At 36.2% G+C, this 72,089-nt stretch overlaps 5 protein-coding genes and 1 long non-coding RNA gene across 11 annotated transcripts in view; 2 read left to right on the top strand and 4 right to left on the bottom strand.

Moving 5' to 3' along the window:
- Window positions 1–16,544, bottom strand: part of syt7b (synaptotagmin VIIb) — a 134,031-nt gene extending 117,487 nt beyond the window's left edge. For all 4 annotated transcript variants that reach the window (XR_014201715.1, XM_082154505.1, XM_082154506.1 and 1 more), the window contains exon 1: window positions 16,208–16,544. Coding sequence is in view for 3 of the 4 variants with exons in the window: in XM_082154505.1 (XP_082010631.1) it covers window positions 16,208–16,241 (34 nt within the window). In the remaining variant the exon portion in view is untranslated. The remainder of the gene's footprint in view (window positions 1–16,207) is intronic.
- A 15,744-nt stretch (window positions 16,545–32,288) lies between these two features.
- slc25a22b (solute carrier family 25 member 22b) lies at window positions 32,289–46,671 on the bottom strand. Its single transcript, XM_082154933.1, has 12 exons — window positions 46,605–46,671; window positions 46,219–46,319; window positions 41,818–42,087; window positions 41,144–41,269; window positions 40,996–41,051; window positions 40,770–40,860; window positions 39,512–39,569; window positions 37,842–37,902; window positions 36,927–37,083; window positions 36,666–36,820; window positions 33,740–33,815; window positions 32,289–33,642 (listed from the first exon to the last, which is right to left on the bottom strand). The coding sequence occupies exons 3-12, from the start codon at window positions 41,835–41,837 to the stop codon at window positions 33,489–33,491; spliced, it is 954 nt and encodes a 317-aa protein (XP_082011059.1). The 5' UTR covers window positions 41,838–42,087; window positions 46,219–46,319; window positions 46,605–46,671; the 3' UTR covers window positions 32,289–33,488.
- A 2,178-nt stretch (window positions 46,672–48,849) lies between these two features.
- rplp2b (ribosomal protein, large P2 b) lies at window positions 48,850–52,151 on the top strand. The gene is made up of 5 exons (XM_082155213.1): window positions 48,850–48,954; window positions 49,534–49,657; window positions 49,770–49,818; window positions 51,512–51,607; window positions 52,034–52,151. Exons 2-5 carry the CDS (start codon window positions 49,535–49,537, stop codon window positions 52,108–52,110), a joined length of 345 nt encoding a protein of 114 aa, XP_082011339.1. The 5' UTR covers window positions 48,850–48,954; window position 49,534; the 3' UTR covers window positions 52,111–52,151.
- A 3,442-nt stretch (window positions 52,152–55,593) lies between these two features.
- Window positions 55,594–57,732, top strand: LOC309493040. 3 transcript variants are annotated; one of them, XR_014203779.1, is made up of 5 exons: window positions 55,594–55,798; window positions 55,904–55,976; window positions 56,286–56,342; window positions 56,818–56,890; window positions 56,969–57,732. It is a non-coding gene; the product is annotated as an uncharacterized lncRNA (long non-coding RNA). The 3 variants fall into 3 exon arrangements; XR_014203778.1 differs by lacking the exon at window positions 55,904–55,976; XR_014203780.1 differs by having other exon boundaries at window positions 55,904–56,342.
- A 3,212-nt stretch (window positions 57,733–60,944) lies between these two features.
- On the bottom strand, window positions 60,945–65,287 carry saa (serum amyloid A). The gene is made up of 4 exons (XM_082155201.1): window positions 65,150–65,287; window positions 64,915–65,010; window positions 64,671–64,809; window positions 60,945–61,329 (listed from the first exon to the last, which is right to left on the bottom strand). Exons 2-4 carry the CDS (start codon window positions 65,000–65,002, stop codon window positions 61,191–61,193), a joined length of 366 nt encoding a protein of 121 aa, XP_082011327.1. The 5' UTR covers window positions 65,003–65,010; window positions 65,150–65,287; the 3' UTR covers window positions 60,945–61,190.
- Window positions 65,288–68,775: 3,488 nt separating this feature from the next.
- Window positions 68,776–72,089, bottom strand: part of fth1a (ferritin, heavy polypeptide 1a) — a 4,178-nt gene continuing 864 nt past the window's right edge. The window contains exons 2-5 of the mRNA XM_082155187.1: window positions 71,201–71,306; window positions 70,866–71,012; window positions 69,297–69,422; window positions 68,776–69,208 (exon numbers count right to left, since the gene is read on the bottom strand). Of these exons, the coding sequence (XP_082011313.1) occupies window positions 69,050–69,208; window positions 69,297–69,422; window positions 70,866–71,012; window positions 71,201–71,302 (534 nt within the window). The 5' untranslated portion in view covers window positions 71,303–71,306 and the 3' untranslated portion in view covers window positions 68,776–69,049. The remainder of the gene's footprint in view (window positions 69,209–69,296; window positions 69,423–70,865; window positions 71,013–71,200; window positions 71,307–72,089) is intronic.

The raw sequence follows: 72,089 nt of genomic DNA, 5'->3' as shown, positions 1-72,089 counted from the left end.
TTTGCAAAACTCTAAACAGTTCTCTACATGCCACACTCATATACTGATGACCTACACCCAATGATCATGTGTGAAAACACTTATACATAAATTGATCACATAGAAATCAAAACTCAGTTTTGAGAAAGACATTTTTACCCCTTTAAATTTCTGTTTAGTGTAAATATACATGCATGTGTATATATATATATATATATATATATATATATATATATATATATAAAAAAAAATTATTATTATTATTTTTATTATTATTATTATTATTATGTACATACAAGCTACAATATAGATTGTTTCACAGCAGCTTCACAATAGTAACAAATTCAAAATCGCCTAAGAGGCTGCTTGGCCAACTAGCCAATAGTGTCAATATTCAGCTCAAGTCACTTCAGTGTTGATTCAGTTCAGTTCAATAACTGTGACATTCATCAGTTGTGCATACATACTGTATATACAGTGTGTTCATGCACGTGTGACACTCCTGTACATTCCACTGCACACTGAACAAGCAAAAGTCACAACATTTTTCACATCCGTGTAGTTTGGTGTGCATGTGGCTAATCATTTTATGTTTATGTGTGAGTTACTATGCAAAAACACAATTTTTGGAAGAGTTAAAATAGTTTTGAATGATGTATTTGCTTTTGCAAGAGATGTCTGATGTTTTGAATGTTGTGTGCGTGTTTTGTGGTTTTGAGTTTCAAGAAATTAAACCATAGTTTCAGAAATTGTGTGCAAGCAATTTGAAAAAACTGTAATATGCTGCTTTCCTCATGCATGGGGACAAAAAAAAAAAAGTCCCCACAGCATAAGGAATACTGAACCACACACACAGAGAGTTTGATTATACAATTAGTTATTATGATAACTAATTCTAAAATCATAAAAATGAACAATTGCTCAGTGATGTTACCTGACTTCATTACTGCCTGAATTTGTGTGTGTGTGTGTGTATGTGTGTGTGTGTGAGAGTGTGTGTTTGTGAGAGAGAGAGTGTGTGTGTGTGTGTGTGTGTGTGTGTGTGTGTGTGTGTGTGTGTGTGTGTGTGTGTGTGTGTGTGTGTGTGTGTGTGTGTGTGTGTGTGTGTGTGTGTGTGTGTGTGTGAGAGAGTGTGTGCGGTCCAGCTAAACCCCTATGTTATCGAGACAAAAAATTACATTAATGACATTATAAATCAAGCTAAATGATGTTTTATTGAAAATGTAAAAGAACAGAGTTTTCTGTGAGGGTTGTGTTTAGGGGTAAGGTTAGTTAGGGGATAGAACATACCGTTTGTACAGTATAAAAATCTTTATGTCTATGTGCGCGTGTGTGTATGTGTGTGTGTGTGGACAAGCATTCGTGTCTTGTACTTTCACAGTCTGTGTTTCGTATACCTTGCCAGTCTGTCTGAGAATAGATGTGTCTCACCATCTGTTCCTTGACAAGGGTGAGTGTGTGTGCATCTGTCTTTCAGTATATATGTGTGTGTGAGTTGATCAGCGCTCCGGTCCACTGTACCAGCTTGTCATAGGAGCGGGTGACATAACCAAAATATCATGGTATGAATACAATAGCCTGACAAAGACATATATATTAAAATAGTTTTTTTTTCTTCTGGAAATTCAACGAAATTGTTTAAATGTATTCATAACCACGTGGAAATACTTTTTTCGGGATAATCCAGCAGAATTAACATTTTGTTCAAAAGATTGGGGTCTGTTTTTTTTTAGGTTTTTTTTTAAGGAAATTCATATTTTTTTTCAGCAACGATACATTAAAGTGATCAAAAGTGACAGTAAAGACTTACATTTTAACAAAATACTATCATCTCTTTCAAATGCTGTTCTTTTGAACTTTCTGCTCCTTTAAGAATCCTGAATAAAATCACGGTTTCCATAAAACATTATGCAGCACAACTGTTTTCAACATTGATCATAATACGATGTTTCTTAAGCAGCAAATCAGCTCATTAGAATGACAACTAATGGTGTTATAAATGTAAGACCTTTTGCTTTATTTTAAATGAGTATGTTTTGTTAAATGAGTGTGTTTTGATATGCTCCTTGTGTCAAGACCATGTGTCACTTACTGCTATCTGTGTGAAATGAACAAAGTGCCCATAATTGCAAGCCACCCAAACTGTGCTACTGACCTCTACTCGGACACTTTCTTCTTTTCTCTCTTGCTCTCACTCCTCCTGCCTGGTTTTCAGATAAGCGTTCGCTTGACCGGGTTAATTTTCATTCAAAGGATTTACACATACTTTGAAGCCCATAGCTTGGAATCCTCACAGACCTTACCAACATCCGAATGGATTACGTTTAAAGGAATCATTTCCCCAAAAATGAAATTTCTGTCTTCATTTAATCCAGAAAAATTGTCCAGATTAGCCAAATCTTATTCACTAGGTAAACTGCTCTTCTTTTCTATTTATCAAAGAATCCTGAAAAAAAAGAAATATTTCTTCAGCAGCCAATCAGCATATTAGAATGATTTCTGAAGGATCATGTGACACTGAAGACTATGCTGAAAAAAACAGCTTTGCATCACAGAAATAAATTACATTTTTAATGATGTGATAACAGTAAATTGTAATAATATTTCAGTTTTTACTGTATTTTTGATTAAATATATATATGCAGCCTTGGTAAGCATAACAGACTTCTTTCAAAAAACATTAAAAAAAAATCTTACACACCCCAAACTTTTCAACAGTAGAGTATGAGACACAAGAGAACCAATAATACTTAAGAGTGTAAGAGCTTTGATGGCTAAGGGAGAGCACAAGATTTTCATTCAGTTCCTTACAAAAAGAGAACTTGAAACATATGGCACATACGGAAAAAGAGTATGCAAAAAGAGCAGCAAAGGAAAGTCAGTAATATGAGTTTTGAACAACAAAATTTGAATTGTTTTGCACGAATAATTCCTTTAAAGTCCCCCTGTGATGTATTTCCAAGTGAAACGGAAAATTGAACAGTGGGCAGCATTTTATTTTAGCACACCTCCTCTCCATCCCTCGCTCATAGCAGTATGACGGTTGGAGAGGAGTGTTTATGGATATTCTACCCAAGCCGTCAAACTGACGTCATCAGAGAAGGAACGCCATTCCAGAGCGGAAGCAAATTTTCAGATTTTGATTAAAGATTACCACGACAAACAAAGTTTTTTCTGTGTAATAACTTGCATGGATTAATTGTTCACCACAAGACTAGTAATGTGCGCTAAAAAAGTAAATAGAGTCAATTTTGATTCCGTGAGTCGTGACGACTTTAAAAGTGATGTGCATAATGTTAAAATACTTTCTTAAAATTAGTAAACCATTTGTAGGTTGATTCCCCTGAAAAGTATAAACACCGTGATCTAAACATTGCATCCCAACCAGAATTGCACAGCAACACTGGCTCAGCCAATGGCAATGGTTTGTCAGATCAATGAGGAATGAGGGGGTTGTGTTGATTCTGTCATTCTGACAGATGTTCATTCATTCTTGAATTTCATCAAATATTTCCTGCGTTACTGATATGACAAATGACCTCAAAAACAGACAGATATAACAGTATGCAGAATTATGACACTGAATTCACTGGGTGACAGTACATCCTTATTTCTCTCCAAAACAAATGCTTGATTCATCCACAAATTCAGTGGTTCTTCCTCTCTCACATGGTGCCTCCAAACACCATCAATCCCCTTTTTCAGAGTCCCACTTGCTCTATTTCCTTCGTTCCCTCCAAAATTCTTTCTCTCTTGACATGAAGACAAAACGCCACTCATATGGCTTGAAGCTTTGAAGAATAATTTGCTCTTTTCCAATTCCATTCATCACTATTTTTGTTTTTCTTCAATATCCCCGTCTGATATCTCCTTTTTTTTTTACCTCGTTTCAGCCTTCATGGTTTCCAAAGACTGCAGCATTCGACTAGTATTAATCAGTCTTCTCAAGATTTAGCAATTATAAGGCAGATATTGCAATAGCAAAAATGGTATTAGAGCTGTTTGATTAATTTCTGTGAATGAATTAATTCAGAAACTCTGATTCAATGATTCATTTATGTCACCTCTCAAACATGTTGACAGTTCAAGTCTCAGTGTGGCATTTTTCATTTATATATTCATTTATATCGTCAAAGCAAATACAATAGTCAACATTTGAAGTAGATCAAAAAAGTTGGTTTTTGTTCAAAATTCATGTATAACTTTGATGAAAGGTTTTGATCCACTTCAAATGTTGACTACTGTATATACATTTAAGATCCATTAAGACTAATTAATAATGACATTTGCCAATATATCAATTTGTACAAATCCTTAAAATTATTAATCAAAACTTGGGCACATAACTCATCCAGCACCGTTTCTCCTATGGAAATTAACATGTAAAATCAACTTGTGAAAAATAAAACATAAAATCCTGTGCAACCACCCAGAACACCCTTGTGACCACAAACAAACACCCCTCACATTTGCTTCAGGATACGACCTTGCTCCTGTCCACCAATATGAATATTCTCATGTCTCCTTTTCCGTAATGCCTTTCTGTATACTATCATTATACATCCATGCTTTCTCTGATATAGTGATGGTGATCTTTATTTTCACCATAAATAAACTTAATAGACAAAAGGAAGGTGACAGACGTGCTTGCTTAGAAGATAAAGAGCTCAACAAAGCGGAGGGAAACTGGGCTGTGCCAAGTCTGCCGACGTACGGAAACACATCCCAGACTCTCAGTGTGACTGAACTGATCTAGAGACGGTTATGTAATAGGACACACACACACACACACACACACACACACAGATGTACGCACTCAGCCTGAGATCTCTCTCTTTCTCATTCTCTTCATCCTTGGATCCAGAGGCCCAGCTCTTGGATAATGAATGAGAGGAATGTAGTGAACTGCATTTGACCGCTGTGTCCTTCAGAGAACATCATATTAAATGGATTTGTATGGGAAGGAGGTAACCAATGTCAAAGTTTATGCTAAAAATGTTTATGCCCTGAAAAGGTCCATTCACCAAAAAAATAACTGGACAGGAATCAGACTTTCCTTCTTTGTTTCCAATTCTGATTACACTTTTTGGATTTTAAGGAAGCAACTATACACAATTCCAGGAATTTCCAAACTGAATTTTGTCAGCCAAACCTCTTTATTTACTTTAAGTTAATATTATTTCAATAACATAACAACACATTCACATGTTCACGATTAATGTCAGTTAATGGTCACATCATGACATGCAGGCAATGTTGTTATTATTGACTAAAACTATTAAGAATAATTATTGAACGAAGCACACCTGAAATAAAATATAATATTTAGATGGAAAATTTTGAAATGTTGCCTTGGCAACTAACTGAAATTAAAATTTTTTAAGATGAAGTACTAAAATAACTCAAATCAAACTGAAATAAAAATAAATTAAAGCTAAATAGAAAAAATAGAAAAAATAATAACTAATAAAAATAAAGTCACAAAACTGTCACATTCTAGCCCGATGAAGATGAACGCTACTATTTCATCCTTTGTGCCAATTAAAATTAGCAAACTCAGGAAATCCCGCAAAGGTAACGAAACAGTGTGCATGCACAAACTATGCCAGACAGAACAGAAGGAACAGAAGGGCTTATAACAAGATAACGAACTGAATACGATCTAATTAATGAGTAACCAAGGAGACTAATTAGTGGTGGGAAAATGAGAACAAAGGAACACTATAGAGAACTAAGGGGCTTTTTACACGACACCCGTTTTCAACTAAAAACTTTTTATGCGTTTTGGCCATTCATTTACACAACAACGGCATTTTGGGTACTTGAAAACCCAAACTTTTGAAAACGAGTTTCAAAGTACACGTTTTTTAAAACGGTCTCCGTGTAAACAAAAAAAATGTGAATCTCTGAAGACGATGACGTCATGCACATGCATATTACGTGTTCAGTCTATAGTGTTTCATCGACCATATTCGCGGATCCGTGAGAATGGGGATCGTTTTGACAATGATGTCGTCTATATGCTGAAAACTCAAAGGAAAAACTTCTCCGTTTTAAGCAGGTTAAACAGGAACAGAAGACAGGGAAAATGAAATCAGACTGAACATAACTGTTACAATAACAAAATGGCTAAAACTTAATTAAAATGAAAATATTAAAATACATCTATATTAGTAAATTATTAATACTAAACACTGTATGCAGGTAAACAAATAAATATTTCATTTTATGTAATAAAGTAGCATCGCTGGAGAGGGGTTGTAAGATGATGAAAAGCTAAGAATTAAATCACAAAAAAAAAAATATTGTTAAATTAATGAAATAGTCATTCAAAATCTCATGGGGTAATAAAAGTAAATATTTTGAGTCAAAGAAGTTCGGCTGACAAAAAGGTTTGGGAATCCCTAGTCTATAAGATCCACTTATGATGCTTTTGGGAAACGCAGCCCTGGATTATATAAATCAATGTATAGCTAAATCTCTCCGCTCAAAAGTTGGGATAAACAAGGGAAAAATCATTAAATCTGAGATTTAACGGTGTACGATAATGCTTTACTAAATTTGCAATGCAGGGACATTGTGTTGACATTTTAGTTGTTAGTCAGAAAAGTAATTGGGCTGAATCTCACTTTTCTCACACAGCCACCGCAAGTTGCATTAAAGGATAAAAATATATATTCAGACAGCTTTTCCTCACAGCACCTGACTAATCACTGTCTCTATCTCCACCTCCCTCTGTCTGTCTGGTTGTCCCTCACCACTCGTGCTTTCTTTCACGTCACTCTAATGTGTCAGTAAAGCTACTACTCAAGCTATTCATTCCTCGTTTACTGTCTCTGAATGAAATATTAATAGGACCCTTGACAACAGGACTGGAAACAGCCATTAACACGCAATTACCCAGAGACGTGATGTGTACAAACTACAAGGTCAACCTGCCTCTGTGTTTTCCTTCCAGTCTCTCGCGCTCATCTGTCGTCTTTGTCTTTCAGCATCTGAGCAAGACAGGCAGGTTTATCTCAACCACTGACGACTGCAACAACTGCACCTTAAACCACAGCGATGTCTGTAGATTTATAGGGGTGGTGAGGGCTGGAAGAAGGTTTTGTGATAAGAGCTTTATGATATGTTACTTTGGAGGTCTGTCAGTCACCTCGCAAAGGGGCTTTCGCACCGGGCAGTTATAGGAACTAGCCAGTGCGGTCTCCCGAGAACTAAATTTTCCCCTAGGGCCATTTTCCTATAGCATTCAAACTGCCAGCAGGAACTCTGAAGGGATGTAATCCGGCCGACATAATTTAAGCCTGACATTCAAGGATGGAGGACGCCGTGATCGGAGCTGTGTTTTTGTTGAGTGTCGTGGGTTTCGTGATAGTAGAGAGATGGAATGTAGACGTATAAGTTATGCGACTGAAAGAGAAAAAAAGAGGGCTGAGAGATGAAATCTCAACAACTTGCAGTGCTACATATCATCGAGGCTGAGAAAAGAACAGAACGGCGCAGACAATGGTGACAGGTAAATGCCGTTAACATTAGCTTTCTGTATGTTTATATCTTATCGCTGTTATCCTTGTCCGTGGAGCGGTTTTTAAAAAACACCGGGTGCCAGTGTTTCATATGGCATGTGTTCAATCGACATACACTTTCCTCACTGGTAGTTCCTATTGTGCTCGGTTAGACCCTACTCTGAAGTAGGAGCTTATTTATCCCCCCCCCCAAAGGGAATTCCTATAACTGAAATCATTCCCAGTTCCTGCGGTGTGAGCACATCAAAAAGAGAGTACTTCCGCTAATAGTTATAGGAGCTATAAAAACATTCCTCCAGTGTGAATGCCCCTTAAGTGGACAAAGATTCTACATCTACATAACACCAAAGGCCAGGGCCCAATTCGGCCCATTCCGAAAAAAAAAAGAAGAAAAAAAACAGGTTTGTGTCATTTCTGTTTTTGATTTTTTTGTCATGTTTATCGGTTGATGATGTTCATGTCATGTGATTCACTGTTCTCCTCATGTCATGTAGTCATGTGTTTCCTGTCATGTGACACCTGTTTCCTGCTTGTTCATGTTTTATGTCCATTAGTTCATTATCTTGTTATCTTAGGTGAGTTTGACTTAATGCGGCGCCATGCGGACAGATGCCTGTCAAACGCAATGCATTCTGGTTAGAAAGTTTGTTTGACCTGTCGGGTCAGAGGTCACTCTTTTGTCGAAACTCTTTTGTGAACGCGCCATTGCCGGAAGCCAGTATATAGTTTATAACATTTTAAATATGGATATTTTTCAAAACACATCGCTTCGCTTCAAAAGGGCATTTATTAACTTACTGGAGTCGTATGGATTACTTTTATAATGGATGGATGCTCTTTTTGGAGCTTCAAAAACTCGGAAACTATTCAATGCCATTACTAAGCCGGGAAGAGCCAGGATATTATTTAATATAACTCTGATTGTGTTCGGCTGAAAGAATTAAGTCATATACACTGAGGATGGCTTGAGGTGGATTATTTTAATTTTTGGGTGAACTATTCCTTTAAGCCCTCATGTTTGCCATGTTTCCTTGTTGTGTATTGTTAAATGTGACTCGCTGTCTGTTTCAAGGTTCATGTTCAAGTCTGATTAAGTTTATGTCAAGTTTAAGTCTGCTCAAGTTCATGTCATATCTTAGCTCTGTTTATTTAACTGCATCTGGGTTCACTTCAACTCATCTTCAGTGGATAATATATTACATTTTGTGCAAGAAAAAAACACCTGCGTCTCAAAAAGTGGCTGTCGGAGCGGGATAATGTACTAATCACATATTTTTCAAAACTGAAGTAATACAACTGCATGACATAAAACTAGATTGCTCCAATTATAATCGACAAACTGTCTAGTGTCTACAAGAGAAGCGGATGATGACGTTCAGGTGAGGGACGCCCTGTTCTTATTTCTGTTATGCTACACAGCCACTTTAATTTCCCCTTTGCATCTCAAATAAAATGCTTTTATTTACAAATAAAAATCAATCACTATGTAATAAAATAACTTCTGACTGTTGCTTCAAATGACATATGCTTCACAATGGCATTAAGATGCTGAATTCAATTGTTATGTTGGATCTTGTCAAAACTAAGAGTATAAGACTAATAAATAAAAGCCTTAATTTTGGCTCTTCCCTATTTTTCTTTATAAAGTAAAAAAAAAAAAAATAATAGCCTAGGGCCAATCCGTAAACATTAAAATACCCACCGTTTCAATAGAATAGCCACGATGTGTAAGCAATATGAGTGTTAACTTTCTGTGTTTTAATCCATTTCACAACTTCATTGGTACCTAAAACCCTAAAACAACTGTACAAATGAAGAGAACAGCTTTACAGTTCAAATGCCACCCCCCAAAAAATGGACAATTAAAAGACAATTAATACCGGAAAATATGTTGAGCGATCTGTACCAACACTATCAGATGAAAGCACACAATTTGAACTGAGCAGAAAAATGACACTATTCTTCTGTAGAGATGCCTTTGAAGTTGTTTCATAATTAATGAAGAACTTTGCAACATTGACAACATTACAACTTTGCAACATTCCTGTTTTATTATGTGAAGCTGCTTTGAAAGTGTTATTTAAGTGTTATTGTTATACTATTATAGTTTTTGTTAATCATTTGAACTAGATTTTTTATTTTTTTTATTTTTAAATCTTTTAATTTTAGTTAAAGTTTTGGTACTTTTGTTATGCGTTTTTGACTCTTTTTTAATATTTTATTTCAATAGATGTTCATTTTAAGTGAATATTTTTATGGTTTTTAGTTTTAGTTAACAATAATAACTCTTCTTTTGAAACTATGTATTGTATAAAGTGCTATATAAATAAACGTGACCTTAAATCCTCCAAAAAAATTCCCCATTTACTTCCATTGTAAGTGCCCATTGTAGCCTCTATTTTTGCTGCTTAATTTTTTTTTTATGAAAATTTGGAACAATTCCAACATTATTTTTTGAGGTAAAGCTGTCGATTGCAAAAAAAAAAAGTCAGTTAATCTATCTTTCAAATAAGCTGGAAACGGGTCTGAGACGGGTCTGGTGATCAAAGAAGGGTTAACAGAGCTCTCACATTGGCAACTTTCATTAAACTCCTATATTCTCAAGAAATTGAAAAATTCAGAAATTCATACAGGATGCATCATGCTCTAAATGCAGGCGCGTCATCTGATCCCACACTGGCCATCAGTGATCATTGACGCGAGCTAAAAGCATTACAAACTCACAATGTCACTCCAATCTAAGCGGAAGCGATTGGCGAGCTTCCAAATGCACCTGTACATCCGTTGCATTTCTCCACTTTCTCCCTGCTCCGTCCAGAGGTGTCCTTCGCCAACCCATCCAGCATCCGCTTTGCGGCCGCCAGTTGACCTTCTCACTGTGTTTGTCTTATCATACCGCTGCTACAACATCAGAACATACCAGGAATGTCAATGACATTAAGATCCAATCCAGGAAACGACCCTGCGTACAGACACCGCAATATGTCAAGGCTCTTCTGCTATCAGCGTCTGAAACAACTGTTGTTATCGCCAACAAACTTCAAACAATGTGTGCTTGGGTTGAGTGTACATGAAAGGGGTTCTAAAAAAGTAGATACAGAGCAGCATCACAGTTTCCGTGGTGAATTAGAGCGCATGGTCACGTGTGAGGACGTCTGAACGCAGAGACAGGCGGGATGGCTTAAGGGGTGTGAAATTATCTGATGTGATTGAAATCTTGCCTCTGTCAAAGATTAACCCTTGTCTCAGTGTCTTATATACATTCTTATCATTCATCATGTAGCAGCACTGCAAAACCACCACTGGGCAGGTCTCTGTGCAAACCCCTGGGAATCCTTGAGCTGTCAGTTTGATCTTCAGCTGACCTTAAAACCGTCATCATGGTCATGAAACTGCCATCCAGCTCACCTAGTCAGCGTTTTCCATGGCAAATACCAGCATTTCTTCTTTTTAAATGTCTTTTTCTCTTTTAAGGCAAGACACTAGGCAAAAAAAAAAAGTTTTTTATACACTGGTCAATTTTGAGATTTGGGGCTATTTGGCTTTTCATAACGTGTTTTTTTTTTTTTTACACTTTAAAGATAACCTATTAAGCACTTTTACAAAGTCTTGATTTGTTTGTTTTTTAGTCTAACAGAATAGGATTTCATGCTTAAATGTTCAAAAAAACATTAATTTTTCACATATTTACATTGTTGCAGCACCTCTGTTCCCATTAGTCAATAGTGGTCTGTTTAGTTCTGGTCTCTATGAAGCCCCTCCTTCTGGAAAACGCAGTCTGCTCTGATTGGTCAGATGGATCAGTGTTTTGTGATTGGCCAACCATTTTTCTAGCTTGTTTCAAGAGTTTCAACATACTACTAACACAACTCAACCAGGTCTCGGCCCCTTTTTTTTTTGGATATGCCTTGGGCGGGAATTATTTAAAGGTATAGTGGAGGATTTTCTTTTTCCGGGTGGATCATCAAGACTATTGGTCCTCCTAATTGTCAATCATTCTGGTGATATGTTTACGTAAGGCCGTCGTACGTGCTCGTCCCGTCCCTAGGTAGTTTTCGCTTTCTGCGCATGCGCAATTTCAGGTGTATATGTGTGGTGAGCTACGGTTTCAGCCAATCATTGAAGCTAGCCGTTCTCACCGGGTTTTTTCAAAATGTCTGAGGGTCGCAAGAGAAAAAGTGTCTACGAATTGAATGACAAGAAGAGAAAGGCCTCTGAAGAAAGAAACAAGACCAGAGTGTTTTTGGGAGAATATTTCACACGCTGGCATGCGCTAAAAGCACAGGTTGGGCTTCCCACTGATGCCTCAGTCGCGAAGTTTCTACTCGACAGATAAAGTTTGGCATGCTATTTGGAGAAATCCATTTAAAATCACTGCTAGTAAAAGTTAATGTAAGCTATGATTAGCGATGCTAGCCATCTCTCGTGCACACGTTTAATAGGCGTTCCCTATTAAGGCAGGTAGAGTGTTGCGCATGTGCATTTTTTCAAAAAGTGGAGAGGGCGGTTCTTTTCTAAAATTCGGGAAAATCCTCCGCTATACCTTTAAACGAGGGATATTATGTACGATTCCGCAAGAAAACTCAAGACTACAATGGAGGCGTTTCAGGGAGTTCAGAAACAGTGCTTACTAATATATAGAATAACTCCCTTTGGAATGACTTTGTGCTTTGTAACTTTGCAGACATTTTTCATGCTCAAACAGCATAATTATATAGACCTTATGCGCCAGAGAAACAAGGGCGCCGCCATCTTTAGAATATTGTCTTTTAACTTCCATTTTTGCGGTCGCTCTGTATATTTCTATGGAATTTCTGTCCGGGAGTAATTCGCTTTTGAAGAGGATTTACTTAATGTAAAGTTAACGAAAGTTATCATGAGGACTGTAATGTTTAAAGCAGATGACTTAACAAATGTAAGTCGACCGGGAAGATTTTAAAACGAGCCGTTCATCAATAAACACGCAAAACGCTGTGAAAATACAGAACGGAAGTCAAAAGACAACGATGGCAGCACTGAAAAGGGCTACATAAGGTCTATACTAAAGAAAGTTGAAAATGTAAAAAAAGCATAATAAGGTCCTCTCAAGTGTTTTAATTTTATATAAAGGTTTTTAGAGGGGTTTGTTAATATATAATTTGCCTGATTTTAGAGAGGCTGCTCACTGCAGAGCCAATCGGTAAAGCTTGACATCATTTGGCTCTACAGTGAGCACCACTTGTGATTTTATATAACATCTTAATTCTTAACATGGTGAATTCTAAAACATAACACTTCTCTGTTCAGTTGCTTGGGCTAAGCGTTTCTTCAACTGGATATTCCCAAATCAGTGCTTACAAAATCTGCTTTTTGTCTAGTACAGCATGACATCTCAGGCAATACATTCAGCAGGAGATTCCCAGCTGAATTCACATTAAGACGAGCTAAAGCTGATTACATCCACAACGCTAATAAAACTTCTAATAAAATGAACATGCCTTACAAAAAATTACCACAGTAATGCTTATAGCTGTTACTAACTACAGTTATTTTTTACTATGATAAAACTGTGGGAACATGGTAATTTTTTTGTATCAATTAATAACAGAATGCAAGCTTCTTCTCATATTAAACTGGATTATATCCCTTAGACACAACAATTTTTTATTTCTACTCTAAATGTTGCCATAGTTGGCAATCAAAACAAAAACATATTACCGTAATTAATTTTTAAACATTAATTAAATTTCCATAATAATAATATATATGGGTTCTGAACAGTAGCTAAAGCCAGATAATTATAAATATTATTGGCATGTTTTTTTTTTAAATTGGTTTTTCATTAGTTTGTTTGTCGTTTTGTTTTGCAAAAAATAAGTTGCAAAAGCAAAGTCACTGCAGACTCAGGTTGCATGTTCCTGATTAATGTCCCTTGCTCAAGAAACATAAGTTAAATGTCAAGACAAACGCACTGCTGAAATACAGCTGCCGCTGCTGTTACAGACAAACAGGTTTGAATACAAAATATCTTCTGTTCTGCATGTAGCAGTCTGAAGATCACCTGACTCAATTATGCTAAGGACTGGTCACATCTCTTCTCTTATGACGGGTTTACTTGCGTAAGGGCGGGACAACCTGTCACTCACATGAGATCAACCAATAGCAAACCAAAACCATCCACCCATCCAATTAATTCTCCACAAAATCATGTCACGCCCTACATTTTTTCTTGTTCGAGAAGCTGTTCTTGGATATACATCACAATAGGAAAGAACAGACTATAGCAACTTCTGTTTCATGCCGACTTTAAGATTTGGGTGGGACAAAATAACAAAAACCATAAAATATTGACACGGGGTCATTGAAAGAAATATGTCAAAAGTATGATCCATTTACAAATCAGACATCACAGTCTAACAAATCATTACAAAACAGTTAAAGGAATAGTTCACCCAAAAATGTAAAAACTTTCGTTCATCTTCGGAACACAAATGAAGATCTTTTTGATGAAATCTGAGAGCTTTCTGTCCCTCCATAGACAGCTACGCAACTATACTTTGACGCTTCAAAAAGTTCATAAAGAGGTCGTAAAACTCATACATAGAATTGAGTGGTTTAGTCCAAATATTCTGAAGAGACACTATCGCTTTATATGATGAACAGATTGAATTAAGGCTTTTATTCACATATAAACATTCATCAACTCACACAGTTGTGGTAAACAGAAGCTCAAGCATGTTCGCTTGATGTGCTAGAAATGAGGTTCATTCTTGTGTTACGCAGCACGTTTGAGCTTCAGCAAGAACCAATGAGGTTAATTCTTGTGTTACGCAGCACGTTTGAGTTTCCACAAGAACCAATGAGGTTCATTCTTGTGTTACGCAGCACGTTGGAGCTTCAGCAAGAACCAATGAGGTTCATTCTTGTGTTACGCGGCACGTTGGAGCTTCAGCAAGAACCAATGAGGTTCATTCTTGTTTTACGCAGCACATTTGAGCTTCAGCAAGAGTTTTGTTCTCGTGCATCAAGCTGGTTTGGTTGGGCTTCTGTTTATGTTCGCTGATCAATGTTTAAATGTGAATAAAAGCCTAAATTCAATCTGCTCATTATATAAAGCGATTGTGTCTCTTCAGAAAATTTTGACTAAACCGCTCAATTCATATGGATTAGTTTTACAATCTCTTAATTAACTTTTTGAAGCGTCAAAGTGCAGTTGTGTAGCTGTCAATTGAGGGACAGAAATCTCTCAGATTTCATCAGAAAGATCTTCATTTTTGTTCCGAAGATGAACGAAAGTCTTACAGGGTTGGAACGGCATGAGGGTGAGTAATTAATGACAGAATTTTCATTTCTGAGTGAATTATCCCTTTAATTGAAAAGAATCGACTCAAAAGAGTGTTTCATTCACAAATCAGGCATTGCTCAGTAGCTTTGATTCTAAACAGCCTACAGAAAATGTGGGACACACATGATTTCTGAAATACTGTCAAGGCAAACACTTTGTAGGCGTCTATACAGTAACAGCTCTCAGCAGACAATAATTAAATCAATACAATTTTATGAAATTTGTGCCTCCAATTGGTTTGCCTATACGTCGCCAAATGGGTTACCCAGCAATGACCACAGGTACCAATATTGAGGGGAAAAAATTATTGAAAACTGAACTTGACCCAAAATAAAGTACAAATACAATAAACATGTATGTGTTTGTTTTTTGTTTTTGCATGTTTACAGCGAGTGATGGGTCCAGTGTCTGAGGGAAATATTACAAAAACTCTGGCATCATCTAAATGTCCTGAACACTGACCCTGGATATCTTGCAGCCTATTATAATGGGATAAACTATAGGAGTACTGTTCTAAAACCCACAGGAAATTCCCAAGGGTACTCGAGCCCATTTAGCCTTCCGGGGTGGTCAACAAATTGACGTCATGACTGAATTGGTGTATAGCCATAAATGAATTTTCTAAGGATTTTTTATGTTCCTGACATTCAAGGGTTAAACCATAGGCTTTTATTTTATTCATTTCTGAACTGGCATCTCGCATCACAATTGAGTGCCTTATTATTTGACGTCTTGCAACACACGCTTGTTTTTTTCTGCCACAGTGTCTCTCCAAACAAATCTCTGTCTGTACACACATAACAATTGACCATCGTAATTTTCCCACCTGACAAATCTCGTGGCGCGCAACAGGAGGGGGCAGAGCAGAGGCCAACGCATGTCCATGTCCCTTCGTCCTCCTAATGACCCATCCTCACTTTCTCTCAATTGCATATGAAAAAGTGAGCAAAATGCTTTTGATACATGTTTGGCAAATACAATGGACAAGACGAGCACACGCACACTCGGAACAATAAACGCACGCGCAGATACCCTATCATGACTATGTGATGAGAGATGATGACCTTGCGCGTGCATGGATGACAACTCCCTCAAAGGCACCAAGGTAAATGTATTTACCTTCACGGTACAACACAACAACAGGTGCTGTAAATGTGTCCAAACGCGAACGAATGTATATAGAGAAACCTGGTTGCACCTGTTTGCACGTACGGCAACTGACAGTTTGCAGTTGAGGACAAATTGAAGCGAAATGCATTCGGAATGACACGGTGCTGACCCGTACACGAGCGGTACCGGGTGCCGCCACATCGTCTGCCGTTCAAGGGCGGGCATTCTGGCTGAAAACAAACGAGCGGAATCCACCAAAGTATCTCACCTTTTCCCTCCTCGTCCTCCCGATTCAGGTGCATGGCTGTTCGCCTTTGGCACGCCAACAAACGCTTGTTTCTTCCCCAAGTCCCCTCCAAGAAAAAGTCGAATCCAAAATGTGCTCTCGAGCTGCCAATGGGCGAGTGACCATGGAGCACCGCGCTCGCGCGTTCTCTCTCTCTCTCTCTCTCTCTCTCTCTCTCTCTCCTTCCCAGCTTATTTCTTTCTTTCACTCACTTGTTTTTTCTTTCCCTGTCCCCTCATTCGGCTGCTTCGGGAGATGGCAAAGAGAAGGTTTGAAGGGAGAGATGAGGGCAAGGAGTGGTGAGTTGTGCGTCCGTGTCACCGTCAGCTGATGGCACGAGCTCTAAAATCTCAGTTTGTGTGGATGAAGTCGAGTAAATTGGGACGTGTTTTCGTCAATCGCCTTGAACAGCGTTAAAATACCCCTGAAGACTACTCACAGGCTTATTTTATGATTATATGTTGAAAATGTCACAACAACTGTTTTAAGCCCGAGCCATTTAAATGCCAAAAGTCATTGTGTTCTGATAAAATGGTGAAATCTAATAGTATCTATAAAACAAAACAGGGAATCTGTACAGTACATTGTGAATAAATACATCTTTGAATGTGTTACACTTATTTTCTAATATGGCTTCACAGTAAATGTTTTGCACATGTGCACTTAGCTATATGAATACTGCAATCATGTAGCCTAATATAAATATGATTTAGATAAATCATAAATATCTCTTAAAAGTCATCAAGATAAAATGGGACAGCAGCTGAATAAACGTTTCCCATAAGCCAATCAAATCAATTCATACATAAAGCACTATGATTGCAAATGTTTCCAATAATTTGCAATAATTGGATATTGAATAAAGAAATATATGACCCTCCCGAGTCCCAACTTTACCTCACACCACCCGATTAATGTTTGCAATTTAACCACATGCAGACACCTGAAGAATAAATTATGTGCTTATATTGTGATGGTTATGGCATATTTGGGGGTGTTTTGTAATATAATGTGTTATCATTATTGTGTTGCTTATTGGTTTTCATTTGCTAATGAATATGATTTTAGCATTTAATCATCTAACCTTGTACACTTGCTCTCTCAATCTCTCAAATTAATTCTTCATACTTTCAGCATATCTATAGAAGTTAATGAACTTCTTGACATTTGATGAAGTGTTCTGTTGTTGTGTGAATATATGACATATTACATAGGCTATATGTTGTACACATACCTTTGACCTGCATATTTTTTTAACTTTGACATGACATTGGTTACTATCCAAGTAACTTACATTGCGAGGCTCACAGTTCTTCGCCTTGTTATATTTTCCAATCTGACTGCTTTTCAGCTGGGCCACTCGCAGTTTGGTGTTCATTCATGATCTCACTTTTTATATTTCAAGCTTGCTGTTTAACCATATTTGATGACCCTTTTAAGGATTTTTGTGCATGTGAAGTTATAGCCTTGATCTCTTTTCATATTTGTCAGTTTTATTACACTTAAGACTTTAGCTGACTCAAGAATGAATCCTGATTCTTGTATCACTTTATGTTGGGCAACATTTACCTCTTAATCTTACAAAAGGACCTGTGAGTTTTATGGTTACTGGGTCTCCCACACTAAAAATGTAGGTGGGACAATAAAACAATTAAAGTCATCATGAAATCAAAATTGACCATTCTTATGGAATATTGCTGTATTTTATTCATTATAAATGATTTACACATCTTTCCCCTCCCTCTTGCAGCAACATCTCTTCTCTTCTCTAATGATGTTTTCTGGTGTGAGGGCGGGACAACCTGTCACTCATATGAGATCCACCAATAGCAAACCACAACCATCCAATCAATTTCCAATGGACAAAATTAAGTCCCGCCCTAAATTTTTTCTTGTTCGAGAAGCTGTTTCACTCGGATATATGTCGCAATAGATTGGTGCAGGTATGAAATCACTTTGTAGGCCAATACGCGGAAACGAGTTAGCATTTTAGCTCTTCTGGTTCCATCGTCCCGAAGTCAATGTTTTTTTTAAAAATGGGATTTTGGTTAAATGGCTGAAATAAGGTCTGTGGTGAACAAGCTCAAGACAATTTCACGTTTTATTCTAGAACATAAAACACATCAGTATTACCCCACTGATTTTTTTAAAGCTATTAAGTGTCTTAAAAAAGGCGGTTGCTAACCAATGGCTAAATGGGACTGGGGACATTAAAATCGTCATCATCACGAAAAGATAAGCTCAGCTCTGCTTTTACAGCCTCGTTATGCTCATAATTGTGCTCTTATAAACTATTCTAACTCAAAGTTTCTTGGAAAATGTTTTAGAGTTGTCGGAAGCTTAGTGATTGGGACGGTGAAGTCGTGGGACCGTGCATGGTGTAGTTCGTTTATATAGCCTAGTTTTTTTAACTTCTGGCGACTGCATTTAGGCTTTAAAATTCATAAAAGTTGTGTTCATCTGTGAAAATTATCTTGATGGACAGAACTTGTAAGTATCATAAACTACTGTTGATCACAGAGCTTCTTTTTTTTTGCGATAATCCAAGAGCCTATGGAAAAAGCCTATTGGGTTTTGCCAAGATGCTAACTGCCGATTGGCCAACAAAGTGACGTCATACCTGAACCAAGCCTATTGCAGCTTCCATTTCATAATGACTTTAAATTTTGTATTGCTCTCTGACCCTTACACTATAAGAAATATGTCTCTCATCTCGAGGCATGCTTTAGTTTATAACCCCCTGAACAGTAAAAACATGGTCAAAATGTTGTTTTTTTGGTGCTTTTATTCAATGGCAGCATAATCAATATTATATAAATGACAATGTTCACTAAAAATGTGCATTTATTAATATAAATAATCAGAATTACCCATTCTGAATTGGCCAAATAATATAGTTCATAAACAACTATAGTATTCATATAAATTGTGCTATCACTAATATAAGTGATTCCAATATAAGTTTATCTGCACTTTGTAGAGCTTTGAGAACGTTGTACATGGTTTGACAGAACAGTCAGTTTTACAATGCCAAAATTAAGCGAGATTTAAAAACCTTACCTTGAAAGCTTATCAATTTGGTATTCGCCGTGTGTGATTAGCCAGTGTTTTGCCATTCCCGCTGATTTTCGCAAGCTATTTAGCATCTGTACTAGGTGGATGATTGACAGCTGCTTATGCTAATTATACCTTCTGATGTGCTGATGACAACATTACCTGCATCCAAGTGCCATCATACTCACTGTGCCTCCTAAAGACTCAGAGATGTCTCTTTTTATGAAATCACTCAGACTCATCTTGAAAGCACACTACACTGTGTGTCTCCTGAGACAATCTGTTTTCCCAGCTGGTAAAACAGCACAACAAACTAATTGACTCTCAGCTCACGACTGCAAGTTTAGATTCTCCAATGAAACCCAGTGATACTGACGCCCCCTAGAGGATCTTCACTAGAATTGCATTCTACTTCTAAACAGTGAGGGAACAGCAGCCATGCTGCAGTCAGTCAGATAATAAACAGACAGTGTTTTTGTATAAAGCTACCGCTTAAAGAAATGTGTTTCAGACAGGCTTCCAAAACAGAATGATCTAGAACAAATTCAAGAGAGCTTTAGACATACCAAGCACATAATTAATGCCTATAATGATTATTTTTGCAATCGAAATCGAATCATGCCTTAATTTAAAAAGGACATTTACTGTATACGCAGGATATGAATCTGTTATTTTAGTATCACTGAGATAGTTTTTATTAATATTTAGAATTAGTTTTTATTTATGTATTTTCCCTTTTAATTTTAGTTTAGGATTTAGTAGCCTAAATTTGTTGTGTTTTTGTCAATTTTATTAGATTTTTTTATTTCCATTTTAATTCAAAGTTTTAGTAATTTTGTTGTGCATTTTTTTGTGCATTTTTTTATATTTTTAATATGTTGATATAGTTTTTATTCATTTTTATTTTAGTTATTTTAGTACATAATAATGAAGACGAAAATTACAAATGTTGCCTTTGGAACTAACTGAAATAAAATAAGTTTAAGTTTTTATATTTATATTTTTATTTTAGTGCAATTATATTTAAATCAAATTTTAATTTTATTTCAAATTAAAACAATGTTTATGGTTTTGGTTTTATAACCCTTACAGAATTACAGATTATTTCTGGGGAAATCTAAATATACATATAATATCACAGTATATCACAAAAACTTGTTTTAAATCTTTGTTTAAAGAGTATTTCAGATAGTTGATGTTTTATAGAAATTATTTTATAATTTGCTTTTAACCACTTCATCATCAGATGCCATTTCTATTCTGCCAAACTGTAAGCACACACTGTTAGACTTTGCCGTAATTTTACAGTTACTTACCGCAAAAAAGCCCAGTAAAATACCACTTATATTATTTACGGTTAACTACTGTAATATGCACTGCGTTATGGGTATTTTTTATGAAATTTACAGTAACTTACTGTATATGGAATTTACAGTACTTTACTGTTTACGCAAAAGCAGTAGTGCTACTGTAAATGAAGAAGACAGATTTTTTGAAATTTGTATATGCATATTGTATTTATGTTTTAGGCATATTAAAATATCATATGATAATGTTTTATATTTTTCCCCCCATCTTGTTCTGCAGATGAAAATCATGAATCTGCATTCTAATTTTTAAGCTATGCAAACACTGGATGTTTATATACATATACAAAAATTCACAACTGGTTCCCATACAGGCAATATAAATGTATTTTTATTTTATTTTAAATTAATATAAACTTTATATATATATAAACTTTGCTTACACCTCACAAAATTTAAATTGTTGCAAAGCCCGCGCAACAACCTGGCAGAATGTAAACTGAGGTTTGTGTGACGTCACGTGTCGTGTCGAGTGCGCGCTCATAACGGACGTCCCTGCTGAGTGGATCGCTAGACGCCAGCTGGGGATTTTTCTGAGGTAAGTACTTTTTACTGAACAAATTTATTTTATAAGTTACTTTTACAAAGTAAACCATTACCAATACTAATTAAATATAGCTAAATTTATGAAGAAAGTCACTTAAATAATAAAATCTAATAGGCTTTTAATAACAGCTCACAGGACAGTCTAATTTTCCTCGAAACTGCTGCTTTAATATCCCATTAAATGCCATAGAATTGACTGACTGCCTATTCCAGTAGATGGACCCAATCTAATATTTACACAAACAAAGGTTTTCTGTCCTTTTTACGACCAGTTATGGCATATTTTACTCGTCAGTTAAATGCGTTTTGAAGTAAGTTAGGCCTAGCGCGTTTTTTCAAAGGCACTCTCTCGCGCTCTCTCTGCCCCAGGCCCGGTTCAAACGCAAGCAAGAGATTGCTACTTTGATACTGTTACTTGATACTGTTATAATATATTGGCGAAACAGATTTGCCAAACCAAACGCTCCAGTGCATATTTGTGCTTATTTGTTTTCGCGCTCTGGAGAACGCAGGAGTTTTTATTCAGTGCCGAATTATGCAGGCTCGCGAAAACTCTCATTAACAAAGTGTAGACACGATGTAAGAGATGTTACAGCTACGTATAAATGCTGGATTCACTCTGCACAGGACCGAAATATGACATGTTAAAATAGTAATGCATTTAAAGCAATGTAAAGGCAGACTAATTGAAAAATATTAATTGCAAAATATTCATTTTTAAGTCTATGCCAATTATTGGTATTTAACTGTCATCTGATTGATCAATCTAGCAGTCGTCCTAGATCTGTCATTTATCATGTTCATAACATATAGTCATTTGCCAATAATCATTGCTGAAAAATAATGTTTCTTCTATTTCTCTCTTTTCCCTGTGTCAACAGGAGCTAACTACAGCCCAAAGGCTCTTTTAAGAGCCTCAGCACTGAGCATCTTTGGCTTTGTAAGTATGTTTTGACTAACTATCAGATGCATTATGTGATATTGTAACATAACTTGCAGTACTTGCAGCATAACTTTTTTTAGGAGCACTTGTGTGAATCAAGAAACATTTCTGATTATTTTCAGTTGTACACCTTTTTTTTCAGGATTCTTTGAATAAAAAGTTCAAAAGAACAGCATTTATCTGAAATAGAAAGCACTACTGTTCAGTCAGTATTATTATTTTTTTTATTTTTTTTGGGTTGTTGAATGAAATTAATACTTGAATTCGACAAGAATGCATTAAATTGACTTAAAGTGACAGTAAGAACATTTGTAATGTTACAAAAGCTTTCTATTTCAGATTTAAGTTTGAAGGGCCATAAAGTTACTCAGTGTACCTTTAACGTAATTGTACATTCAGGCAATTAATAGAGTTCCCTAACAAGGGATGTGCAATAAAGCTATACTATTTAAACTAACTCGACTGGTAATAACTGCTGTTGCACAAGTTGATTCCTCATCTGTCCATGAACAAATTTAGATTAAATAAACTCCAAAACTCCAAACTCAACCATTTCTCACACATTTTCTCTGTTTTTTTTGTTTGTTTGTTGTTTTTTTCAGATCAGCCATCAGTGGTTTACCGGTATGGAGGCCAGTCAAGACCAACTGGGATGCTTTTGTTGCGTATTGTTATGATCCCTGCTTTGATTTGTTATGAATCCAGTTCTATTTTTGCATCCTCCTTTTGATTCTAAACTGAACTCAAATGGCACTGCGAATTGGGTAAGAGACAAACATAAATTACTTAATTGGGGAAATTGAGAGATGAAACCATGCTGATGACCTCTGTCTGTGGTGAAGTAGTGAGTTTGACGTGTAATTAAACTTGAGGTTCTGTGGGGTGCGGACTGATTCGATTCCATTCCTAGAGCTTCCGGACAAATCTTTGGGGTGCGGACTGATGGGGCAGTGAACCCGAGGTTACCCCGTGAGTCAGTCCTAGAGCTTCTCATGTACGATTTTAGGGAAAAATCTGTTTTTTTGGATACGTTGATTTCTTAGGCGTGCCGCAAGAACACCACAGACACAGTGTAATCACCATGGGAAAATCTCAGAGTAAAACTGGGAGTTGTGAAAAATATGATACACCGGTGTATTGCCAGATGAGAAGTTTATCTATGTATTATCTTTTTACTCTTTTAATTCATTTTATAACTGTACTGAACATTTTTTTATTGTTTTTATAACTGTTTTAAAGTGCCCCTATTATCCTATTTACTACAACACTTACCTACAACAGGTTTACGTGCATCAAAGGTAAAAAAAACTGTTGAATTTTCTCATAATATATATTTGCACATCACCACATTTTTCAAAGATTCTTAGATTTCTCGTCAGATGAATCAATCTCTCTAAATCCCTCCTTTCCACATGCTACTGGCCAGACAGCTCAGTCTGTTGTGATTGGTTTACTGCGTACAGTGCGCGTGTCTTAAACAAAAACACCCATTGCCATAACAACATCAGCTGTCCTGAGGCTTCCTACACCGTAAACTAAACACAGTAACGAACAATGACATCGATTTGACCATATCCGAACGCGAGTCCAATAATGAAACACTGGGAGAACTAGTTATTCAACCCGAACCTCCATCACAAGGACGACACAAGCAGGACGTTTCTCAGTGATATACTGCATTAATAGACACAGTTATAGATAATCGTGGCCCACAAAGTGATTAGCATAGGTATTTAAAGGGTTAGTTCACCCAAAAATTTAAATTCTGTCAGTAATTAGTCACCCTCATGTTGTTCCAACCCCGTAAGATATTTTTTTATTAAATCTGAGAGCTGGATCACTCCTCCATAGGCTTCTAAGACATTATAACTTGCTGGCCCAGAAAATGTATTAAAGACATCGGTAATATAGTCCAAGTGACTACAGTGTCTTAAGTTTATAAAGCGACGAGAATACTTTTTGTGCGCAAAAAACAAACAAAAAATAACGACTTTATTCCACTATTCATTTCCTTCTCTCTGGGCCTCGAGTTAGTTCACGTATTATAACTGCGCAGCGCTTCTGTATTGTACGTCACACGCATCACACACATGACCAGCGTCGGCCAATAGTGTGCCTACGTGTGACGTACAACACAGTTATACTACATGAACTAACTCGAGGCCCAGAGAGAAGGAAATGAATAGTGGAATAAAGTTTTTTTTATTTTTATTTTTTTATTGCGTTTGTCCACATTCCTCTCCTACGACGAGACAACGTTTTGACAGGCCATCCGTCCCATATCCGATTTATATCTGATTTATTTTCACATATGAATGAGGCCTGAAACCGATCTCGAAATATCTGAATGCATGTGTTTTTTTTCCTGTTTACACTGTCATAGAACACATCCAATCTGTGGCCTTAGAGCTGTTACACACTACATGAAAGGTCATTTTCAAAAATCCATAATAGGTGCACTTTAATTTTCCTTGCTTTTATTTTGTGATTATTTTAATTCCTTACTGTGTAAAGCACTTTTAATTGCCAAAGTGTATGACGTGCTATACAAATAAAACTGCCTTGCCTAATGTTGCATCACAATAAATAAATAAAATGGATGTAATTGATTGTGAGAGTGAATAAAGAATATGCTGATGTACATGGACTCAAGTTGATTTTCTGGAATTTATTCAATTCAATAGCATTCATGTAAAATATAAATAATAATATAGTGTAAAATGGGCTGTAATACTGTAAAATGAAATTGCGGTAAGGGCATCTTACTGTAAAATTGAATTGCGGTAAGGGCATCTTACTGTAAAATTAAATTGCGGTAAGGGCATCATACTGTAAAATTAAATTGCGGTAAGGGCATCTTACTGTAAAACACATTTACAGGTAAGCTACTGTAAAGGGGAACTTACAGTAACTTACTGGCAATAGTGCTGCCAGTAAGTTACCGCAAAAATACGATAAAATGTCTAACAGTGCAGAATTGTGGAATATAATAGATGCATCTACGCTGCTTTCTGAAACTGGCCTTAAACCGGCACTGGACTCAGACATGCCTTAAAGCATTTCTACCTGCCAAGGCAGCATTTTTTCTGGTATCAGACACAGTCTGTCTAGATCAGTGGAATCTAAATCTAATAATTTATGTGGATTCTGTGCAAAAAGACTCAATAAGAACGTTGAACAGCCTTGAAAGGCCTTGAGTATCTCTATGTCCTTGTGCATAATGTATTTTCCCCCTGACCAAGTAAAAGCATTCATATGTATTTCATAAACTCCCACTGCAATCTGAGAACCATCATTTCCATGATGAGTCTGCACTGTAAACACTGTTAGAGATCAGTTAGAGTAAAGTGTGCATTGCAATTCTATGAATTTCTGTATTTTCAAGGCAGGATTATTATCGTTAACTAAAACTACTGAAATTGCAACAACAAAAAACTACAAATATTAAAATAAATACTAATTCAGCATATTAATACATTTAAAGTAAAACTAAAATAACACTGTTTGGCTACAAAGTATTGTTTTTGCATAAAGAATGTTGAAAAGGGAAAACAGATAAAGGCATCAGGCATCATTTGGCATCTCTCTGGCCTCTGGTGTGTGTGTGTTTGTGTGTGTGTGTGTGTGTGTGTGTGTGTGTGTGTGTGTGTGTGTGTGTGTGTGTGTGTGCGCGCGCATCTGCTGGGGGCTTAACCTTGAGTTAGAGTAGCTGGACACCTAAATGAGATAGAACCTGATATGCTGGCTTCTTGTCATTGCCACTGGCGCATTGATATCACACTATCACTCCTACATCAGTCTGTCTGTATTGCTCTTTTACACACAACACACGCATGCATAAACAAAAACACTGTTATTTGAGCATTTTCTTTTTAACTCAGACTTGCTTTCTCAACCCACTTGACTCCAAATTTCTAGTGTAAAATCCATTAAGTTAAACTCAAGTCAAATTTGTGTCAACATCCTTGACATTTACCCATAATCCTTTCACTTTAACATTTCAAACTCTCTGAATAAATCACATTTTATTCACCCTCCACGGCTTTGATTCAAAGTGAGCTGCATACATAGGTTCATGTTAAGGAATCTCTATACGTGAAAAGGCCCTGTAGATGGTATAATTATGCAGCCTTTAAGATAACTTGTTTTTGCCAAATCCAAAATGCATTACATGACAATGCAAAATTGTTGATATAAATGAACTGATAAAGTGTATACTTTGAATTAGGGATGCACCGATATGGAATTTTTGGCCGACACGATAATTCTTTATATTTGAAAGCCGATAACCGAAATATTAGCCTGATTTAAAAACAAACAAAAGTCTCATAATGTCCCAATCACACAATTATAATGATGTTCTCATCATAATTTTATGTAGCCTATATGACAGACTTGCATGTTGCACTTAACTGTATTTTCCTATTCAAAGTGATTCCAGTCATTTTTCAACCTATTCAAAACCATCATGGCGAAAAGTGTGCATCTGAAGTGTCTCAGCTGAAGGAAATAATCCATTATTTACCGGCTTTAATATATCGGCCAAATTTTCCTATCGGGCTGATAACAATAACAATAACAATGAAAATGAACATATATCGGCCGATATATTGTCTATCCCTACTTTGAATGCAATGTAAGTCACTTTGGATAAAAGCACCTGCCAAATGTAAATAAATACAATTTATTCAATACTGGACATAGTAAAAAGAAATAGATAAATCTAATTTAATATTGAATATTTTACCCAATGTTTCTGTGGTTTGAAAATTGAGTTTTTATTTTGTTTAATTTTGTCTTATGCATGACACGTGTTCTAAAAATTGTCACACACAGTTAAACTTTTAAAAAACACAATGCATTTTTGTACTCAGTTTACACAGATCACGTTTTTGCAGTCCACTAATGCTACTTTTCCATTGTTTATCTAAGTAAACATGCCCTAGACGGATGTCTTTGACAATTGTACTCGCATCTCACGTTTTTTTGCAAGCGTTTCAAAGCTGTGGTGCTCAAGGTAAAATAAGGGACCTGTTACGAACTGCTCCGAGACAAAGTTGAGGATCCAAATGCAGTTTATTAGAGTAATCCAGAATCGTAATCAAACACAGGCAAAGGGTCAAGCACAGGAAGGCAGACCATACTAACAAACACAACAAGGCAGGGAACACAGGCAAAAGAGTAATCCACGGAACAGGCAAGAAATCCAAAAACCAAGAGACATGAAACCAGGGAGAATGCTCGGAATTGCAGTGTAACACTAAACAAGACTTCGCCGTGAGTGATAGGGTGAACCAGGCTTATATGGGGTGAGCTAAACAAGATAATGAGATACTGGTGAATATGATAATGGATGAAAAGTCCAGGCAGAGAGTTATGGGAGATGTAGTTTGTGATGGAATGACAATAGTCTGATGTGGAGTGCCCTCTGGTGGCTCTCAAGGGCACTCCAGCTGGTGACCGTTACAGGATCATTCACACAGATCGCATTTTTGCATTCCACTTTAGCTTCCCGTTGTTTTTCTATGCAAACAAGTGCTAGATGGACTTCTTTGACCCATGTGCTCGCGTTTTGTGTCTTGTGCAGTGTCTCATGCACAATATGTGTTCTAAAAATTGTGGCACTCAAGTTAAAATAAGTTTAATGTCTTGAGACTGCATTTTCTATTCAACTTTCCTGCATTTTTAAATGCAAAAACACGTTCTGTGTGAATTGCCCCTAAGGTCAAAATGCAGCTGAAGACCTTGCGTTTTCCATTCTGCTGCCCACGTCTCATGTTTTTCAAAGTTTTCTTCCCTTAGAAGGCAGCTGTCTATGTAGACAGTAAACAGCAAGGCAGCTCACTAGGTTTGGGAACAGAGCTCATATCTCGCTCCCTTTGAGGGGAATATTCATTAAAGGGATAGTTCACTTTGAAATTAATTTTTGGTATGTTTTAGCTTACCTCAAGGGCATCCAAGATGTAGGTGTCTTTTTTTCCGCAGTAGTTTCAATTTTGATATTTTTAGGTCAAACCGTTCTTGTCTGTCAGTCATATAATGCAGGTCTATGGTCACGGTCTCAAAACACAAGCACAGAGTCCAAATTAAAACAATTCCCCGTCGTCCAAATTAAACAATTCCCCATCGTAAGTACACATTGATGGCCTAAGACACGAAACGAGCGGTTTGTGTGAGAAAACGAACAGTATTTATATCGTTTTTAACTCTTATATGCAGACATGTCCAAGTGATCTGATCTGACGTGTACGCAGACTGGCGCATAGATATATATACACTAGATGTCGCCTTAAAGACATTCGTTCCAATGAACTGCCGTAGACAAGGCGACATCTAGTGTGTATATATCTATGCACCAGTCTGCGTACACGTCAGATCAGATCACTCGGACATGTCTGCGTATAAGAGGTAAAAACGATATAAATACTGTTCGTTTTCTCACACAAACCGCTCGTTTCGTGTCTTAGGCCATCAACTTACGATGGGGAATTGTTTAATTTGGACGACGGGGAATTGTTTTAATTTGGACTCTGTGCTTGTGTTTTGAGACCGTGACCATAGACCTGCATTATTTGACTGACAGACAAGAACGGTTTGACCTAAAAATATCAAAATTGAAACTACTGCGGAAAAAAAGACACCTACATCTTGGATGCCCTTGAGGTAAGCTAAAACATACCAAAAATTAATTTCAAAGTGATCTATCCCTTTAAGCTGCCTCGCTGGTTGCTTCTGAACTCAAGTCAACAAGCGTGCCTTTCATCTCACACTGTTTTTATGGGTAATCAAGCAGAAGGGTCTGGGTAATTGTACAGCCTTGATCTCCTGATCGGTTCACCTTGCGCACACAGTGCATGCTGCACATCACATTGTTGCCGACATATTGCTTTTACGGATTCAGGTGAAATTCTGTATTGATAGAATAACTGGGCAATGTGTTATAGTGAATGTGAGAAAGTGTAGAGTACAAATGAACTGGTTAAAGCCCTAACAGTCCTCTGCACAGACCCCTATGGCCAGCTTCAAACCCTCCTTCTACAAAACGCCGGCCGATCTTCAAGCAGAAGGAGCTGAATGAAACCTTCTGAATATCAATCTACAATCTGACTTGTGATGCAGCCTGGAATCATAATCACACCATGTTATTTGGCCAGAACTGGCTCACCAACTGAGCCTGGTTTCTCCAAAAGGATTTTTCAAAATGTTTGTCACCTGATGGAGTTTGAGTTCCTTGCCACTGACAGCTTTGGCTTGCTTAGTTGGGGACACTTAATATTCAGAAATATTATAGATTTCACTGCACTGACACTTATTGGATGAGAACTGAACTCAGCTGGATGATGGCATCACTGTTTTCTCCAGAGCTGCTTTATGAATTTAACTCATTTCATAGTTTTATAAACTGTAACTGAACTGACTTCAGTTGAATAATGACACTATTTAAAGCTGCTTTACAGCAGAATTGAAATTTGTTTGCATCACTGATCATTATTTTCGTGTTTACACATAAAGCGCTATATAAATAAAGGTGACTTGACTTAATAGGATCCATAAAGTGATGTAATGCTAAACAATGCATTTCACATTGCAGGATTGAAAATAATCCAAGATATTTGAAATTAACAAAGACATTTGCTTTACTGTTTTCCACCCCCTCTTTCTACCACAAGGACCATTTGGAGTTCCTATAGGCACAGAGGTGATAGCGATCTAGGCCTGTAAGATGTGTGTACTTCAGGGGTCTATGAATTGTCACACACCTTTAGTACGGTGGGGGAAGTTGTAATTATCTGATTGGTCAGCTTGAATGTCTCACATTTGGGTTTTAGTCACATGGTCAGGGAAAGGATAAAAGAAGATTGTAAACTGTTGCTCTGTCTCTTGGGTGCTCTGGCTCTCTTATTCTCTGGGTCCCTTTCTCTCTTTACCTCCTCTTTCCTCTTACTCTCTACACTCACTCTCTCTCTCTCTCTCAGGTAACATTTTTACATATATGGGTAAAACTAATGGTGCAAGTTATCATCTCATACATCTATTTTGTAACTATTTTAAGTGTAACCATAACCATATTTTGTCATTAAACCTTTTCACATACAAATAATGTGCTAACTAGTTTTGATTTGGTATTGACTTTGAAGTGCTACATATTGCAATACAATATTGTCACTCTCTATAGCAACGCCCTCCCACATATTAAGCTATTGTAACTGCTTATTTCCGTCATTGGTATAAGTAGCAGTGGGTGGTGATAGACAAGAAATGTACAGTTTTCTACCATCTTGCTAATAACTTTTCTTTAGTCATACGGCAATCTTGCAGACTGAACCCCTGCAGGAAATCCACCCTTACAACATTGCAAGCAACAAATGATGATGCTCTTCTGGGTGGTTGATTACTGACTTCAGTCTTGCCCCTAGATATGGTTTACATAAATGTATGTTTTTTGTGCTTATTTTAGTGTTTTTGTTAGTCCGCAGTTGGTTATACAGTGTTGAGGAAAATAACATACCTTAAATTGTTGGGGGGTTTTTTTTTAGATGCAATCACAATAGCTGAATTTTGCATGGAAAAAAGTCCCTTGTCAAAGATGTGGCGATGTATGAAGCACAACTCAGACAGAAGTCACTTTCGAAACAAGCAGCTTTCTATTGGTCAACGAGGCAAATTCACATTACAAACTGAACCCAATGCAAAATTTGTGTGAAATTCCCGAACGCGTCGTTTCCAATTGAAATGACTGGATTTTGTCTGTGAAATTTGCTAAATGTGGCCGCTCTTTTTGACCGTTGTGCTCGTGTTCAACGTCTTTTGCACCGTCCCCCTCTCAACGCCATTCTAAAAATTGTGTCACTCGAGTAAAAAAAAATTCATTTCTGAAGCCCCTTTGTGAAGATTTACTCCCCACTGTTCCCTTCGTCTCTATTGCATCTCAGTTACAAAGTGACTTCACTGGCTGCACATAAAAAGGTCTGGCTTCATTATGAGCAGAAATCAGAGGAGAATGTAGACGGCAGACAGATATTCCCCAAGGCACAGACAAAGACGCGAACATAGTTATTAGAGCTGTCCATGCATCGCATGTCCTTCCTGCGAGTTCGCAATCAGCGCCTCAAGCACGGCCATTTCAAGACTATGATATCAAGATGAAACGGATCTCCCATAATATGTCTGTGATTCCGCCACTTCTGTCTTATACTATGAGACGAAATATACTTCCAGCGCACAAAACACACAAAAATCAATCACAGCGGCCACCAGGGAGATAGAAAATTTTTCCGAGATGAGGCCAGAGAGGTATGATTAGAGCAGAGAGGAGATGGCAGAGTTTAGAATGAAATAGAGAGACGGCCACTACAGTGCACAGATGAAAATAGCGACCGGTGTATAGTTCAAAATGTCCCTTTGGACAGTATGGCGTGAAAGCTATTAAAAGCCTGCCATGGGAAAAGGTTCTGTGCTCAGAATACTAAATGTGATCTAAAGCCCCTGCAGATACAATCACATACCCAGCAATCAATGCATTTCTCCTGCCACCTTGATTTGCTTGAGTGGTTGGCAGCATGTCTGCCCACAATCCCCTGCGTTCTCTCGTTGTACAGTGCTTGCAAGGCTGAACTGTATTAATATTCCTCAAATATTCTGCTCAGGGTTTGTTCTTAACGTCTAACCCTAAGCAGTAATTTCGTATAGAGTGCAATTAAAATCTGTTTTGAAGATTATCTGTTTTTTAGGTGTGTGTTAGTGTGTGGCACTTTACCATCCTTTATGCACAGAAACAAGCTCAAAGAAAGCTGTTTGTCTCTTTTGATTCTGATAAGACCAAGGTAAACACAATTCAATAAAACGCTACACGGAGGAAACCGCTGTGCTTGATCTTAATCATAAAAACAAGCTTAAAAGTGAAACGCTTCGTAATCACAGATTTCATACTACAGAGAATCATTCTCTCTCATTTCGCAGAACATTTGAACATGAATTAAAATGTTTCATTTGTCCATAAATGACTTAATCTGGATATCTCTTCCAAAAATCTGCAATAATCAGAAATTAAATGGAAAATATTCTGTGGCTGAAGATGTATACTATTATTAAAATGGCAGTCTGTACTGTAATTTTAATGTTTGTGAAAGAAGTCTCACCAAGGCTGCATTTATTTGGTCAAAATTACAGCAAAACAGTAATATTGTGAATATTATTACAATTGAAAACTTTTATTGTTATACATTTTAAAATTTAAATGATTCCTGTCATGTCAAAGCTGAATTTTCAGCATCATTACTCCAGTCTTCAGTGCCACATGATCCTTCAGAAATCATTCTAATATGATTTGTTGCTCAAGAAACTGTTATCAATGTTGGAAACAGTTGTTTCATATTTTTGTGATTTTTTTTTTTTCAGGATTCTTCCATGAATAGAAAGTTCAAAAGAACAGCATTGATTTTTGATTTTTTTGTAGCATTAAAAATGTATTTACTGTTACTTTTGATCAATTTAATACATCCCTGCTGAATAAAAGTAATAATTTCTATTTATGTGTTCAAATGTGTGTCAGGAGTTTTGAATTAAATTAACATTAAATTAACTTAAATGGTTTTAATTATTGAATGCTTTGGAATACAGACCTCGAATACAGTCTCTTTCTAAAGACACTCAACAGATTTTTGCAGAAGTGAAAGCAGCTTAACATTTTTTTAAGTGTAATAAAGTTTGCATTTAAGTAAAGCAAATGTACTGAACTAAACATTTTTATTTTACACAATGTATATTTTACAAAATAATTTTGACTAGAAAATTGCTAGAAAATTAAATCCATAGTCTAACCAATTTGTGTTCCAAATTTGAAGTTGACAACAGAAATCGAGCCTGCTAAAAGTTTTTAAAGTACCGTTTTCATGGTAATGCAATGTTCAATTTTGAGTGTTTTAAATTAGACCTAATTTTTGATGATTACTAAAATATGTCATAGGGAAAAAGTCAATAAAAAGTGACGGGTATCAGGCTAAAACACTGTCTAGATAGGCAGCTCACTAGCTTTCGGAACAGAGCATTATTGAACCTGGTTTTCAATGCTGATCTCAAACCTACACTGTACATTTTTGTTTTTGTTTTTTGAAAAGTTGTAAATAAAACAAAAATGACTGGAGTACATTTTACAAGAAAATACTATTTCCGTCCTTCTACTATTATCACAAAATATTACATTCAAATCAATGTGTTACTAGCAGATTCTTTGTGAATTTCTATTAAAATGAATACAAAAAAATCAGTGTATAACAATTTATCATTTGATTATTATTGCTGCGGTTTGAATACAAGTAGCTGTACAAGTAGCGGATCCATCCACAGTAAATATTCAGTGTTTTTGTCCATGCAGGAGACCGAGAACAAATTCCCCGACTCCTAGGAAATAAACCACCTGTACGACGCCAAACAGCGGAGCGATGACCAGTGCGCGACAGTACGCCCCCTTCAGGAACGCAGAGGGACCCTCGTGACGGAGAATCTTACTGTGGGGAAGATTGAGAGATGTTCAGAGGATAAAAAAAGATGGAAGACTTTTTGTGTGATGGAGGAAACTAAACTTGTATGTTAGCGTCAGTTTACCGGATACAGTCTTTCATTCCGCTGTAAGTCTCATCGTCACATCCACGGGACAAAGACTGAAGCCTGGTTTTTAGCACTGCAGCACAAACACACACGCATACAGATGATTGGTTTGCATCCACAAAATTCTGTCTTCTATAAGAGACTAGTTGCTTTTACATTGATCCTAATAATCTGATTGTAATCAGACTAGTAGCAACCACGTCAATCGGAATGAATTGGCCAAATCCGATTGAAATTTCATTCAGATTGTAAAGGTTTAAATCTTTTTTATTCCATTCGATAGGACATGTAAACACTTGATCAGATTGAAAACCCAAACTGAAACGTTCTGCGCACGTGCAATGATGTAGAAATGGCGTACTGACGTATGACGAGAGGAACTAGCTGTTGTTGTTGAATATAGTGTAATAAATGACGTGTCAATCTAATATTCTCCTTCCACTCATCGTATGTGAAGTGTTGCAGGACAACGTTGTCCCATTACTCCTTGCGGTAACACTTTAGAATAATGGTCCGTCATTAATAAGTAACTATGCAGGACTAATGAGTAGTACATTTACACTTCAACTACTACTATTAACTGATATAGAAACAAGCTTAACTAATCAGTAAGTAATATCAAATTTAGGAGATAGTTCCTTATTAGGTAATTAATAATTAGAGGAACTTGAAGATTGTCTTTTTTTTACACAGAACATGGTCATAAAATGCCAAGGACTCTTCAAGGACTACTAGTGATCTGGACCATTACTTTAAAGTGAAAAAGATGGTCCAGATCACTAGCATGGGTAATTAGTGATGCATTATGACTATATTAGAGTAAAAATTATTACTGATTACATCTCAGACACATAATGTTATTTAGGCCTATAATTTGTCAGTTAGTTAATAATGAGGCAAATCTCATTAATTACATACCTTATTAATGATAGGTTGCTTTTTAAAACAAAGAAAACAAAAAAAAAAATGGTTTGAGGATGGTTAGAATGTGCCAACAGTTGGAAACCCTGTATATTTGTGCAGTGTGCACATGTCAAAAGATCAATTCCAATTTGTGTGTGACATATAGGGTGCTTCTCAAACGGAAGGCTGCATTTCTCGGCTGCCACATCATTAAGCGCCGCTGAAGGCCGTCTCAATTTAAAGGATCAATGGAAGGCACCCTTCTCGTCCTTCAATCACCCACAATCCTTTGCACACATTTCCATTCCACGAAAATAAACAGACAAAAAAACAAGTCGGCACTGAGCTCGTCTGAGTTCATTATGAAATGTACGACAAAAACAACGTTTTCGGAAATTAAGGCTTACGTTATCTTTTGTTTTGGTGTAAATGAATCACTTAACAACACTAAACTGCCAATGCTGCAAGCCACTGTGAGACCACAGACGGTTGTCACTCACTGTATTGCATTAATAAAAATCCAGTTGATATTAAGATTTGGAGGGTGGGAACATGTGTTCCTAAGAAGCCTCAGAAGGACTGATAAAGGAAGGACACAACCTCATTAGGACGCAGCCTTGCTTTTGAGAAGGAAACACACACATCAACCCGATCACTTTATTTAGCGTTCATGTAAACACACTGTTTGAAATCACAAACAAAAGATGTCCATGTAAACATAGCTATTCTGGCATTGCAATATATTTTTGACCTGATGTGTTTGTTGACATCATTATGTTTTTTTTAGCAGGGAAAGGGAAACTTCTTAATACCACATTTGCCATTTGAGATACTTAGGCTCCCGCTATGTAAAAATAGTCACTGCCTGACTGAATAAAGTGCTGAAATGAAATCTGAGATGCAATCACTTTGATATTGGCTTACTGACGTGTGACTTAATTGCGTTTTAAAAATAAATGTTTTTGTCATAATAGTGTCACACATTATTACACACATACCAATCTTTTCTGATTTGTTTTTCATTCTAAGATTACTTTTGAACTGTTTGGGTGTAAGACCAGGGTAAATACCGGGGTAAACTGTGGCCCTTATGGATTTAATATCAAATGGAATTGTTCAATATAATATATTGGCTGACAAAACTAAATTTGATGTTAAATTTGAAAGATTTTAATCTAAGATGAGAGGTTTTTTAACCTGATATTTGTGTGTAATGTATTTTTATGTTTGTCATGTGTTGTTAGCTTATTGAAATCAACTCAGATCTCCTGTGTACTGCATGTGAGGAGCGCTACTTGTATAATGAATGGAGGTATATAGAGTGTCCCAAATCAGTCACTTATGAGATTCCATCTCATTCAAGATGCTGTAGGCCATGGACAAAACGGCAGCTAACTATATTTAGGGAAACAGCCTTGATCTTGTGAGAAGTAAACACTGAAGATTTAACTAAATGAACACATTTCCAACATTTCCGTATTTTTTTAATGATTTTTGTAGATTATACCCAATCCTGGATTTTGGCTCCTTTCAATTTTATGGTCAATGTGAAACTGTATTTCTAGTTGTTTCACATACACTACAGTTCAAAAGTTTGGGGTCAGCAAGATTTTTTATTAAATTTTTTTTAAAGAAATTAATACTTATTCAGCAATTATGCATCGATCATAACAACAAAGACATAACTTTAAATAACTGCTGCTCTCTGCATTAAATCATCATAATAGAATTATTTCAGAAGGATCATGTGACACTGCAGACTGGAGAAATGATGCTGAAAATTCAGCTTTACCATCACAGGAATAATTATTTATTCAAATCGAAAATAGTTATTTTAAATTGCAATAATATTTGATAATATTACTATTTTTATTTTTGTATTTTTGATCAAATAAATGCAGCCTTGTTGAGTATAAGAAACCTTATTCAGAAACATTAAAAAAATCTAACCAACCCTAAACTTTTGAACCATAGTGTGCATCTCATTAAATGCATTTTCATACAATGTAGACCATCTCACCGTCCACAGGGTTGACCGCAACAGCTGCAGTGCAGCCTGCAAGACAGCCAGAGAGGAAGGAGATGTAAAATGGAGCTGAACCATCAGTGTTCCTCCTGCCTAGGCTATTCAGGTTAGCAAACAGTGGGAAGTAGATGATGGAAAAGGGCACATCCCTGAGGGAGAGAAAGAGAGAGAGTTCGCCACTGTGAGACAAAGGATGGAGAGAAAGCACATTATGACTAAAAGCGTCCCACAGTTTGAGTGACTCTGTCAGACTACCGTAATAGAGTGGCACCCAGTCCCGTGTAGAGACCAGTGATGCCTTTGTCCTTCAGCAGATCTCTAGAGAGTTGGAGAGCTGTAGGAGACTTCCAAACAGCATTCGCTTTAGCCCTTCCTCCTCCGCCATGCCGGCCAATTAGATTCCTCTGGGCCTCTGTCAGAAACATTGGCTATGTTCAGAATAGCATATTAATCATACTAATTCCACAGTATATACACTACTGTTCAAAAGTTTGGTCAGTAAGATTTTTTTTTAATTAATACTTCTATTTATTTAGCATTAAATTGATCAAAAGTGACAGTAGAAACATTTACAATACCGTACTACAAAAACTATATTTTTTAAATAAATGCAAATGTTTCTTGAGCAGCATATTAGAATGATTTCTGAGGGATCATGTGACACTGAAGACTGGAGTAATGATGCTGAAAATTCAGCTTTACATCACAGGAATAAATTATATTTTAAAATATAGAAAACAGTGATTTAGAAAATTGTCATAATATAGGTTATCATAATATGTTTTACTGTGTTTTTGTTCAAATAAATTGTATATATAAATAAAATAATAAAGTGTATGTAACAAGGTTTTATGTTGTTCTATGCTACAATGCTGACACATGTCCACATTTCATGTTTAATTCGGCAAGTGTTGTCCTGTTATAATCTACAGTTGATATTGTGGTCAAGGTCATTTTAAGTGGGATGCAATATTACTGCTCTGTTGTGCACGCCACATTTAACCAAATGTAGTATATCATCCAGTATCCCGTGCATACAGCCATTTTGTATGTTGCTCACATTACACATATTGCAGAAATGGTATGCACAGCATGGCATTATGCCTACCCTTCATCTACAAGACACTATCAGTGGACAAGAGACGGTGGCAGAAAGTTGTATATCTTTACCTATTCTGCCGGCATCCTGCAACTGGATCTTTAACATCTCCATAGGAGTGGTTACAATAACCTGCCAAAACACAGACCGCATAGAGACAAAAGTTAGTTAAGGTAGTAAAATTTAAGGAATGTTTAGGGTTTAATATAATTCATTTTAAGTGTAACTTCACAGATTTCCAACCCGCTTTGTATTGTTACAATCTCGTTAGTATATGTAAATGAGCAATGTTTACTCATTCTCCATGTTACCTGAACCGATAAATTCACCTTTATTTGTCAGCAAAAGTCACGTTTATTTTGACAGCTCCACGGCTCTTGTAAAAACTACAGATTGTACTTCCGCATTTGTGTATCCCCGCCCACGGACAGTCTATTAACAATATTAATCTATTATCTATTATAATCTATTAATAATAGACAGGTCTATTAACAGAACAGTTATTGTAAGAGTAGGTTTATCACTGAATTTTGTATCATACTTTGTCTACTCTATAAACAGCATTATGGTAAAAATGGAATGGCAACAGCTTTCTTACATGTATACGCGATGGCAGTTTCTTCCAGTTTTTTCCCTCCGATTGGCCTTGAACACGGTGTTCCCAGGGGGGCAGTGTTTCGGAAAACATTGAAGCTTCCCCGGGTGCCGCCATTGATTAGCGGACCATCACCTGCTGTTAGCATTCCATTGACTCCCATTTATTTTGGCGTCACTTTGACAGCGAATAACTTTTCATCTGAGGCGTTTAAAGACTCTATTTGTCCATTATTTATTTCTAAAGAAACACGAAAATTTATAAAAGGCTCAATTACCTTGTATCTTACGTTATGGCCCCGTAGATGCAGTTTTTGTAAAAATAGGCTAACGATTGCGTCATAACCACGCGACTCTCTGTCGCACAGTAGAGAAATTACCGTATGGACAGGAGGAGAAGCTCACGGGCAATCGGGGGGACGTGGAGGCAAAATGACAAAGTAATTAATCAGAATACTTAGCAAAAGTTGCTCCTGCTCCTAGCTCATGGACACCTCCTACTCACACTCTCCGTCTCTGCAAGTTTCGGAAGGGAATGATTCAGATTTCTCTTGGCACAGCTACTAGAAGACAGACGGGGTGCTCACGTCACATCTACGTCGTCAAGCTCAGTTTGAGTCAGCGCAATACGGCCAGCCATCAGGAAGTGAGAGCTTCTAATTGACTTCACTTTTCTCCGTTGAAACCTATGGGGTCGCTGTGTCCAGTTTATATACTGTCTATGGGTGTTCCTGGTCATGTTGACCACAAACACGGATGCTTTTCAGATTTTCCGTCACAGCGATCTATCCATATTTATGATTCTTTGCAGCCTCTAGCCGCTGCCAACAACGCGCTGGATCCTTCACTGGAAACCGAACGTAAACTCACTCCTTTTTAAAATTTTGACTAAAGTTTGCTAAGAAGTATTTCCTACCAAAGCAAGGTAGTATTTGACTCTGGTAACCGTATCCATAGCCGACTGGTGGGAGTGGCCTTGGATGGCAACATGCCCCATGCATTATGGGTATTGAAGTTTTCTTACCTACTTCGCAAAATGGATGACAAGAGCATTTTTCTGTTTTCTCTAGTCAGGTGGCACACATTTCTTTCTTTTGTGTGTGTGAGAAATGTGGGTCGTATGAGTGCAGCAGAGAGAGTGACTAACTTGGCAGGTGCCCGCCCCGCAGCCAGCTAACATTTCTCCAACCAATGTCAACTTCTGTCTGGGAGAGAGCCAGAAAAACAGAAAGATAAAGAGGGAGAGAGAAGGAAGGAGCATTATTTTAAGATGACGATAAGCCCATTTCCTCTGTAAACAAGAAGCTCTGGGGTCACCCTTACCTTGTGTGATGACATCACACACCCAAACACACACTCACACACATTTATTTGAATAATTTATCTGTTCATTGCAGTCTACTGGACTGCATTAATAAATAATTAAGCAGTCTAGCTATTAGTCACCACGGAGATGCTCACCCAGCTCCAGGTATTCAAGGTGTACTGAGTTGTACCGCAATTTCTATCTATAATGCAGAAGCCTATATGGAAGGCTTTTATCAGATCAGCTCTGTTTTCAAAACTCTGTCCGCAAATCCAGCGGTGCAGTGGATTCATTCCCTTAAAAAATAAGACGTACATCTGAGACTTCATCCAGCCTACATTATGCCCGCAGCAAAAAAGAATAAATTAAAATATGAGCATTCCTCTTTCTAAATCAGTGCAACTGTTAAATAAGTTATGAGACTTCCATTACGTCCCACTGCTGAGCACATTCCCTGTAAATGAGTCATGCAAATGAGCAAATTAATTCATTTAAATGAATATGAATCACTATAACTATGAAGGTTTATTCTGAAAGGTTGAACTTTGATTGTACAAAAGGGTAATTTCATAAATGTCAGGTTGTTTCAAGTTGCCACATGCATTTTATAATTACAATTTATATCGGCCAAACAATGTATTTTGTATTGATATTTTTTGTTAATTTCATTCTTTGATTAATTATTTGTCGTTTCTGATTCAATTTAGCAGAAAAGTCCTTTAAAAACCTAGATATGTTGTGAAAGATGGCCGTTTTATTTTAGATAGTATTGCTTATTTCAAACAAAAGTATTCTTCTCAAATTATGTCAATTGTATAATGATTTACCCCATAGAGTATTGTGTCGAGCGGTGTTTATTTTTCTTTGAAAAAAAAACTAAAACTTTTCTTAACTTTTTTGAAGTTAAGAATATTATGTTATATAAGTTTTGATAGAGAAATGTATCTAAAAATCTACTTAAATGTATGCAGTTGCAAATTCCTGAATGTATCTCAATTTCTTAAATTGCAGAATTCAAATTTAAGCTTCTAAATAAGAAATTAAGTTCTGTTTGTTGTTTTCCCCCCACATGTATGTAAAAAAGTGTTTTTATTCTCACCCATCTTTGGAGAGCTGGTGTCTGAAGAAATCATTGGCAGCCAGTTTGATGGCCTTTTCTGGAGTTACCAGAGTCAGATTAACCGCAGCTCCTAGAAATAAAAGTGTGAAGGATAGATATATTAAGAAGAAAAGGAGATAAATGATGGAGTTTTTCCAAAGCATGAACACTTCCAAATGATGTAAACCAACATATACATTGTGAAATAGTATGACATTGTGATCACCTCTGTACATCCCACAGAATCCTTCTGATCGGATGGTTTTTATCAGACAATCAGACCTGTGATTGAAACACATCCACACACATATACATTATATGCATGAAGCACAGGCATTCATTTGCTCAGACGATGAAAGGAAAGTAAAACATACATGCTAGTGTAGATGCGAGATCCGTTTTGCTGGTTTTGGAGGCGTGTTTTTGCCAGATCAATCGGAAACACACAAGTGACACCAATCAATCCAGCAATGCCTCCATTGATGAGTTTAGCAGGCAGGCTGAAACAACATTACACATTAATCTAGTGTACAATAAACCATGCCATCTAAAAAGAGTTCCCCTTATTATGTGTTCAAAGGCCACATGTTAATTACTGAAACTATCTGTACTTAAGTGCTAATGTTTGAACATCTAAATTAACTGGTTTAATTCAACAAAATCCAAACAATTAAATAAGCATGTGAGTAAAAGTCATTCATAAAGGTCCGATCAAGTAGCTAATGGCCCGACTCTACACAAGTCAACAACATCAAAACAAATGCATCTAGCTACACAATCTCAAATTCATATGTGTTCCAGAAATGAGAATAGGCAAACTGTTAGCTATCTGGCTAACACATCTGATTTAATGGCACAGGTATTTGACCCTTCACTCAGTGGAGTTGTGAGGTCCGTTACATCACAGCAATCATATTAAAGGTGAAGCACGTAATTTTTTTCCATGTTAAAATACTATCTTGCCTTTGTGTACTTGTGTAGTTCTGGTTCCCAACTATTTTTACTCTACAGTGAGTATTGGCCATTTCTCTCTATAAATAAAACTCACCTGATCTGCTTTCCAGCCATTTAAAATGAAGACAAAGCGATCAATAATGTCACGGAGCAGATTTTATGAAATTACATTTGTACATATTTTGAGTGTCAAAAACTTGATGGAAACTGAATCAGAAGTGGCTGATATTGAAGTCCAGCACATTTCTATTCCTGTTCCAGGTTGTGCAGTATGTACTCAGCTGCAGGGATGTCCAACACGACCAGAGAGAAGATGGAGATGAGCCGAACTTCAGGCTGCTTTACAGACTTATCTTCATAATTCCTAGAAACATCACAATAAACATTAGTATCAAACCAATCTAACTATGTGCACAGGCGTCATCTCATGTGTTACTAGTGTTTACTTCGTTTTCTCTGTATTAATCTGTATTTTAGCACAAGGTTTTATCCATTTACAGTAGTGGCCAAAAGTGATGTACAGTGACCGCACCCTTTATTCAAATATAATAAAAAATGTGTTTGCGTTTTTGTAAGCATATTGCGTAGTTGTGCTTTAAATCAAAAGTTTTATTTGTGATAATAATGCAATGTAACATGCCAAATTGTGCGGACATATTTGTTTGTAGGACAGCCTGGACAAAAATGTATGAACGCATGCAAAAACAAGAGAACCAACAAAATATTAATATCAGATTATATTGTAGTCAATCTATGCTTTTTCCTGTGAGCGTATCGTTTTTCTATGCGTTTTTCTTTGCATAGTCAAATAAAATAATAACCAAATAATTTTGTCAGATAATACCTTAAACAAGTTTAGTGTTTTGTTCTTCCCTTATATTTAAACAATATACAATATTTTGATGGTTTAATTGAACTTATTGGTCATTAAAACACACACACATATAACACAAAAAAGCAGTGTAAGTGAAATTAATATATTAAAGAAAACAAACCTTATGAACCCATACAAATATGCTTCGTGGGTAAATTTATTCGAATTTTTTTTTAATGTATTGTTTTAGGGATGGTTACAGAGATTTTTACAGGACAACAAGACAAAAAATACTGAGAATTATTCATTTATTTATTAGTTTTTATTTTCCAGTGCTGCATGAAACTGTACAATGCTCAAGGATACGGAGTGAGTTTCTGTGGCCATGGCAACTGCTGAAAACACTACAAACATCACAATGTTTTCTGGACTTCAAAACCATGTGCAACAAAGTCAGGGAATAGATCATTTAGAGCGGCAGGATGCAGGTTCAAAGACGCACTGTGACAGCAGCACAGATGCCATCAAAGCCGCTCACGTTCACTCTGGCCTGTACTAGGATCCATTAGTGAAAACCCAGCACAGTAAGAATCAAAATAATATATACCAGAGACAATGACAGGATGTGCTCTATTCTCTATTCTGTATTCAGAGGATCTCTCTAGAGGTGGTGTGGTGTGTGAAAGCTTGATAAAAGCAGAGGTGTGTGTGTGTGTGTGTGTGTGTGTGTGTGTGTGTGTGTGTGTGTGTGTGTGTGTGTGTGTGTGTGTGTGTGTGTGTGTGTGTGTGTGTGTGTAATGGAAAAATGACATAAGACGATCTTGCTTTTGTTAATACGTCCAAATTCTGCTCATTGATACTCGCCTGACCCAACCTTAAGCTTTATGCTTTTTATGAATAGTACAATAATAATAACAATACCTCTGTTTCTGTGTGTGTGTATGTGTGTGTGTGTGTGTGTGTGTGTGTGTGTGTGTGTGTGTGTGTGTGTGTGTGTGTGTGTGTGTGTGTGTGTGTGTGTGTGTGTGTGTGTGTGTGTGTGTGTGTGTGTGTGTGAGAGAGTGAGAGATGAATCTGAGTTATGAATCTAAAATCCACATGAATTATTGGTATACTCTCCAGAAACACCATGAAAAAATACACCTAGTGGAATCTTTAGACATATTCTACCAAGTCTGAAATATGAAAAGAGGTGTAGCTTAACCTTCAAAACTTTTAGTTGGTATCTACAGAGAGAATGTGTGACGCAGGAAGAAGATTCACAAAACTTTTAATGAACACTAGGAACAATGAAAGCAATCGACTGAGAAAAACCAGGGGCTTAAAAACACAGGGTGGAACAGAACTGGAACAGAAACAAGGGCGTAACTAAGGAGAAGCTATGGGAATTAATAATGACCGGGAACACAGGGAAAACAGGAACTGGGACAAAACCAAAACACAATGAAACTAAACAGAATCGCAACACTGAGGAGGTCAAACTAAATATTACAAGTGAATATTACAAGCCTGAATGTCTGAATACAGTTTACAACCATGATTTGTGTTATTGCTTTATTTTATAACATTAAATATTACATGAAATAACAAAACTTATAAACATATTACCTGCTCGCTGGACAGAGTACAGGAATGTTACAGTGACATTAAACTTTGGCTTTCTAGCAACTTTCTGCAATTAAATGAGAGTAAAACTGAGGTTTTGATTGTAGGTGCTCCCATCTCACCTACCTTTCCTGATCATTTAGGTTCCATAAAGGTTAGGTTCCATAAGGTTCCATAGGTTGTCCATAGAGATTGAAGATCATGTAAAGAGTTTAGGGGTAATTATGGACTCCTCACTAAATTTTAAGAGACAGAATGGTGCCATTGTTAAAGGTAGCTTTTTTTAACCTGAGATCAATTGCTAAAGTAAAGCATCTATCCAGTAAGGATTTGGAAATCGTGGTTCACTCTTTTATCTCATCAAAGATTGATTATTGTAATTCTCTATATATTGGTCTCCCCCAGACTATGCTAGTCCGCCTACAGTTAGTGCAAAATGCAGCAGCAAGGCTTTTAACAGGGGTGAGAAAGAGAGAACATATTATCCCTGAACTGCAATCCTTGCATTGGCTTCCTGTTAAATTCAGGATTGATTTTAAAGTTCTCTTGTTTGTCTACAATGCCCTATCATGCCTTGCCCCCCAGTACATCAGTGATCTTATTATTCCCTACTCTTCCTCTAGAGTTCTCAGGTCCTCCAACCAACGGCTTTTAAAGGTCCCTCTTTGTCATTTAAAATCAAAAGGAGATCGTGCTTTTTCTGTGGTAGGTCCCAAACTCTGGAATAGTCTCCCATTCCATGTGAGGTCAGCTCCATCAATTGCCATTTTTAAGTCTTATTTAAAAACATATTTATTTTCTTTAGTTTTGAATAAGTCATATATCTTTGTTATATGATTTTAATGTTTAATGTACTTTGGGGCAACGTCTGTTGTTTGAAAATGTGCTATATAAATAAAGTTGCTTGCTTGATATTAACGGTTCCAATAACATAAAATATTCAGCTTTAATTTTAGCTAATATTATAGCTATACTTAATATATATTATAATATTATTATTATAATATTAAGCTAGCACTCAGTACGGACCAAATACTGGCTTGTGTTTATTGACAAACTTAAAGTATTTCCCATAAATTGCACGTTACAAATCTGTTGGCAGATGCTTATATTCAAAGAGACTGAAAAAATGCATTCAAGCTATAAATTTAAGCAATGTTTGGGAATCAAAGCCAAGATCTTTGCATTAGGAGAGCCATGTTGAGTTGAGTTAGAGGAACTAACTAAAACTTTAATTATATGTTAACATTAGCTAATATTTGATCTAACTCACCTAATAGTTCCCTCTCTAAAGAACATAGGATTTGTGCCAAATAAGATATGCAAAACCAGAATGAGTTCACTATCATAAACCATATCAAAACTTGGGTCACCAAATGCAAGTTCATTTAAGACATTTTGTGCATCAGTTTTCAATTTCCTCTCAATAGCCTAAAATGTCTCCAGTTTACAAGCAAACAGAAACATGGCAACAGCAACACTGGTTTCACGAAATGCACACCGCATTTCATTTATAAGATTTGATTGACAACTGAGGATTTGTGGCTTTTAAAATGATTCTTTGAAAAGTACAAATCAAAAACTTCCCAAAAGCAGCTTTTTTTAGAGGCACTTGCTGTATATAAAAATAGTTTTTAAACCAATACAAAGAAAAGAAAAAATCCATCAGACAGCAAGGAAATTAAAGGAAATCGCAAGGAAACCAGCCTTTTCCTTTGAGAAAAAGACCTATGAATCTCACAAGTGCTCAGATTTGCCAAGAGACTGCAATCAAATGTCAATAATCTCAATATTATACATAATTTCTCATCTAATTCCTTTTAAAACCAACTGATCTGAGCTGCTATTCACAATCATATATTCATTTACAGCTCCATACAAACATCTCAGTATTTATACTTACAGGAAACCCAACTGAGAACTCCATTAAGTCTCCTGAGCTATGAACGAGTAACTCTGTGCGACGTGTTTTTCTTCTGGGTAAAGACTTTGAGGTTTTTATTCTGTGCACTACGGCTAAAACAAGCCTGTTGAATGATGTGACAAATAAAACTCTGGCAAAGCCAGCATACTCACATTTATCCTGAATCCACAGGCAGTCTCCACAATGCATCCCATTGAGAGATTATGTTCAGAAACCCAAAACCAGCCATTGATAAGACTTACAGGAACAGAGGCTGCTATAGTGTACAAGGCAGGAAAGAGAGAAAGTAAATAAGGGTGTTCAAAGAAGACACAGAGAGTGAAAAGACCTGGGAGGGAAGATGAGAAGATGAGAGCAAAGCCCTAAAAGGGTCCCACATTAGCCTTCAATGTTCTCTCTGCTTTTATTTTCACAAGAAGCATTAAAGCATTTCAATTTCTTATTTGTGTCTGCAGTCTGATTCAATACTGGCCCCTATAAAGGTATTTGGTTAAAATATCTGCAAGCAAATGCTGCAGGAGTTTTTATCAGAACTTACGTCACTTTTCTCCATAGTTTTTGTGGTTGTGTGAAGTCAGTTTTCCTCAAGTCTCATGGCGGTCTTACATCTCATTATGCACTGTCTAAAACATCAGCAACATTCGGATAAACATCACGATACCGAGTATCAAAGTGCAATATTGCTTTTATGCAACAATTTAATAAATAAGACTTGTACTGGCTTACATTCTAGACCAACACAACATTCTATTTTTTCTATCTGTCAATGAAAATAGTTCCAAACAAACCCAAAACACAGCCGAACAAAAACACAGTAGCCTAGTAGTGGTGTTTTGTTTCTAGATGATTCAGTGGGTTTGAACGAATCGTCTGAGTGAACAGTTCTGAGTGACTCGATTTCTGAACCGAATCGGCTTTTTTGAACGGGTGAGTAGAAGGAATGAGTCAACAGTTTTCATTCCTGAATGAATTCATTTTAATAAATCGGTTGAAATAATGATCGATTTAATACGGTCACTTGTCGCCACCTACTGGTGAATCGGTGCAACATGCAGAAATAATCCGTGCAAAAATAAATATTCTAAAATGAATTTTATTTCATCATTTATTAACTATCATATCGTCTATAGTCTTATGTAGTCTTTTATAACGCCATACAAGTAACGTTTTTATTTATTTATTCATTTATTTTCATTTTTGACAGTTATTTCACTTTAATTGCATAGATTATTATAACTGTTATCATCATAATTATTATACAATTATTATATATTATATTCATTATAATTATAATTATGATTATATAGAATATCATTATTGTTATCTCTGAATACAATTCACTTCCATTGTATGGACATTTATTTTATTTTATTTTTTACTTTTTTTTTTATCTCTGCATATATGTCTATTTTTTGGCATAGTGTTCATTGTATTCTGTCTGGCCTATAGTCTGTGGAGAACCATTCCTGTAAGATTTTTTATAGTACTTTGCTCAAGGTATCTCATCTTTGAAAAGAGCAGTCAGGTCATCCTGTCAAAAAAATCATTAAGCCATCTAGGTTAAAATAACATGATTATTTCATTCCATTTTTGAAATTTATTTTTTGGGTGAACTATTATTCACAAATCCACATGTCACATTGACATCAGTGCTAAATCAGACAGTCTGATGTGCTCTTTACACTTCCATTCTTACCAATCTTTCTATATCAGAAACCTTTTCATGATGATTTTCTAACGCACTTGCATGAGCAATTAAAACAATAGTTCACATAAAATGAAACTTTGTAATTAATTATTCATTCCAATCCTGTATGATTTTCTTTCTTCTGTAAAACAAAAGAATGAGATTTTATGCAGAATGCATTTACTGCTCTTTTGCATACAATATAGGTAGATTGATATTCTAAAACAGCTGTGTGTGTGATAAACACAATTACAGACAGCTGTGTAATCTAACAAAGATGCAAACCATTAATTTAAATGGTAGCCTATTCTAGTAGAATGTTGTTACCTTGAGCATTATTTACCTACAGTGTTTTCTTAAAGTTAGAAAATATGTTTTTTTTAAATATTACAAATATTATTATTTTAATAAGTAAAATAAGTGTAATTAATAAGTTATTTTCTGACTCTGTTGTCCAGGTAATTGTGATTTTGCGTAATAGTCCTACACTTTAAATATGCTCACGAGTAGGATGATGATAAACAATGACCTCTGCTGGCATGTTTTAGACTATATTGGTACATTTTTGCTTTTGAGGATTTAATTGATATAATAACGAAATATATTGGAATTTATCAGATTAATTTTGTTCTGTAGACTTTTAGAAGGAAAACAACATGATAGAGTGAGAAGAAAAGTAGGCCTAACTCCACAAACAATGAGCAACCTATTCCTAGAGGACATGCATTCATCAGTCTGTGCTTTTCTGCCATTTCTCTGAAAGTTATACAAGTTTCCATAATTTTTTTAAATGATGTGTTTAAATGATGTGTAAACGATGATATAGCCAAAAACAGCAAACAAACAGCAAATTTATGGCAAATTTTCCTGTCATATCTACTGGGCACACTGAACTATTATAGTTCAGTGATTGAGCACAAAAATACCAGACAATTTTATTGTAACACGTTTTTAATATTAGCGTAATATGTTTAAATAAACATAATGTTTCATCCATAGGGTTTCGTCCGAAAAAAAAAGGGGGAAACGAGAAGAGACTCCGCCCTCAACCTCGTGATTGACGTGCTTTGCGTCCTTTCGATTCGCTCCTCACAGGTGACGTCATCGGTCGTGTCGTTTTTCCGGTTTTCGCCACCCTTCCGCTTCCTTTCTGCTTGCACGAGCCCGCTTGTGAACACACGAGTCTTCGTCTCTCCGCAAAGTGAGTGAATAAAAGCACCGATTTAACAAGCACACATAAAGTTCAAACGAGCGAATGATGAATGTATTTGAAACAATAAAGATCCTCAGTCCTTCATTTGCTAGACTGATGTAATACAGAAGCTCAGATTGATGTATTAATACTCAGTACGCTAACGTTAGCAGTAATTCACTCAGCCATGTGGCAAAAAATTAGTAAAAGAAATGTGAAGATGTAGTAAAAGATGGCGCTTGAGCCATTGTTTTATTTAAAGTACACTAAAAACTAAATGTCCTCTTATTCTTTTAATATGCATCACTTTAGTAGGACAAGAACTCAAATATTGTTCAGTTAAGGTTTTATGTACACATTTGTGATGCACCTTTTTTTTTTTTTCTTAAACGTATGAATTTAATAAATATTGTGTAAAATTAACTCCTTTACATTCAGAATTTTTGTTTACTATAATTAAATTAGTTAAATGTAAAAAAATTATTATTGGGGCATTCAGCTGTCAAATATTTTTGAATGATGACCATTATTCTGGTCAAAACTGTTAATGTTTCCTATATGTTAATGCTTTAATTTCTCTTTATGTAGGATGCGTTACGTAGCTGCTTACCTGCTCGCTGCCCTTGGAGGCAAAGATAGTCCCAGCACAGGTGACATCAAGAAGATCCTGGAGAGCGTTGGCATTGAAGCCGATGATACTCGTATGAGCAAGGTAAATCTATTCCTAAAACTGCGCATGAACACTGAGACAGGGTCAGATGTTGTGCTTGTAAAGAACTACATACATTCAGCTTGTCTTTAATGTTGACTTTTCTGTATTGTAGGTTGTGTCCGAGCTCAATGGCAAAAATGTCGAGGAAGTGATTGTCCAAGGTGAGTTTGGTTGTTTTAAACTGGTATCATAGTGGTTACTGATGTGAGGGACTTGAGAGGATATGTTTAAGTCCAGGCTAGGGTTCCCATGGTCATGGAAAACCTGAAAAAATATCGGGGAATTTCAAAACTGTTTCAGAGCTTTAAAAAGCTTTGAATGTCAAATCCGCTGACCATATTGATGTTTATAAAAGCAGAATAAGAGGTTTAGTTTATCTAAAAATTTCACATTCAATATTCACCCTCATGCTTTTCCAAATCATAAGATTTTCGTTCATTCGAAACGCAGATATTTTCTCCATTTATAGTCTATTCACCCAAACGTCAAACAGAAATGAGTATTCAGACAGACCTTGGTATAATCACATATAAACATTGACCAGCGAACATGAACAGAAGCGCAACCATACATGCTTGATGCTCAATAACCAATGAGATTATCGCGTCACACCAACATGTTTGAGCTTACCCATGAACCAATGAGGTTTGTTCTCATGCATCAAGCAAGTACGGTTGAGCTTCTGTTAACGTTGGTCAGTGTTTATATGTGATTATACCATGGTCTGTCTGAATACTCAATTCTGTTTGGCTCGAAAGTGTGCATTTAAAACGGTTTAATGCACAGACATTTCCAGCCAGTTTAATCCACTCTTCTATATTAATGCGCTGATTTCATTGAAGCGCTCAGAGATCGCACTGTGTACTTCTGGAGCACAGAAACACTGGCCCGCAACTTTTTACAATTAAAATCGCTTTACTAAATTGCGCTACATTATGTTTCTCAGCAATGAGGGAGTAAAATCGCAGTTTTTGAATCTCGTAGCTTCACTATTAGAGGAAAGATGCTGCACAGATACATATTTCTCTCTTTCTCTCTCTAAAATTAATTGAAATAAACGCTATTATTCATTCAAATAAATGTGATCTCATGGCACTAAGATCATCTCTGTCTGATTTAAAGGGGACATAATGTTAGATCCAACGAGCCATAACTGATGAAAATAACAAATTTTTACTTTTCTAGGTCAAATATTGTTCTGAAAATGCCAATAACAGCTTTAACTTGTCAATGCTGGCCAATAACCATGGTATAAGTGGAATATTCATGTCTAACTGTGCGTTAAACAATTTAAATGCAGTCCACTTCACATCGGGTGGTTCTTTGCCTCCATGTCGTGCATTAAAATCGTTTATTGCACATCTTGCCGTGGATTGTCCCCTATGTAAAAGCCAAATTAAGCTTGGTCATCATATAAAGCGTTAGTGTCTCTTCAGAAGACTTTAATTAAACCGCTGGATTCATATGGATTTATTTCAGTCTTTTTATAAACGTTTTAAACCGTCAATGAGTAACAATTTTCATTTTTGGGTGAAGACTTATTTTCATTGGCATTTAAGTTCGTACGTTTGGGTGTTATGTAGGCTTTTTTTTTTGATTGATGTAATTGTCTTGTACAGCACTTTGGTCTACCTTGAGGATATTAATAATTTAAGAGAAATTCCAGCTTTAAAATAGTTTTATAGGAATTGATTTGAGTGTTTATATATTTTTCTAAAAAGCCTTATCCAGTAATAGCAAACAAATTTTGGTCAAAGAGTGCATGGGAACCCTGCAGAGTGTCCTGGATAAGAAACAAGGGTACAGGATCAGTTTGAGCATGTCTCAGTGTGTGTGTTTGTCGCCGTCTGTCAGGTTTCAGTAAGCTGGCCAGCGTGCCGTCCGGTGGTGCTGTAGCCGTTTCCAGCTCTGCCGCCCCATCCGCTGGAGCATCTGCTGCCGCCCCTGCAGGTCAGTGCCTTATTTTCCCCTGTCTCTCTCTCTCATGGGGTTTGACAGTATAGCTCACAACTTTTTAGCATATAAATGCTAAAAGCATGACATGCTTTAGCATGACAAATATCAATTATAGGCAAATAGATTCAAAATGTTTAAAGTAACTAAACAGTAAAGTTGCTGAAAGTAATCGAAGTATGTTTTCACTAAATAAACACTATTATGGTTGTATTTATATATTTATCTATTGTGAATGTTGCAAGTATTTCTCAATGTCTTGATCATTCTTTCAACCAACAAACGTTTTGTCATTGTCTTTAAATTTATATTTTATTGGTTTATTTTAGATGATATTAAGGGCAGTATTATGAAATATTAATAAATGTGAATTGCTCAGGGTGGAGTTGTTAACGTCTTTATCCCTTTTCTTTTTTCCTGCAGCGGAGGAGAAGAAAGAAGAGAAGAAAGAGGAGTCTGAAGAATCCGAAGATGACATGGGATTCGGACTCTTTGACTAATCTGTCTCCTCGGGACCAAAATAAAGTTTATTACAAAATGATTTTTTCTTCCTAGTTCATTTCAGAATTTAAGTTATTTTTCAATGTTTATAATGTGGAGTAGGATGAGTGATTAGAATCTGTACTCCACTATCACACACAAATACACGAGTTACAATCTAGTTATATTTTCACTGCTTTGAATCTGATGCCACTCAAATAACTTTTCCTCCAGTAATTTCTATGCAAAAACCTATTGGTTGAAGACATGAAATCAGTAATTTTTAAAAACACATTATGCAAAACATTGATTACAAAAAGCTTCATGACTGCAAGCCTGAGACTTAAAAAAAAAAAAAAGGATAATCCTTAGTCTAATATTTCCCTCAGCAAAAAAATATTAAAAGCTCACATTCCATATAGATATATTGGATCTTTGCACATAAATTGTAAACTAAAACCTCTCAAGCATGGCCATAATGGGCTTGTGCTTGGACATGGGTTGGATGTGGAGTTTCCAGGGTGTTATGTGAGGCAAATGTTTTGGCTCTTGTGGCCGATTCCTGTGTTGCACAACTTTTTCTGGGAAGTCAGGTGTCTTAGAGTCCAACATGATTATTTACTTAGGATCTATTCTAATCCAACCGTTATATAACTGAATAGCTTATATCTAAATATGTCTTCTTTTATACATTTGGCGGACACTTTTATCCAAAGTGACTAGTGCATTCAAGTTACATGTATGATCAGGTCATGCATTCCTGGGAATCAAACCCATGATCTTGATGTTGCTAGTGCCATTCATCAGCATGTGAATCCAAGATGAAATTAATTTTAGTATGGCAAGCCGTTTTAACATTTAATCCTTAAAACCTACTAGTCTCTATTTTCATGCTACTATAGTACTTATTTTTTAGATACTAGTATCTATTCTATTAAGTACTAGTACTTATTCATTAGCTACTTATTCTTTAGGGACTAGTACCTTTTTAAAGATACTAGTACTTATTCATAGATAGTTCTTATTTATTAGATACTAGTACCTACCGGTATTAAAAAGACACTAGTACTTATTCATTAGATTCTAGTGCCTATTACAGTTTTTTTCGATTGCTAAACAACAGTGAGCTCAACTGGAGCTACATGTGCAAAACTCTAACTACAGTCTGCACTACCAACAGTCACCTGAGCTAAACAGTTCACATCACCTGCAAAACTCACTCAGAGCAACACAACTCTTAACACACAGCTCAAAACAGGCTCAGTGCAGCCAACACTACACACAACCCTCACTGAGATAACACACACTGTCACTCAGAACACACTGAGAGGAAAAACACTACACACAACCCTCACTGAGATAACACACACTGTCACTCAGAACACACTGAGAGGAAAAACACTAGCATCAAACACCAATACAGAAAATACTAACTTTTCATCTTTACAGTTTGAACAATTTCAGTGACTTCATACAAAGTAATATTTTCTTCAAAGAAAAGAGTGACATTCTTTCACATGATTTATTTACAGTTTTTCTCGATTGTTTACACACATTTTCTGAAAGCATGCCTCATATTCTCAGAACTCTACACATAAATCCAAAAAAAACACACACAATGGGCAAAACCCCTCAATTCTCTTGCAAAATGAAACTTTACATTCAAAACAATGTTATTTCTTCTCAAAATGGTATTTTGTTTTCAAATGACACACACAAACCATCATATGAATAGACATTTATAAGAACCAGTTGAACACTGATGTGCTCAATGTAAAACACTATGATGAATGGAAAACACTTTTTGTTCAGTGTTACACTTACTACAGACAGTACATACATAAGTGTGTTGTAAAATATTTGAGAATATTGTTTTTATATTCAGAACACACAAATACATGGTAACAAATATATTTTATTTTTCCCACAAAAACAATGTACACAGTGTACATCCCAACCAACACAAAGTTGGACATACAGTGGTCTACATACAAAACAACAGAAGAATTGAATGTATACAGTTACAGTAAAAAAAAAAAAAAAAAAAAAAAAAATCCAATGTTGGCATCCATTGCTCCACTGAAGAGCTCACCTGTTGCCCTTTTATGCTAAAGCTCTGATTGCTAATTGTAAAACTGTGTGACGGGTGTTTGCCCATGTGATGAGTCAGTGTGCATATTTGAATGGCAGTGTGTTCCTTGGGAAAACAAGAGATTTTCTGCATTAAAATTGTGCCAAAAGCAGAGAATTGTGTGTAGTGTTTTGAAACAAATGTGTGTTTTAAAACTGCAATGTCAGTGTAAAGCAGGAATTGTGCTTGTAGTTTAGCAGAATTGGTTCAGGGGGTTGGTGAATGAGTTACATGTTGTGGTCATTGTGTCTCGAGAAAAACTGTACATTTTTAGAACATAATTCTTTACGGTAAATGAAAATGAGCAGTTTGCTTCAATAGTCTGTAGTAATTTACGGAATTACAGTAATGAGAAAAAAAAGGTAGAAACTAAAAGTGCATACTGTAATTCAAACAAATAATTGAGGGGCTAATCCTGCCTCTCTCTAGCATCAGGCCATAATCAGCAGTGTTTGAAAGGCACAAGACTGAAATCTATTCTGTTTTGAATGTGTGGTTCACAGTTTTGACAGCAGTGTGTTAGCATTTGAACAAAGTGCTGTAAATCCACAGTGTTGTGCATGTTTGTGGTTAAAGTCATGGGATAAGTGTGTAGAGTTTTGAAAACTGTGTTCAAGCAATGCAAAACGAACTAGAGTTTGGTCCACATGAACTGCTGCTGTGCAGACTGTACACTGTAAAAACTAAAGGAGCCTCAAATATCCTGTCGGATACTCAAGGAACTTCAAAATGTAATTTAAGTGCCTCAAAGCTCTTTCTCCTATAGTAGGGTTACTGGAGGAGCATTGACATTCTTTGAGGTTCTTGCTGGAACTTATGGGATCCTTTAAGCACTTTGTATTTAGTTCAGAGGTTCTGGAGTCACCTTTTCATTACCATGAGACCTCGAAGTGCTTTGGGGGAAAATAGAGGAACTTGAATGCGATAAAAGGGTTATTGGAAGATCTTTTAACATTTAAGTGGTTCCTGGAAGATCTCTTATGTTAAAGCCAGCATCTGGAGGAACCCAATGGTTCTGTGAGGCCAGAATGAGAATATTATTATCCTATTATTATTATTATAGGCTACTTAAGTTTGATTCAGTATAGCCTACATACCCAGGTGAAAAAAGACGTACTATTAAAAATGTACTTGAGTGTGTTTTTAGTAGGCCTACAATACAAATATACTTTAATGCATTTTTAATACATTTAACAGTAGCCTACGTCTTTTTCACCTGGGTAGCTTACATTTATTTAGTATCTATAGGCCTATTTTGTTGATTAATTTAAACCTTAAACAACAACACTAAATTATAATAATATTAATAAGAAGAATTCATTAATTATTATTGAATAAATAATAGTAATAAAATATAAATTTTTACCTACTTCTTCATAAATTATTATTTGAAGAAGAAGAACTAGGAGGAGAAAAGTTTTATTCTGTCACGAAACTGCTGCTATTCCTCTGCTGTCGTCGCTTCAGTGATCCTCGCGCTGCTCGCGCGCAACAAAGCTCAGCTGATCGACGTCATCGGGTAACGGCTCCGTCCTCTCATCAAAGCTTCCGCCGTTTGATCGGCTCTCCGTTACAAGGTTTGTAAACTCGCCAAATAAATATAAATACAGAGTCAACTCACTATATATTCAAACACACATATATATAAACTAAATTGATTATACATTACTACTTTTTTACAGTGTTTACCACTCGTTTATTGCACAGTATCTGGTATGAAGGTTTAAGCCGCGATGCTAACTACGTTGATCTAACGTAAGTTAATGAACAAATGGAAATTATTGACTTATTGTCTTAGATTGATTTAGTCATTCAATTCAACATATTCTGTAAAACTGTGTCTTCAAATTGCTGAGATAGCCTAACTAATGTAGCTGATTCCTGCTGTCGTCATTGGCGTTTGTTATGAATAACAAAAGCAGGTTAATATAGTTTGGTCTGTTTTTGTTTAGCCTAACTTTACTTACTACAGGTGCCCTCACTCTCAAATACCATTTTAAAGCCATTTACTGGTCAATAAATATTATGTTGTGAATAATCAGCTTTGTTCTTTTGTTTCCCCAGAACAACCAGTACATTTCTAAAATAATCTGAACATTTCAGAGGCAACATTGAATTACAGTAAGTTACCTATACACCACATGCAAGTACTTTATTACTATGAACTTTCTCTGTGTGAAATTGTATTGTTTGACTGTGTACTTTTTTAATAAGTTATTCTCTGAAAATCTTCCCTCATGCTCTCAAATCTCATTCATGTTACTCAGAAAAATAATATCACAGGTTTGGAGCTAATAATGCTATGCATTTTTATAGGCTATACCTTAATCATATGCATTTGAATATAAGACATTTGAACCCTGAATTATAACTTAAAGTTTAGTCTTTTTCGACAAAAAAAAACTTCAGAAGACTTACAACACAACCCATAACACATGAGTTGTGAACTCATTGACTATTTTTAGGATCTTTTCTGGGACATTTTTGGAGCTTAACCATTTTTACATAAATTGTTGCATTGAATTGAACTAGACAAGTGTACATAAGAATAGTTTGAATGAATTACAAAAAAAATTTATGCTTGTGTTTCATGCAGTGATATTGAATGGTGACGGGTTGCATTATGCCTGAGATCTGCTTTCGGGTTCCACCGACAGAAAGTCAAACAGGTTTGGAACGTCACAAGGCTGAGGAAATTATTTAATAACTTTAATAACCTTACTAACAGTAAATTTTGTACTTTGCAGGGATCTCGGTAAGCTGAAATACAAGTTTGATCAAGAATAAAAATCCTCCTGTAGACCTGAAAATCACTGAAGTGCCTGGACCATCCACCAGAAAAGAGGAAAAGCAAACAGAAAATGAAGCTGATGCACCTTTTCACTTTTCTAACTCGTTAAGTACCTCACGTGTCCCTTGTGAAGATTTTATAATTGATTGCATTTTATGTTGCAGCGAGTAAAGGTGCATCACATTTGTGAATTTCGTGAAATTACACAGGCAAAAAGACAAAATTGCTGATCGTGTGGATTCTTATTGAAATGAGTGAATTCACCAGTGAACATTCACAGAACAACAGATCATTTTACTCTACCTTAACTCTGTTAAAATGGAAAATGTTTTCTGCTTGTTGTGACATAAGGAATACTGTTACCGGGTCGAAGCCTCTACTTCTACTTTCTCTATCTTGTTTCTAGATATTGAGAATACTCAACAACCATTTATGGGAACTGTTGATTCAAGTCACACATTTAAGCTTTTCAAAAGGCATAGTGTACATTTCAGTCTCCAGTCTCACGGCATCCCAGACTTCAACATTTTATGATTCAAAATAGCTGAATAACTAACCATCTGAGATTTCGGAATAGAGATAAAGGTTAGGATCCTAATTTTCAGGAATATTACAGCACAATGAGTGTATATTAGCACTGTTTGTTGTTTGTTTTTGGCATCTGATAGAGCTTTTGGACTTGGAAACAGTGACGTCAGACTTTACAAGCGGACTGAAACACGTTTTAAAATTAAGTGAAGATGGACATTTTTAATTAGTCAAAACTGTAATTTTTTACATTGATTTATTACATGGAACATGTGTTTTCCATGCATTTTGATGAGATGTCTTTTCTTGTGTAGCCTATTGTAATACACATGGTTGATTATTCATGTTACTTATGTATTATACTATTTTTTTGTGTGTGTGTGTATTCATTGATATTAATCTATTACTAGCTTTTTTTTTTCAAGTGCATGGAAGTGTATGTATTAAAATGGATCTAAAATATGTAATAAACAATTCTTATTTTGTATTTGGTTCAGTTTGTTTATTATAATAGAAGTTAATGGTGGTAACCATAGTAACAACATGAAATTAATTTAATACAAATAAAATAAAATTGAAATTTGGTTCCTGGAGGCACCCACAGTGGTTCCACACAGTGCCTTATATAAGAGTTCCTCAGGAAACCTGTGTGGTTCCTCAGAGAACCGCCCCTCTTTAAAGGGTGCCTAGAGGATCTACAGACGGTTCCGCCAGTGTGGCAAAGTGAAGAACCCCAAAAGGTTCCTCCAGGCACCTTTTATTTTTACAGTGTAGTTAGAGTTTTGCACATGTGACTCCAGTTGTGCCCACTGTCGTTTAGCAATCGAAAAAAACTGTAAATTGGTACTAGTACTTATTCATTAGATACTAGTACTTATTCATTAGTTACTAGTATTTATTATTAGATAGTAGTACTTATTCATTAGATACTACTTATTTTGATAGTGAATAGTTACTATTATTTTGTTACTAGTAACACATTTTAAATTTTTGCCATTGACTTCTATGGGGATCCGTCATTCAGATATCAACTATTCAGTTCTGACAAGTATGTATTCCAACTGCGACTAGTATGTATTTATTAGATACTAGTAGTTATTTATTAGGTACTAGTACTTATTTTTTAGATACTAGTTCCTATTACTAGATACTAGTATTTATTCAATAAATACTAGTACTAAGTCATTAGATACTACTTATTCATTAGATACTACCTATTTATTAGATACTAGTATTTATTCCAAATGTTACTAGTAAGATTTTTTATTTTACTAGTAAGATTTTTAATTGACCTCTACAGTGGCCGTTCTGACTAGTCATAACATAAGACGAGTAAAAAAGCAGTTGTGACTAGTAAAATAAGAATAGTTACTCGTAACAATTTCAAAAGATACTAGTGTCTAATAAATAAGTACTATATTGAATAAGTAGTAGCTATGAATAAGTACTAGTATCTGAAAAAAAAGTACTAGTACCTAATGAATAACTATACTATTATCTAATATATATGTAGTCACAATTGGAATACACACTAGTCAGAACTGAATAATTGATATCTGAATGACAGATCCCCATGGAAGTCAATGGCAAAAATAATAATTTGTTACTAGTAACAAAAGAATAGTTATAGTCACTATTGAAATAAGTACTAGTATCTATTGAAATAAGTAACTAATGAATGAGTACTAGTATATAATAAATACGTACTAGTACCAATTTAATAGGCACTAGAATTTAATGAATAAGTACTAGTAACTAATGAATAAGCACTAGTATCTAATAAATAAGTACTGGTACCAATATAATAGGCACTAGAATCTAATGAATAGCTAGTATGTTTAAAAAAATAAGAACTAGTATCTAACGAATAGGTACTAGTACCTAAAGTAGCTAATGAATAAGTAATAGTAGTACTTAATGGAATAGATACTAGTATCTAAAAAATAAGTACTAGTAGCATGATAATAGAGACTAGTAGGTTTTAAGGATTAAATGTTAAACCGGCTTGCCATAATATTTGTGGTAGGGCCTATTTTTCCCCCTTATGAAATGATTCAAAACAGATCATTGTACTACCTTAATTTCAGTTTTGCTTTTGTATGGAATTTTGCTGGTTGCACTCCCAAATATTAGAACAACTTGTTCTTACAGCGTAAACACTGAATCATCCCAATACATGGAAATTCCAGATGTCCGCAGTCAGATGTAGCCAACACTAGCAAACCATTGTGTTTGCAACTTTGCATATATGATATATGATTTCACTTTTATTAGATACATTGGCAAAATAATTTTGACTTTCAGTTTTATTGAAAGTTTGAAGTTTTAGTGCAACAGTACATCAGACAAGAGCATCAAACAACATAGAATGATTGCAAGATGGGAATATATTAAAAAATAAAACAACAAAAACCTTTTTAAATATGAAGCATTTCATGTGTTCATAAAGTCTAGCTTTTCTTAAGCATTTAAGAACTAAAACACTTTTATCCCTCCTTCATTATGAGTTAAAACTTGGGAATATGTTACCAAATGAAATAAAATTAACACAAAATGTAAGTTCTTTTATAATAGTAGTGAAGGGCTGGTTTAAAAGAAACCAGAATTTTACTATTTGTTAGTAGGCTAATGAAATATCATATAGCCTATGCATGGTGGATTCGTGTACAGGCAGTGTGCTTGAGTGACCAGCTGGAGGCGCTCCAACTTAAACAACCAGTGACGTGAATGAGACACATTAGTGGGGAAAGACGAGTGGCAGAGAGAGGGAGGACTAGAACCCTCACAGTACTGTTCATCCACCCATCTATTCTATACATTTGCTAAAGCGTTTGTGCTATTGGGTCGTGGGGAGGCTGGAGTCTTTCCCTGCATCTCGGGTCGTAGGCAGGAAAACACCCTGGACAGATGGCTGTCTATCACAGGGATGACATGACACACACACACACACACACACACACACACACACACACCCGTTAAACACGGGGAGAACAAACTCTACACAAAAAGGCCTCCTGGCACATTTTGGACTCCAATACTGCACATACATCATTGTACTACATGTTTTTGATGTTTTTTTAATGCTTTCTTATAGGCCTACATGTTGCTGATGTTTTGTTTTTGTTGATTTTGTAATTATTGCTTCAGGAATTAGTTTTTTCCCCCCATAACTTCTTGTCTTTGGCAAGTAAATTGACTGTATGCTTTCTGAATGAGAATTGTTGCCCGTGTTATGGTGGAACGAGCTTAGTTGAAGTGACATATGAAGTGTTCAGCTCTCATGGCTGTATGTGTGTGTGTGTCTACCATTTTTGAGGACAAATTTGTATTTGTGTCATATGCATTACTGTTAAATGCAAATAAAAAAACAAAACAACAACAATGGAAATAGACATACGCATGAATAAGTTGCATTCTTTAATCAGACGAGATTAAACATGTTACACTGACTAAATGATGCTCAAAACAGTTAATCAATGTGACATTAAAGATTACACTTTTGTTGTCATAAATGCAGATTTAATGAATGATTATGATAAGATGTGAAAAGAGAGTGTTAGTTTTATATTTGTTATGCAAGATTTAACCAAGCAATAAAAAAATAAAAAAAAGGTCCTGGAGGCACTGATGATTTGAGAGCTTTTCTGTTTTCAGTACTTTTTGGGAAGGCCCTTAGGCCTGTAGCGGTCGGGGTCTCCACCGTTACGCCCCCAGCGATTGGCCTCCTGGTCAGCTGCAGAATCAGAGTTGCCGTGGCGACTGAGAGCCTGCAGAGCCTCTCTTCCATCACTGCACACATCATAAACATATCATGATTCGAAATTCCCCAAAATCATTTAAACACCCCTTTTAAAATGCTGCTGTTTCATTGTAGGGTGAGAGACAAATATCTAAGTGCTTATCAGGAATCGAGTAATCAAATCTGCCACAGTTAGTATGATTTTGTACGTGCCTGATGACTCCGGCTGCCCATCTGCCTCCCGAGCCTCTACTTGCAGCATCAGAGTTCCCACGTGCATGGAAATACTTGTCTGAGTCCTTCCAGTTGGCCTCCCTCATATCCCGGTAGGCTTTCCACATGTCCCACCCACCTGAGACATGGTGAAAATGGTTCAAATATGCCTACAGTTTGACTCAACTTAGTGCATGTCTCAAGTTAAATGGAATTATTAAAGGAAAAATAAGTGACCTTGAGCGGCTTCTACTGGGAAGTTGTACCACTGCGCCTGGGTCCCAACCACCAAAAACACCACCAGCACAGCAAGAATGAGCTTCATGATTAGAACTGAACACATAAACATATTTGGACAATCCTTAGAAAATGATTTTATCCTTAGCAACTTATCGTACACTCAAAGAGAAGTGTGATCCCTGTAGACATTAGATTTGCATTAATATAGAGGTGAGTGTAGTCAGTCTCTTACCTTTGGTTTGCTCAGTTCAGTCACATCATGTCTTCATCCAGCCATCTCCATTTTTATAAGCCTCGGACTGGGCTGGGCATGGATTTTCCCAACTGTGATGCGCCAGATGGCATTAGGAAAATCTGACATTTTAATTCTGGGAAATTCAGAATTGATGAAACATAACTGTTTATATTTCAGACACTGCGTCAAAAGACTACCCGTTACTTTATACAAAACATTCTGAGATGCAACTCTCCAAAATTTTTAATCTTCATACTGAGATGTGAAATGCTAAATGAAACCAAAAAATTTACAATACAAAATGAAACCATAAACATGTAATTCTTCTTCTTCTTCTTATTATTATTATTATTAATAAAGAATAATTTAAAACATGCAAAAGAAGTGTGGTATGGCAGAAAGCAAATAGTTTTGTGATATACAATTGTAATTCGTAAAAAATATTGACACTGCAAATTGTGCAACCTTTATAGTTAGATGTACATTACAAAATGAAATCATAATTAAATACATGCAAAGGAAGTGTAGTGTGGCAGAAATTCATTAGTTTTGTGGTATAAAGTGCTTATACAAATATGTTTAATCAAAATAAATAATTGTAAGTAATTCAACTTACAGTTTTTTTGATTGCTAAACGACAGTGAGCACAACTGGAGCTACATGTGCAAAACTCTAACTACAGTCTGCACTACCAACAGTCACCTGAGCGAAACAGTTCACATCACCTGCAAAACTCATTCAGAGCAACACAACTCTTAACACATGGCTCAAAACAGGCTCAGTGCAGCCAACACTATACACAACCCTCACTGAGATAACACACACTGTCACTCAGAACACACTGAGAGGAAAAACACTAGCATCAAACACCAATACAGAAAATACTAACTTTTCATCTTTACAGTTTGAACAATTTCGGTGACTTCACAAAGTAATATTTTCTTCACAGAAAAGAGTGACATTCTTTCACATGATTTATTTAAATTTTTAGAACATAACAATTCTTTAAGGTAAATGAAAATTAGCAGTTTGCTTCAATAGTCTGTAGTAATTTACGGAATTACAGTAATGAGAAAAAAAAGGTAGAAACTAAAAGTACAAACTGTAATTCGAACAAATAATTGAGGGGCTAATCCTGCCTCTCTCTAGCATCAGGCCACAGGTTTTCATCAACATCACATCTAATGTTCTCTCTTGCCATGCACCTGGGGAAGAACCTTCTGGAGTGCCTTATCGATCCCTGGCAGTCCTCTGGACTCGTGTCCTCACATCCGGCACGCATCCGCCCTCTCCCTGCCACCCTTATCCCTCCACGAACCCGTCTTCCTTGTTCCATTTCCAAAATTAGTCTTTCTGAGCTCTACCTACAGTATATATATATATGTGTGTGTGTGTGTGTGTGTTTGTTCACTAACAAGTCTAAAACAAGACACCTGCTTAGCCTTTCAGCTGAAATTGCACTCAGCAGTGTTTGAAAGGCACAAGGCTGAAATCTATTCTGTTTTGAATGTGTGGTTCACAGTTTTGACAGCAGTGTGTTAGCGTTTGAACAAAGTGCTGTAAATCCACAGTGTTGTGCAGGTTGTGGTTAAAGTCATGGGATAAGTGTGTCGAGTTTTGAAAACTGTGTTCAAGCAATGCAAAACAAACTAGAGTTTGGTCCACATGAACTGCTGCTGCGCAGACTGTAGTTAGAGTTTTGCACATGTGACTCCAGTTGTGCCCACTGTCGTTTAGAAAAAAACTGTAATATAAATATTATAAATATAAATTTTTTTGTATAAACTTTTCTTACTGAAGTTTAAAATTCATGAAAATAATTTCAGTTTCACTTCTTTACTGTTGTCACTTCCAGCTCTCATGGCTGTTGAAACATCTTTATAAAGGTCATTCAGGGAGAAGGAAATTCCAGATGTCTGCACATGTAAACAAGGTGTGTGTGTGTGTGTGTGTGTGTGTGTGTGTGTGTGTGTGTGTGTGTGTGTGTGTGTGTGTGTGTGTGTGTGTGTGTGTGTGTGTGTGTGTGTGTGTGTGTGTGTGTGTGTGTGTGTGTGTGTCTACCATTTTTGAGGACAAATTTGTATTTGTGTCATATGCATTACTGTTAAATGCAATTAAAAAAACAAAACAACAACAATGGAAATAGACATACACATGAATAAGTTGCATTCTTTAATCAGACGAGATTAAACATGTTACACTGACTAAATGATGCTCAAAACAGTTAATCAATGTGACATTAAAGATAACATTTTTGTTGTCATAAATGCAGATTTAATGAATGATTATGATAAGATGTGAAAAGAGAGTGTTAGTTTTATATTTGTTATGCAAGATTTAACCAAGCAATTTAAAAAAAAAAGGTCCTGGAGGCACTGATGATTTGAGAGCTTTTCTGTTTTCAGTACTTTGTGGAAAGCTCCTCAGGCCTGAAACGGTCGGGGTCTCCACCGTTACGCCCCCAGCGATTGGCCTCCTGGTCAGCTTCAGAATCAGAGTTGCCGTGGCGACTGAGAGCCTGCAGAGCCTCTGTTCCATCACTGCACACATCATAAACATATCATGATTCGAAATTCCCCAAAATCATTTAAACACCCCTTTTAAAATGCTGCTGTTTTATTGTAGGGTGAGAGACAAATATCTAAGTGCTTATCAGGAATCGAGTAATCAAATCTGCCACAGTTAGTATGATTTTGTACGTGCCTGATGACTTCGGCTGCCCATTTTCCTCCCGGGCCTCTTTCTGCAGCATCATAGTTCCCACGTGCATGGAAATACTTGTCTGATTCCTTCGTGTTGGCCTCCTTCATATCCTGGTAGGCTCGCCACATGTCCTTCGCACCTATGAGACATGGTGAAAATGGTTCAAATATGCCTACAGTTTGACTCAACTTAGTGCATGTCTCAAGTTACAGTAAATGGAATTATTAAAGGAAAAATAAGTGACCATGATAGGCTTCTGCTGGGAAGCGGTACCACTGCGCCTGGGTCCCAACCACCAAAAACACCACCAGCACAGCAAGAATGAGCTTCATGATTAGAACTGAACACATAAACATATTTGGACAATCCTTAGAAAATGATTTTATCCTTAGCAACTTATCGTACACTCAAAGAGAAGTGTGAGCCCTGTAGACATTAGATTTGCATTAATAAAGAGGTGAGTGTGGTCAGTCTCTTACCTTTGGTTTGCTCAGTTCAGTCACATCATGTCTTCATCCAGCCAGCTCCATTTTTATAAGCCTCGGACTGGGCTGGGCATGGATTTTCCCAACTGTGATGCGCCAGATGGCATTAGGAAAATCTGACATTTTACCGTTTTTTTCCGATTGCTAAACGACAGTGAGCTCAACTGGAGCTACATGTGCAAAACTCTTAACACATGGTTCAAAACAGGCTCAGTGCAGCCAACACTATGCACAACCCTCACTGAGATAACACACACTGTCACTCAGAACACACTGAGAGGAAAAACACTAGCATCAACACCAATACAGAAAATACTAACTTTTCATCTTTACAGTTTGAACAATTTCAGTGACTTCACAAAGTAATATTTTCTTCAAAGAAAAGAGTGACATTCTTTCGTATGATTTATTTAAATTTTTAGAACATAACAATTCTTTACGGTAAATGAAAACTAGCAGTTTGCTTCAATAGTCTGTAGTAATTTACGGAATTACAGTAATGAGAAAAAAAAATTGAAACTAAAAGTGCTAAAATGTGTGTGCGTGTTCACTAACAAGTCTAAAACAAGACCCCTGCTTAGCCTTTCAGCTGAAATTGCACTCAGCAGTGTTTGAAAGGCACAAGGCTGAAATCTATTCTGTTTTGAATGTGTGGTTCACAGTTTTGACAGCAGTGTGTTAGCGTTTGAACAAAGTGCTGTAAATCCACAGTGTTGTGCAGGTTGTGGTTAAAGTCATGGGATAAGTGTGTCGAGTTTTGAAAACTGTTCAAGCAATGAAAAACGAACTAGAGTTTGGTCCACATGAACTGCTGCTGCGCAGACTGTAGTTAGAGTTTTGCACATGTGACTCCAGTTGTACCCACTGTCGTTTAGAAAAAAACTGTAATATAAATATTATAAATATACATTTTTTTGTATAAACTTTTCTTACTGAAGTTTAAAATTCATGCAAAAAATGTGTGTGTGTGTGTGTGATTTTTTAAATCTGAAAGCAAAAGCACTGAAATCTTCATTATACCTGTAACTGATCAAGTTGACCCCCACACGGAGAAGTGGGCTATGACCTTATAAGATTGTTTTGTCAGATAATAAATCAATTATTAGCTAAACTACAAATTCAGACTCTTAAACTCTCAAGCGTACAACAGCTCACATGTTTAGTTTCCAGTTACCAAAACAGAAATGAAAATGAGAATGCATGACAAAGAATATTGTACAAACGAGGTATTTTTTTAAAATTCCCTAACAAGAACTATCATTCTAACCAAAATGAATTTTCAAAACTTTTTATAAAATGTATCAGATTTTATTAATTATTTACACTACTAAAATTTGTGGTCGGTCATAATTATTATATATATATTTTTTTAAGTCTCTTGTGCAAGATGGCATACGTCTAAGGCTGCATTTATTTGATCAACAATACAGTAAAACAGCAAAATTGTGCAGCGATTATTACAATTTAAAATAACTATTTTCTATTTGAATGCATTTGAAAATGTAATTTATTCCTGTGATGCAAATTAGAATTTTCAGCATCATTACTCCAGTCTTCAGTGTCACATGATCCTTCAGAAATCATTCTTAAATGATAGGATTTGCTGCTCAAGAAACATTTCTTATTATTACCAATGCTGAAAACAGTTGTGCAGCTTAATATTTTATTGGAAACCATGATAAAAAAAAAATAATAATTCAGGATTCGATGCAACAGCGTTTATACATAAACAATTAATTAAAAAAATAATAATTTTAAAGTTTTAATTTTTTATTATTATTTTTTTTATTAGTATGAGTGAATTGATAAAATTAGTAAATCCAAATACAGAATTGTATAGTTTATATATACTTTAACCAACCAATAGTTTAATCTGCTATTCCCTGCTGCATGTGCATGGCCTTAAAAGTAAGACACTAACCTGTCTGTAAGAATGAGTGTAAAAATAGATTGCATATATACAGTAATCAGTGTAACAAAGCAGGGCTCACGTCACGATGACATGCAGTTTTTTTAATTAATTTTTTTAGCAAGGTCATCTTGACAAGCACATAGACACAATACAGGTTTGGATCAAACTCTTGATCTTGTTTCACCACGTTCTAATGCTGCCTTCCTCATATCTGTTTTGTTGACAATCTGGATTATGAATTCATTATTCAGTCATGTTTAGTCTTGTACTTCGTGTTCAAAGGTTCTTAGTCACTAAATGGGATTCATCATGTGATTAGCTTTTAATTCCGAATGAATTAATAAACACTGACCAGTTCAAGCCAGAAATGGACAATTAAGGTAGCAATGGTTTCAAATGAATCATTTGTATTGGAACAAAAGAAGTAGGCTACACAATGAACTGAAACACTTTCAAATGGATAATTTGTGTCACTTTTGGTCTGCAGAAAACGCGAATCCACATGATATAAATGCATCGTTTACTTTTTATATCAATGACAGTTGATAGAAGAGGAAGTGTATACTCAGGTTATATAAAACCTGCTTCTTATGAAAAGAGAAGTAGCCCGTTTTTATTTCCTTCTCAACCACTTTTGTTATTTTGATGTAATGACTACAGATATTAGATGTCAGAAATATTAACACTTTCACCACTGCTATAGCACTAGTTTCACAGACAAGGCTTAAGCCTATCCCAGACTAAAATGCGTGTTTGAGCGGTTTTAACTGAACGCAACTTGCAGTGACAGATCTTAAAATATGTCTCGTCATTGTTTTGTCTCAAGATGGATGCCAGTAATGCTTTTTTCATAAGGCGTGTTTATAAAAGCTACTTAAATGTCCTAATTGAACTAAGGCCTAATCCTGGATTAATCTAAGACCCGTCTGTGAAACCAGGCCTAAGTGTAATATAAGTGGCTTCATAATAAACTCAGTGTTGTAATAGACTGAAACAACATTGGATCAGATGGGTGTCTAGATTCACTGGCATCAATGCAAGTTTACTCATAGCTAACCTAAGACTGTGACGACTTTGGTCACATATATCACCATCAAATCTTAGTCACTGGATTAGCCATAAAAATTCAAACTTGATGCAAAAGTTTGCAAATTGTGACGTGTAGAAAACAAACCCACACAGGAGTAAACTGAAAGGAAGATACTGCTACAGCTATGAAAATAATTCTGGTTTATTTATTATCAACCTACACTACCATTCAAAAGTTTGAGGTTTGAAAGTTTTCTGCAAGGATGTATTAAATGGATGTAAAGTAACTGAAGGATCATGTGACACTGATTCAGCTTCGCAAAAAAGGAATACATTACGTTTAAAAATATATTCAAATGTAGAAGTTATTAAATAATACTAAATGACTATTATTAATCAAATAAATGCAGCCTTTTGAACAGTGATGTATACAGAGCCCAAAACCAGAAGAAATTAACTTTTTGGTTCTTGTACAGGACAAACTTAACTGTCATTCAAATTGATTTTTTATACTACTTTTTACAACTCCTCCCTCAGACCATAACTCAATATAGATTCAAATATGCAATGAAAATTTATTTGTTTAAATAAACTGGATTTCCATAAACAACCCCCTCAAACAAGCTCACAAAGGGCTCAAATCAAAGCCTGGAAACACTTAAAAGAGTCACAAGTCAAGTTCAGATCCCAGAGGTTTCTGTTTTATTGATATGGAGCATAATTTCATTGACGAATCACAGCACATGCAGGTAGGAGACAGATATAGACAGCAATGGCTTATGAGACGTGCAACTTTAAACAGCAAAGCATTATGGAGCAAAACAAGCTTGGAGGTTTTTCTGCTTAAATAACTGGACACACAGGTTGACCAGTCAGTCAAACAACATAATAAAGTTTGATGGCATGTAGGGCTTATAGCAAAACTAATCAGCAAAGGAATTGAACGGGAGCGTTTAGCTGCTCTCCTTTCCAAGTGTGAGCTTGTCGAACATGTACTCTGCCATGCCGTTTTGGGGGGCGCCCATGCGGCGCAGGTTGGTCACCCAGTCGCCCAGTTCTTTGATGGACTTCACCTGCTCGTCCAAGTAGTGTGTCTCAATGAAATCGCACATCTGCAAGAAACAAAAAGGGTGCGTTTGGATTAGGTTTAGTTTGTGATTGAAATAGTCAGTATGCACTGGTTTCTGAGGTGTCACTCACGTGAGGGTCGTTGTGCTGAGAGGCCAGTTTATGCAGCTCCAGGAGGGAGTGATTGACGCTCTTCTCCAGCTGCAGGGCACCTTCCAGCGCTTCCACGCCACTTCCCCACTCATCCTTTTCCGGCTTCTGTCATACATAAAGATTAAAAGTGGCATGAGTAAAATCTTATATTACAGTACATATACATTTTTATTTTATTGGAACTTGTTACATGCATATATAATGCCTAAAACATCCTTTATGGAAATTCTAACAAGTTTTAGGTCAAATTTGCAGGAGAGTTTGGATTGTTGGTCTTGCGTGACACTTTCTAATTGAGAAAATTTTGCTTTGACGGATGCATTGAGACGCATTTTTCTCAGAGCATAGTCAGCATACCTAACACATTACAGTTGTATCCTTATCTATACATGTTAGGAAGTCACGCGAGTAATTTCATTTCGCAACAGTCAGCAAGCGATGCGAATCTTCACAAACAAAACTGAAGTGCCTGCAAGCTCACAAAATGTTTAATTGCACATTGCCTATTCGTTTTCATTGCTTTCAAATTAGGAATGCACTGATTTGAAAATTTGTCGATACCAATAACTGATAATTCTTTGTTTGAAAGTCGATAAATCAATTTTTATATAATTTGAGAGCCTGATTATAAAAACAAAAAAGTCTCACCATTTAAGGCCATGTCCCAAGCAAACAATTATAGTGTTCTCATAATAATTTTATGTAGGCTATGACAGACTTGCAATGCACGTGTTGCATTTACCTACTTTTCTCTTTGATGCGATTTAAATAATATTTAAAGCAATTAAAATCCATCATGGCGAACAGTGCACATCTGAAGTGTCTAAGCTGAAGGAAATAATCCATTATTTATTAGCTTTAATATATCGGCCAAATTTTCTTAACATTATATATAAACAAATATCGGCTGATACGGTGGCCAATATGCTGTGCATCCCTACCTTCAAATTGCACATTGCGTGGAGGACAACACTGGGCAGGATGTGAACATTTTGTAAATAATGGATTTTAAAATCAGTTAATTATTAAAAATTAATTATTAATTATGGTCAATCTAAATTTAAGTAAGCTTTTTTCATCCGATTAATCGAAGAAATAAATCAACAGATTATCAAAATGTTTTTTTTTGCAGCTTTACGATTAAACAATAGACAAATTGCGGTTTAAACTTGTGATGGCAACTAGTCAGATGCCAAGCCAACTTCCTAAAAGCATTTCATGTGAACTAACCATTTTTGCATTATCAATGAAACTGATAAACCAGTCCTGCCCTCTTGACACCAATGCAATTATCATAAAGTGTTATTGCAAAATCTGTACCAATCACACAATATAACGTCACAGCGCCTGGTCCTAAGAGCATTTATGGTTGCCCACTATGCTTTTTAAATCACTCACGATGGCAAAGCGCAGCTTAATAAACATGCCTACTGTCAGTTGAAGTTTAGTCAGTGTCGGTTAAAGATAAGAACCCCACCCCAACTCACTCCTCTCTATCTCTTGTGTCCTGCCAAACTGTAATGCTATCACGTGAACACACAGACGTACCTTCACGTCCTGCAGAAAGATCCTCCCTCCCCTCTGGTTCTGAAACTTCATCAGTTTCTCAGCATGTTCGCGCTCTTCTTGGGACTGATGGCGGAAAAACTTTGCAAAGTTGTTCAGAGCCTGATCATCTCGGTCGAAGTAGTATGACTGCATGAGAGAAATGAAATCATCAGAACAGACAATTAGCAATAAAGGAAATGAATCATTGACCAAACTTTCAAGCAAAGTTCATTCAAATACTGAACTCAATGCTCCTTCCCACCATTCCTTTCACCTAGAACACTATACTTTACTCCAAATGGGAATGAAATGTTGTAATGGCCTTGGACTCTCACCATAGAAAGGTAGACGTAGGACGCATACAGCTCCATGTTGATCTGACGGTTGATGGCCGCCTCGCAGGCCTCCTCAAAGTTCTGTCGCACCTGAGAGCTCATGTTTCTGTAAGAGAGGACACAGAGATTAAAGCTTTCGATTGTAGAAGATAAATTTTTTTTTTTTTAAACTCACATCCCCTGTTATTAACGAACACATTGTAGTCTCTCCATCATCAACTTCTGCATTACAACAGAAGTTGCTCACCGCAAACCCACTAATAATAGGGTCTATTGTCTGTTCCAGGCACAGCAGCAGGTGTTTAAGTCACACAACTCTGTAAGATGCTGTACGAAATTTAATACATTCTCAGGACAGGTGGTGTTAATCTTTAGCCCTCTTATTTTGTTTGTTATGAGGAAAAGCACATGACTGCATGGCACAGATAATTCTACTGAAGGTTTGGCCTGTTGGTCCAGTCTCACCTACTCAAGAGTTCTGGCCAATGTACATAGTCTAATCTATAATTAACTCACCTATAATTATGACACCGTTGAAAAACATCTTGAGAATGAACACATCTGAAATTTGGCCTAGGGCAACTCCTCATACAACATATTCAACAAAATACTAGACAACCTCGAAGTCTGTTTACTAAATAAAGGATTAGGAAAAACCCTGTGTGACCTGGGAACATTAAACCAAACCTGTTGGAACGGCGTCAAACGATTTTCTGAGCGTTTTTGATGGTAACAACGCCAGTCCCCATCCACTTTCATTGCATCAAAAGAGCAGTGCCTAATTCCTCAATAATTACATTTTAGACGTGAAAAAAGATTGTGACGCAACTATCGAAAACAGCTGTTAAGCACGCAAAAACGAACTGTGAAATTACAGCTTTTAAATTTT

This window comes from Leuciscus leuciscus (genome assembly GCF_965113295.1).
Source record: "Leuciscus leuciscus genome assembly, chromosome: 2".
NCBI lineage: Eukaryota > Metazoa > Chordata > Actinopteri > Cypriniformes > Leuciscidae > Leuciscus > Leuciscus leuciscus.
This window is presented reverse-complemented; position numbering and strand designations above follow the sequence as displayed.

Coding starts and splice junctions, on each gene's coding strand:
- rplp2b (XM_082155213.1), top strand. CDS start 49,535: ATGCGTTACGTAGCTGCTTACCTGCTCGCTGCCCTTGGAGGCAAAGAT. Junction 49,658..49,769: donor ATGATACTCGTATGAGCAAG/GTAAATCTATTC, acceptor TCTGTATTGTAG/GTTGTGTCCGAGCTCAATGG. Junction 51,608..52,033: donor ATCTGCTGCCGCCCCTGCAG/GTCAGTGCCTTA, acceptor TTTTTCCTGCAG/CGGAGGAGAAGAAAGAAGAG.
- slc25a22b (XM_082154933.1), bottom strand. CDS start 41,837: ATGGCTGGAAAGCAGATCAG. Junction 41,270..41,817: donor ATGGCTGGAAAGCAGATCAG/GTGAGTTTTATT, acceptor ATGTTGTTTCAG/CCTGCCTGCTAAACTCATCA. Junction 39,570..40,769: donor CACCAGCTCTCCAAAGATGG/GTGAGAATAAAA, acceptor GCTCTCTCCCAG/ACAGAAGTTGACATTGGTTG.
- saa (XM_082155201.1), bottom strand. CDS start 65,002: ATGAAGCTCATTCTTGCTGTGCTGGTGGTGTTTTTGGTGGTTGGGACC. Junction 64,810..64,914: donor CCCAGCAGAAGCCTATCATG/GTCACTTATTTT, acceptor CATGTCTCATAG/GTGCGAAGGACATGTGGCGA. Junction 61,330..64,670: donor TGGGCAGCCGAAGTCATCAG/GCACGTACAAAA, acceptor TGATGTGTGCAG/TGATGGAAGAGAGGCTCTGC.